At 41.1% G+C, this 72089-nt stretch overlaps 1 protein-coding gene and 1 long non-coding RNA gene across 2 annotated transcripts; one reads left to right on the top strand and one right to left on the bottom strand.

The window, feature by feature from the left end:
- Positions 1 to 11914: 11914 nt before the first annotated feature.
- Positions 11915 to 13596, bottom strand: LOC148848789 (uncharacterized). Its single transcript, XM_088952562.1, has 3 exons — positions 13416 to 13596; positions 13220 to 13349; positions 11915 to 12900 (listed from the first exon to the last, which is right to left on the bottom strand). The coding sequence occupies exons 1-3, from the start codon at positions 13546 to 13548 to the stop codon at positions 12213 to 12215; spliced, it is 951 nt and encodes a 316-aa protein (XP_088808688.1). The 5' UTR covers positions 13549 to 13596; the 3' UTR covers positions 11915 to 12212.
- A 5547-nt stretch (positions 13597 to 19143) lies between these two features.
- LOC148848790 (uncharacterized) lies at positions 19144 to 46468 on the top strand. The gene is made up of 4 exons (XR_016101419.1): positions 19144 to 19362; positions 19456 to 19566; positions 45664 to 45735; positions 45856 to 46468. It is a non-coding gene; the product is annotated as an uncharacterized LOC148848790 (long non-coding RNA).
- The last annotated feature ends 25621 nt before the right edge of the window (positions 46469 to 72089 follow it).

Raw genomic sequence — 72089 nt, forward strand, 5'->3', positions numbered from 1 at the left:
AGGGAATTTCATATGATGAATTCTCTAAAGGCCTTGCATCATTAGTATGAAGGTTGGATGTATTGGTGGATGGTGATGCACCATAAAATTGAGCTATCCATCTACTAATGCAGTTGGCTGGATTGCTTCATGAGATGATAGGGGCATCATAGATCAATGTGGGAGGGGTCTATCCTAAATTGGAAGACTCTCTCATGGTACCTTGGCGTTCATGAACATGATGGGTAAGCACTTATTGGACAGAAAGATTTAAATTAAAATGGCTATGAACCTTCTCTAACAGAGGCCAAAGGGAAAACTCATAAGATGAGTGGATGAAATCCTTCAAAGAAGGTGGTCGGGTTTTGCAACTAAAACAGTTGGCTCCAGGCACCCCATGTGGTTTCCCACATTTCTAGAGATACAACTGTCAATGTCACTGAGATTGGAGGGAATCTCAGAGATGCCCAAAATGGAAATGGAACATATATTAAAAGCTCTTTCTATGTAATGACATGAATCAATTAGGTTGTGGACTTATAAATCTACTTTGCCTTTACCAGAAATGACAAACGGAAACTTCACCTAGTTATTAGATGATAACAAACTCAAGGGCCCTAATTATGCTGACTAGTTCCGAAACCTTATGTTGGTCCTGACGTCTAAGAAATTGGACAAAATTTTTAAAAACCCTACTCCAGATCGTCTGGGTGACATGGCTTCTGAGGCTCGAAGAAGAGAGTATCAATAATGGGAAAATAAAAATTCTCTTGCCCAGTGTTATATTATAGCCTCTTTAGACAATCTGATACAATGGCAATTTGATAAGATCAAAGTGTCCAAGGATATATTGGATAGTCTGCAGACTATGTATGAAGACCAGAACTGTTCTACTCGACAAAAGGTCTTAAAATTGTTTATGACTGCACAGATGACCGAGAACCAACAGGTTCATGACCATTGTCTAAAGATGATGGGTTATATCAATGAATTGGAGGCTCTCGGGTCATGGCTAGATCATGACACCAAAATTGATATTGCCCTCAATTCCTTACCTCTGTCTTTCAATCAGTTTATAATGAATTACAACATGAATAAGTTAAACATTAACCTTTGGGAACTCAACAATATGTTGCAGAGGGCTAAAGAACTGATTAATAAGGATAAACGGATAGCCATGCTTGTTGAATGTGGCAAATCGGGCAAGAAAAAGTGAAAGGATAAAAGGTAGGCTCAAAAGAAGGGTAGCAAAACCCAAAAGTAGAAGAAAGACATGGCATCAGATGCTTGTCACTTCTGCAAGCAGACCGACCACTAGAAGAGGAATTGTCCTCAATACCTGGAGACTAAGAAACAAGGTATGTTCGATTCTTTCATCATAGAGACCAATTTGTTGGTCACTTCTACTTCCTGGTTTATTAACTTCAAAGCTTTGACTCATGCGTATAACTCACTGCAAGGGTTCAAAATAAGCAGAAGACTGAGTGATGGAGAAGTGACACTTTATTTGGGGACTTCTACATCTGTTGCAGCTACGGCCATAGGCAATGTGAAATTAGTTTTCAAAGAAGGGGCTATTGTACTGGAAGATTGTCTTTTCGTACCTAATTTAAGAAGAAATTTGATTTCTATCTCAAAATTGTGCATGGATGGTTATTCTATTTTGTTTAGTAATGTGATTACTATAAAATAGAATAACATAGATCGTATCACAAGGTTGGTAATTGATGGTTTCTATGTTCTCTATCCCTATCGAAACTACATTGGCCACATTAACATAGATCGTATCACAAGGCTGGTAAAGGATGGCCCTTTGGAGTTTTTAACCGTAGAAGATCTTCCAACCTATGAACCTTGCCTTCAGGGTAAGATGATGTAGCGGTCATTTAATGGTAAGCCCAAAAGATCTACAGGCACACTTGACCTGATACATACCAATGTATGTGGTCCCCTGAATTTTAGGACACGTAATCAACACATTTATTTCATAATCTTTATCGATGATTATTCTCGGTATGGTTACATGTACCTAATGAGACATAAGTATGAATCCTTTGACAAGTTCAAGAAGTTCGGAAAAGAAGTCGAGAAATAGTTAGGGAGAGAAATTAAAGCGCTTTGATCAGATCGAGGTGGTGTTTATCTCTCTAACAAATTTAGGGACTACTTAAAGGATGATGGGATAGTATCATAATTAGCTCCTCCCGCTACACCAAAGTTAAACGGTGTGTCGGAGAGGAAGAACTGGACCCTTTTGGATTAGGTCCGATCACTTCTCACCCACTCAAAGTTACCTACATCCTTTTGAGGATACACATTGGAGACTGCGGTTTACGTGCTGAACCAAGTTCCTACTAAATCTGTTTCGAAGACTCCATAAGAACTTTGGATCAGTAAGAAACCAAGTATGAGACACTTGAAAATTTGGGGTTGTCCGATACATGTTAAAAGAACTAGTGTTGACAAATTAGAATCTAAGACCAGTCGTTGCCTATTTGTAGATTATCCCAAAGGCTCTGTAGGTTACCTATTCTATGATCTGAAAGAACAAAAGGAGTTTTACAGTCGAAACGATTGTTTCTTAGATGAAGATTACATCCTAGAGAATCTTCACCAAGAAGTTGTCCTTGATGAGATCCCAAGAGTAGTTGGAGTGAAGGGATGAGAGATCCATCACATGGACGCCCAAATCTTGCGGAATAGGGTGGGCGATTTTTAAAAAATTTCTCTCCCTTCAATTGGGAATCGCATTCCCTATTTTAGAAAAACATATTTTTCAAGGATCAATCTTGAACCATAAACCGAACCAGAATTGAAACAAAATAGTAGGAGAGGGATATACCTGATACAGAGAAATAATATCTGTCAATTGAGGTGTTCACGCCCAAAGAAGATCACCAAAGACTGCTCCCACTAAAGATGACACAGTGGATGGAGGAGCAGAATCTGCAGGGTCCGTCCCACGAACCGAATTCTTTAGCAAGAATCCAATAGAGGCATTGAGCACAACTTCCTATCAGCCTTTCAGCAAAGACTAACGTCAAGATCCAATCTTGACCACTCCTACAAGGATAGAGAACAAACAGGCAATACGACGGCGGCAGGAAGAGATCACAGGGAGAAGGCGTAGTCACACTATCTATTCTTCTCTCTATAATTTGAGATCTGTTATCTCTGAAATTTCTGGGATGATTTGGATGGTTCGCCCCCTCCTACTTTTATAGGCTTAAATAGGTCAGCTCCTGATCCTATCAGGAGTTTCCTAATTCAGATCATTATCTGAATTTGGACTCTCTTTAAGTGATAAGGATAAAACCCTTATCTTATCTGTAGATTAGATCAGCTTCTCCTAATCTTATCAGGAGGTTTCCAATTCTGAATTCAGATCTGGTCTCTCTGAGTGGATAGGATAGGACTCTATCCTATCTGCTGATTTAATCCCAGATCCACCCCATCTATTTAACTAATCAAATTAGGCCAGTTCGAAATGGGCTTCAGGACCAATAACTATATGTGCTCAAAACTGCTTCCAAACTGTTGTCCAGTTGGGCTTCTTTGTATGGCGTGGGACCCAAGCATTGATCTACACATCAGCCATAAAGGTTCAGCCCAGCCTTTGTTACAAGGCCTGGCCGAATATACTATTGTGGATAGTGCACCCCCTGAAACCCATCACATGGGCCTCTATTGGGCCCAACACTTACATTAAGTGGTCCTTGGGCCAAGCCACCTTCTAAAAACCCAGGGACTATGGGCAGATGCAAGATTAGCCCATCAGGTATTACCCTCAGTGGCCTTACACTTAATCTCTCAGCCCATAATGATCAAACACTACCCAACAAGAGAGGGCCTCTCCCTCGGCTGCAAGGAACAGTGTTGCACTCTCTGCTTATATGGATCCCGGGAATTAAAACATTTTGCAAACATTTTAGAAATCGTAATATATATACTTTTATATCTCATATAAAATATATTTTGCAAAACAAATCTCAATGATTGAAATCGGCTGCCAGCAGTCTTGGTTTCCGTCAGAGAGAGTGCATCCCTGATCATTACCTTTGTTCGACAAAGGGGCTGATCCTATCACTATGATCACCCACTCAGATGAGTTCTCAGACTGTCCCAACATACCCAGGTTTTAGCGCCCGCTAAGGATCTCACTGATTGGCATATCAAAAACAGCCCAATCCGACACCTAGTTCAGTATCAAAATCGATTCCGGGACTCAGGTGTAACTTTCCAGTTTTTCCCATCAATCTCCAAGGTCTAGGGCAATACTAGAAATCTGGTATGGTTGAAAGATTTAATTAATCCTACACTACATGTGCCTTGGGTCTCACCCTGGCGGCTGAGACTGGCCATCCCAACAGTTGGCAGCACACTAGTGTCTGCCTTGGTAGGATAAATCTCCCCAGACTTATCCAATGACTGTGAACATTCTAAACTAACACAAGTATCATAAGTATCCAGTTTAAGGGTATTACACAGAAACACACCACAGGAACACGAATCAAATATATACTTTATTCATTTACAATAAATTCATAGTGTACATCATTCTGATTGGAGTTAAGGGAATATAACTGTCTAATAGCTCCCACTTGCACTTATGTCCAATCTGGTATAAGCCGGAGTCCCAGAATTTCCATGTGTTTCTCAAACACTTTCTGTGTCAGTAGCTTAGTCAATGGGTCTGCCACATTCTCCGTTGATGCTACCTCTTAACATCAACCTCCCGTAGGTCCAATGTTGTCACACAATAGTGGAATGGGTGATGTGCTGAATTCCAAATTCAGGAATGAACACTTTCATTCATAAGGCAGCCTCACTTACGGCAATGTGTTCAGCTTGGGTTGTGGACTGTTATTTTGCTACTTAGGACCCCTGTTTGCTGACATTCAAGAAACAACACATGATCCTATCGTGAAAACATACCCAGACGTAGACTTTCTACCATCTGGATCCGACTGGAAATTGGCATCAATATACCCCTAGATCTGTAGTGAGCTACCATCGAATACCAGACAAAACTCTTTTGTCCTTCAAAGGTACTTAAGTATGTTTTTCACAACAGTCTAGTGCTCCTACCCGAGGTTGGCTTGAAATTTGCTTACCACACTCACAACCTGAGCAATGTTAGGACGAATGCACAACATGGCATACATGATGCTCCCTACGACTGAAGGATAGGGAACACCCTTTATGCCCTCAATCTCCTCAGATGTCTTGGGAGACATCTTCTTGGAGAGAGTGACTTCATGCCTGAAAGGAACATTTCTTTTCTTGGAGTTCTCCATGCTGTATCTTTTGACTATTTTGTCAATGTAAGCATATTGAGATAATCCTATTATCTGCTTTGATCTATCTCTATAGAGTCAAAAACCTAGTATATAGAAGACTTCTCCAAGATCTTTCATGGAGAATTGCTGTGAAAGTCATACTTTCACCGTAGTTAACATTCCTACATCATTTCCAATGAGTAGAAGCTTGCTTAAGTGTATAAATGGATATGTTAAGTTTATTTACCATGTGGATTTCACAGTAGAGTCAAAACGGATGTTCCAACTTCTAGAAGCTTGCTTAAGTGCATAAATGGATCTGTTAAGTTTACTTACCATGTGTTCCTGATTAGCAGCAATGAAGCCTTGCGGCTACTGCATGTAGATATCTTCAGTAAGATCTTCATTCAGAAATGCAGTTTTGACATCCATTTGCCAAATCCCATAGTCATGGTATGCTGCTACAGCTAGCAGGATCCGAATGGATTGGATTTAAGCATGGCCACAGGTGAAAAAGTTTCCTCATAATCGATGCCCTCTTTCTAAGCGTACCCTTTCACCACTAGATGAGCTTTGTAGGTCTCAACTCTACCATCGAGGCCCTTCTTCCACTTGTAAATCCATTTACAACCAATTGTTTTTAACCCGAAGGATGGATCTACCTATGTCCAGACTCCATTGGTCTCCATTGAGTCCATCTTAGCTCTCATGGCCTCCACCCACTTCTGGGAATCTATGTCCAACATAGCTTCCGCATAAGTCATGGGATCTTCCTCACTAGTCAAGGTTTTCACCAGGTAACTATCCTAGTCATAACCATAACGAAATGGTGGCCTGGATACCCGAGTGGATCTTCTAGGTTGGTCTCTACCAGGAACTTATGAGACATCTCCCACTGCTCCTGAGCTCTCCTCATCAAGAACTACTTCCTGGCGATGGGTTTCAAGGATGTAATCATTTTCTAAGAATTGTGCATTCCGGCTGCAGAACACTTTCTGCTCACTTGGGTCATAGAATAGGTAACCCACAAAGCCTTTCGGGTAGCCTACAAATAGGCAACAACTAGTTTTGGATTCCAACTTGTCTGCATTCGTTCTTTAAATGTGTGCTAGACAACCCCAAAACTTCAAGTGTCTGACACTTGGTTTCTTTCCGGTCCAAAGTTTATATGATGTGTTTGGAACCGATTTGATTAGAACCCGGTTCAGCACGTAAATCGCATTCTCTAATGCATAACCCCAAAAGGATGTGGGTAACTCTGAGTGTATGAGAAGTGACCCGATCAATTGTGAGACTATCCCATTGTCCTTTAAGTAGTCATTGAATTCGTCAGAGAGATACTCACCACCTCGATCTGATCAAAGGGCTTTAATTTTTCTCCCTAAATGCTTCTCGACCTCTTGTCTGAACTCTTTGAACTTTTCAAAGGATTCAGACTTATGTCTCATTTGGTACATGTAAACATATCGTGAAAAATCATCGATAAAGGTGATGAAATACACGTATTGATTGCGTGTCCTAAAACTCAGGGGACCACATACATCACTATGTATAAGGTCAAGTGTCCCTGTACATCTTTCAGGCTTACGGTTAAATGGTCGTTTCGTCATCTTACCTTATAGGCAAGGCTCATAAGTGGGAAGATCCTCTACAGTTAGAAAATCTAAAGGACCATCATTTACCAGCCTTGTTATTTGGTCAACACCGATATGGCCAAGTCGGTAATGCCACAGGCACGTGGAATTAACTGTATCACAGACTTTTTTCTTGGGGATTTCAGCCGACATAGTTTTGGTTATGATAGTTTCTAGAGAAGGATGTAGAACATAGAGACCATTTTCTAGTTCCCCATATGCGATGAATCTGTTGTTTCTTTTAATAGTAATCATATTACTAAAGAAGATAGAATAACCATCCACACACAGTTTTGAGATAGAAATCAAATTTCTTCTTAAATTTTGTACATAAAGGCAATCTTTCAGTACAATTGTTCATTCTCTAAAAATTAACTCCATGGTTCCTATGGTCGTGGCTGCAACACTTGCAGAAGTCCCTAAGTAGAGTGTAACTTCTCCCTCACTCAGCCTTCTACTTACCTTGAACCCTTGCAGTGAGTTACACGTAGGAGTTGAAGCCCCAGAGTCAATACACCAGGACACAGTAGCTACTAATAAATTGGTTTCTATAACACAAGATTCGAAATTACCTTTCTTGGATTCCAGGTAGGCAGAACAGTTCCTTTTCCAGTGGCCGGTCTATTTGCAGAAGTGACGGGCATTTGATGCTTTGTCTTTCTTCTGCTTCTTACCCTTAGTGGCTTTTTTTCTGAGGCTTCATTGCCTTCCTCTTTCTCTTGTTTGTCTTGCTAGCTTAACAAGCATAGCTATAGGCTCATCCTTTTTAATCAATTCTTCCGCTTGTTGTAACATATTGTTGAGCTCTTGTACGCTAACATTCAGCTTATTCATGTTATAGTTCATGATGAACGGTTTAAAGGAAGGTGGCAAAGATTTAAAGATGGCATCTATCTGGGTCGCAAGATCCAGCCCAGATCCAAGAGCTTCATGCTCATTGATGTAGCCCATCATCCGAAGACAATGGTCATGAACTTGTTGCCCTTTGGAAATTTGAGCGATCATGAACTTCTTCTAGACCTTTTGGTGAGTATAACGATTTTGCTCCTCATACATTGTTCTTAAACTGTCCAATATGTCCTTGGCGAGCTCGATCTAATCGAACTGTCATTGTATCGGAATGTCTAATGAGTCAATGGCGTAACACCAAGCAAGGGAGTTTTTCTCCTCCCAGTCCTGATAGTCTCCCCTCTGGGCGTTAGAAGCCCTATCACCCAAACGCTCCGGGGCAGGATTTTTAGCCGCTTTGTCTAACTTTTCGGAAGTTAGGACGAGCATAAGGTTCTATACTAGTCGACATAGTTTGGGCCCTTCAACTTGTTGTTATCAAGAAGCTTTGCAAATTGTCCATTTGCCATTTTCTGATAAAAATGCAAGCATCAATCCACAACCTAATTTGATTCATGTTCATTACATAGATATGGCTTTTAATCTACGTTTCATTCCCATTTATTCATCTTTGAGATTTCCCTCCCATCTCAGTGACGGAGACTACGAGTCATCTCTGGAAATGTGGGAAATCACATAGGGTGCATGGAGCCAACTGTTTCAACTGCATAACCCCACCACCTTTCTGTGAAGGATCATATCCACTCATCGTATGAGCTTTCCCTTTGGCCTCTATCAAACAAGGTTCAGAGTCGTTTTCAGGTAAACCTTTCTGTCTACTGTGTATTTACCCATCATATTCATGAACGCCAAGGTACCATGAGAGAGTTCCCAATTTCGAGTGAAGCCCCTCCCACATCAGTTTATGACGCCCCTATCATCTTATGAAACACTCAAACAAGCCCAACGGCAAATAGACAACCCATTTTCTGGTGCGTTTCCTCATTACTGAAGGACTCATCCTCAGGCTAATGATGGGCCTTTATAGAGTTTATCATATGAATCTTCTTATCACATGCACTCATATTAGTTGGAGGGAATAGTAATTACGCCCTAGTTTGATCTAGGTCAAACCAAATTGGCTCCCACTGACTTTCATAAAGCTAGATTTCGATGGGCCCAAATCGGCTAGGGTTCCGTACGTATCATCTCCAGGAGGTGTGGGGCCCACCACTGAGGGAGGTCATCCAATGACCAAAAGGGACACCATGGCAATGATGTGCATTCAGCCATGATGTGTGCAAGAGCCACTGTTGAAACTGCATGGACCAAGTTCTTATGGTCCATACTCGAAGCCCATCACACATCCATACATCACATGCAAGGATAAATTGATTCAATCAATTAAATATCTGTAAAGCCCATTTGAAGCCCATTTTAATATTATCTAGGTATATGGGCTGAATTAGGGTTGGGGTGATCAGTTCGGCCCATATAGCTTTATCCGCGTAGTGGGCTTTTAGTAGTTTTAACAACTTAAAACTGGGCCTTTACAGGTTGGGCCGAATTAAACATTTAATTAATTATCAATCCTCAGGCCCATTAGTGGGAAAAATAGGGCTGACATTCAGTCAGATAGGGCTATTCGCACAATCCATCTTACAAAACAAAGGTTAGATCCCAATTTGCAGTTTCTCAAACTGCAAATCGCAGATAGCGATTTTTCCATCTACGAAATCTCCTTCCTGTGCCGCCAGCTTCAATCCAAAATAAAATAAATAGAAATCCTAATTTTTTGTTAATATTACATCAGACTGAATCCTATGTCTATAAAATAAAAAAAAAAATTATTTACAGACTAGAATGAATGAATAGAAACTGCAAATCGCAGGTTCACTGCGCCAATCAAGATTTCGATCTCCAGTTGTATGAATAGCCCATAAATCAAGAAAATAATAAAGAATAATTCTAAATAAATTCCAAATTTATAAAATTAATTTCAGGTCATTTGCCCATTAACTGGGAACAAAATTCCCAGAAAAACATTAAATTGCGCAAATCGGGTAGAACACCTTCTACGTATTTGCGTAGGTTTCAGATCTTGTTTGTTTGGTTCAAGACTTGAACCATGTATCTGTTACCACTGAAGGGATGAAAGATCCATCACATGGATGCCCAAATCTTGTGGAATAGGGTGGGCGATTTTTAAAAATTCTCTCCCTTCAACTGCGAATCGCATTCCCTATTTTAGAAAAACAAATTTTTCAAGAACCATAAACCAAACCAGATTCGAAACGAAACAGTAGGAGAGGGATATACCTGATATAGAGAAATAATAACTCTTAATGGAGGTGTTCACGCCGAAAGAGGATCACCGAAGACTACTCCCACTAAAAATGACATAGTGGATGGAGGAGCAAAATCAGCAGGGTCTGTCCCACGAACCAAAATTCTTCAGCAAGAATCCAATAGAGGCAATGAGAACAACTTCCTATCAGCCTTTCAGCAAAGACTGCTGTCAAGATCCAATCTTGACCACTCCTACAAGGTTGGAGAATGAACTAGCAATATGGCGGTGGCAGGAAGAGATCACAGGGAGAAGGCGCAGTCACACTGTCTATTCTTCTCTCTATAATTCGAGATCTGATATCTTTGAAATTTCTGGGATGATTTGGATGGTTCGCCCCCTCCTGCTTTTATAGGCTTAAAGAGACCATCTCCTGATCCTATCAAGAGTTTCCTAATTCAGATCATTATCTGAATTTGGACTCTCTTTAAGTGATAAGGATAAAACCCTTAACTTATTTGTAGATTAGATCAGCTTTCTCTTGATCTTATCAAGAGGTTTCTAGATCTGAATTCAGATCTGGTCTCTCTGAGTGGATAGGGTAGGACTCTATCCTATCTGTTAATTTGATCCCAAATCCGCCTCATCTATTTAATTAATCAAATTAGGCCAGTTCGAAATGGGTTTCAGGCCCAATAAGTCTATGTACTCAAAACCGCTTCCAAATTGCTGCCCAGTTGGGCTTCTTTGTATGGCATGGGACCCAAGCATTGATTTACACATCAGCTACATAGGTTCGGCCCAACATTTGTTACAAGGTCTGGCCGAATACACGGTTGTAGACAGTGCACCCCCTGAAATCCATCACATGGGCCTCTATTGGGCCCAACAATTACATTAAGTGGTCCATGGGCCAAGCCACCTTATAAAAACCCAGGGACTGTGGGCAGATGCAAGATTAGCCCATCAAATATTACCCTCAGTGGCCTTACCCTTAATCTCTCAGCCCATAATGATCAAACACTGCCTAACAAGAGATGACCTCTCCCTCGGCTGCAAGGAATAGTGTTGCACTCTCTGCTTATATGGATCCCGGGAATTAAAACCATTTGCAAACATTTTAGAAACCGTAATATATATACTTTTGATATCTCATATAAAATATATTTTGCAAAACAAATCTCAACGATTGAAATCGGCAGCCGGTAGTCTTGGTTTTCATCAGAGAGAGTACATCCCTGATCATTATCTTTATCCGACAAAGGGGCTAATCCTGTCACTATGATCACCCACTCAGATGAGTTCTCAGACTGTCCCAACATACCCAGGTTTTGACCCCTGCTAAGGATCTCACTGATTGGCATAAGAGTAGAGTACAACTAGAGAGATCATGTTAATCTCAAAATACAAGAGATGGCTATCTCTTAGTATCCTTATCCAAGTTAGATCTAGAACTGAATATGTGGTTATCTGCAATACTCTTTAATTTTGATAAGGAAGGTTATTGATTTCTCACACCTTGGCAGTGTGATAGCTTATGGACTTTGAGGTGCGAATTTCATCTCTCACTAAACCTTAAATTTCTAGATCATGGTGGTCTGTATCTCTTACATGGCTCTTAATATCCCTTATAAGATAAGAGGGAGAATTTAATCTAACGGTTATGATCAATGATTTAGTACCCAGCTACTTGGGCCTCCTTATACTATGTGAACAGAATTTCGATTAGCTGAAGGCCATGGCTGTTTTTTTGGTAAACAAAAGACGAAGTTTGTTGTGTGGAGTGTATGATAATATTCCACGCCAGTAATAAATTCATTGACCCCACTATCAAAGGTGCGGGTCCCATGTAACCCGTGTTCACCTAATCCTTCATCAAATAAAACACCGTTTTTACGCTTGTCATAGCATCAAGTACGAATGTCTCAACAAGGTATTTCATCAGCATCAAGCACCAATTATTTCTGGCTTCTTGTTTGTTGACTCACTTTTATTCCTTTCCTTTTGTCCCAAAACCCTGAAACATAAATGTGGGCATGCTTTGTCTACATTCTTCACTCATGTGTCTATCAAAATGCTAACCAAGAAAGAAAGGGAAAAAAAGAAATTTAGTGAGGGATACGAACTCTTTAAAATAATCACCACTCATTTGAAATCTCCCCCCTCCACAGAGAAAGAGAGATCACCACCACTAACATATACGCCTTATAATGATTGAAGGTAGGAAGATATCATAGCTCCCATACTAGATGAAGTTGGTTTAATTCCTTCACCAGAAATCTGTGCTTCAACGTGATCATCCCAAATCAGAAAGCCTGGGCACTGATGGTAGTCAATCCATCCGCTCAATTCCTGCTGTTGTTTCTCACTGAAATTCTGCCTCTGTATCCATTCGAAGTTGATCTCTCCATCAACATTCATACTACATTCTTGGACCTCCATGGGCACCATACTTTCTATACTCTCCGTCAATGGTGGCAAACAATTCGACTGCGTGCCACTTGTAAATGATGCAGCGGGTGGAGGAAGAAATGCTTCAACTCCATGAAGGTTCAGGTGCCAAGAATCAGAATTTAGGGCTATAGCTTCATGGAAAATATCAGCTCGGGCGTTGCCACTGCCGAGCCTATCGACTGTACCAGTGTCAAACATGAAAAAGGGGCAAGAAGAAGAAAACACTCTTTCTTCAATCGGTGCTTTTATTGTTGCCAAATCTTGATTGACTGTGTCTAGTTGATTCCATGTATAACCCGATTGGACAAACTTAACATTGGATGGAACCATTGCTGGGGTTGCTGAAGGCTTCCGTTTCTTCTTCTTAATCCACGAATTCCAGTAATTCTTTATTTCATTGTCCGTTCTCCCAGGCAAGTGGCTTGCTATGTGAGCCCACCTACAGAACCATCGTGCAGGTTACAAAAAGCAACATTTAATTACTGAAAAATGGTAGAATCAAGCCAAAGAAGTAATACAACTGCATTTTTTAGCATAGGTTGATCACTAATGCCATATTCGGTTTGAAAGAAAAAGTAGGCAAGCCTTTACAAACATTGTATAGGTTTCCCTACCTTTTTCCTTCAAACCAAACATAACTTAAGAATCTCATGCCCCAAACAAGTTGGTAGACAGCCATTAAAAAATGTGGACCAAAATTCTCTTGAAAAGTGGAAAAGAAAAGAGAGAAAACAGAAAGTGTATGGAGTTGCTTGAACCTGTTCCCCACAAGACCGTGAAGGCTGATGATCAGCTTCTCCTCCTCCGGTGTAAATCTTCCTCGTTTGATGTCGGGCCTCAGGTAATTGATCCATCTCAAGCGACAGCTTTTACCACATCTTTGAAGCCCTACGCAACACGAACCTGTTAGAGAGAGAGAGAGAGAGAGAGAGAGAGAGAAAGGAGGGAGGATACCTGCTTTCTCAGGAACTTCACTCCAGCATCCATAGCCATGGGCATTTATGTACTGAATGAGCTTTTCATCTTCTTCAGGAGACCAAAGCCCCCTCTTGACCTTCTGTTGGTTGCAGCATGAATGGTGACCCATAGCTTCTATTGCCCTGCTTTTCTCTTTCTCTGTTTGAATGGTACAGTATGCAGTGGCGGGGAAGAGCTGATTCTTCTCCTTTTAAAAGCAAAAGCAGTTCCAAGTTCGTAATAATGGGCCCAATCCATGAGGGACCAACGTCTAACCCTGAAACGACATGCCATCAACTTCTCTCCAGTCTCTACGTAGACTTGTATTACGTAACCAACTTCACGTACCCGAGCCATGTCGACGTCACTCTATAATGAGCCCCAATACCATCTCCGTCTTTCTCTCGACCTCTGTAGTCGGTAAGGGAGAGAGAAAGGCAGAGAGAGAGAGAGATTGATTGATTAATTAAAGATGGTGAAAATACGGTAGGTATTTAACAACGCCAACCATTGCATGGTGGAGAGAGAGCATCCACAGTCTGTCGGTAAACCTTTCTCGTCTTTCTTGCTCCGCAATCTGTTCATAAAACTTGGCCTAGTCAATAAAGATGCTCAACCTTAATTGGCGAGGCTAAAAGTAGGTCGAAGCGTGAGAATATCTGGTCTTGAAGGCCATCATTTTAGGCTTGTCCACATAAGATGCTAAGATGCAAAACGATGGTTCTCTAGTGCTAGTTTAGCATTTTCCTTCTCGATCTTATTGAAGGAAAACAATTAGAGGTTAGCAAAACGTTTGAGTCGGGTTAAGATCACAAGATTTGAAACCCAGATAGGATTCAATCTTATTCAGAATTTCAGACAACCGTTTATTGCTTAACTAGCAAACAAGGCAAGGCAAGAAAAACATAAGTTAATCAAATTGTCTATACATGTGATGGTTTGTCCTACCAACCTGGTAGCTTTTTGACACTCAAGATCTCCAAGGTGAGTTCCATTATAGATTGAATCCTGCCTCTTGTAGTGTAACATACGTGCCAAAAACAAAACTAATAAGTACCCTATAGTGGGTCCTCTACAGTTTAGTTGGGTCTATCAAAGCATGCGGCCATGGAGAAATTCAACCTGTGAAGTACACATATCAACTGCTACAATAATACAAAGCACCCAAAAGCGACTATTCTGGAAGAAACACACTTTCATTTTGCTTTAATTTGGATGAACGCCTTTTTTTTCTTTTGTTTTTACATATTATAAGATTAGATTCTTTTTTTCTTTTGAATTTTCTTTAGGAAATCTTCACTAAAATCCATCGCACAAAATTTTATTTATTGGTACAATTATGATAGATTATAACTTTCAAAACCCCACTGACTGAAATTATAGGTAGAAATTACATGCATTGATGCATTGATATCCAATGCTTTTGTTCACTCCTTTATGTTCATTAACTGATACAGTAATTAGGAAATAGGAGGTTGCACAAAGTTGGGTGTGGCATTGGTTAGCGTTGTCTAGAATGGAAAATTTTCACCGAAACCCACCTCTCAAATTTTTATTTGTTGATAAAATTACAATAAATTATAACTTTCAAAACTCCACTCATGACATTGTACCCTTCTATTGACATCAACTCAATAAAGATTTATTAGGTGGGGTAAATCAAGATCCTCCTTTTCTTCATTCATATATAGTTAGAAATTACATGCATTGATGCATTGGTATCCAGTGCTTTTTTCTTCACTCCATTCTGTTCATTATATGAAAAATAGAGTAATTAGGAAACAGAAATTAACTACAATAAATTTGGGTGTGGTACTAATTAGTGTTGTCTAGAATAGTTTTCCCAATGCTTTTAATACATACGCAGATATATAAATAGATTGATGTTGAAATTGCAAACGATCCCTTCTGTTGATTGGTGCAAATAATTCACCAGATTGATGTAAAGATGAAGAGTGACGTTTGCTTGGATGCATCGCAAGCTAACTTCAAAAATATTAATAAACTAACAAATCAATTATTATAAGTGGTTCTTGTTAAGACTGTTTGTAGAAGGAGAAATGATGATACTTACCTTTAGGGAGGAGCATTGAAGTGGAATTTGGACCTACAAGTGCTTGAGTTTTAATTATATTAACGATAAAAATGGAACATTTCCCTTTCCCTTTGAAGAATGGTTGGTTGAGTAATTTAGTCATAGATGGGTTATCTCTACCTTACACTCCTTCGTTGCCCTTGAATTATATTTGGCTATCCTCATCCTCTATATTCTGTTCTTTTTAGGTCCCGTTCGTTTTTTGGTAAGTTATTTATCCGGATAAATACAATTATCTAGATAAGTTTTTCATAGGAAATACTTATTCGGGTAAGTGTATTTATGCATGTTCTTTTATTTTCTAAGTAAATAAGGTAATTACTATTTTATCTATAAAAATCCATTATTAAAAGGGACATTTTTGTTCCATTCAAGTGTTAACAATTTTCCCCCTAGGTGGAAAATTATTTACCCACCTAAGAGATGGGTATCATTTACCCGGAAAATAAACTTTCCCTAGTCCCCACATAAATATGAAAAATGAACATGGGGTTCTTGGTCAATGGGAACCAAAATCCCATTGACCAATTTTCCCCCTCTCAAAATCCAAAGAAAGAACACCCCCTTATAGTATAGAAATGAGATAAACTTTGTTACTGCCAACTCTGCCCAAGTAATCCCCAATTCAAGTATGGCCGGTCAATGGACCCCCTTAGTAAGATTCAAATCTTTGTCACAAGACATGAATCCAAAGAGTCAAGACCATGGACATGTAGTGAGAAGGGATTTCCAATAAGCCAAAATTGTGCAAGTACACTAAGAGCATGGCATCCAGTGATACATTGAAAATATCTCTTCATGAATTGAAGTTATAAATACGGTAGTAGATATTCTGATGTACAGCTGGATGCTCATAAAGAATTTATACAATTTTTGCTTTCAGGAGCTCTAAGAATTATAGGTATGGCTGATATGCTCATACACCAAAACAATAAAATTAACTCAATTTCTGTATACAATGGCATTGATGAAGATATAAAGGAAGAAATTTAGTTCCTCTTCCACAAGCCTTCTGCACGGATTCACCTTTCCTCTCCTCATGGTAGTTATTTAGCCGATCCTGTTGGAAAAATGGAGTCACTGAAAATTTTGGAGGAGAAGCTCTGAGGCGCGTCTGAAAACACTGTCTTTAGAACGTTATTTTACCCCAATCAGTTTCACTGAGTTTGCTGTTGGGTTACAAGCGAATCTATTCCCAAGATATAACAGAACATTGTGCGAGAATCTGCAACTAGCAAAGTTGAAGAGTATCCAAAGAAACCTTCTGTGAGACTGTAGCAAACCGGACTGAGAGAGAGAGAGAAAGTGGATTTCGAAAAATGTGTGTTTGAGAAGTTTGTTTCATGCTCCTTAAATAGTTTATGAAGAGGTATGAAGAAAAAATAGGTGCTGGTTCAGAGAAGGCACCTTGAATAGTCACAATTTCAAACATTGTGACTGTTTAAAAGGTAGTTAATTAACTGTTAACTTTGAATTGTGCCTCTTGATCACACCCAATCGAATCATGACCATTGATCTCATCGTTGATGAGATCAACGGTCAGCATCGCACTAAAACCAAAAACCCCCGCATACGGGTGCACGCGAAGTGCAAGCAAAGTGTGCCTCTAAAGCATCTCATTGTGCCGCACACACGTGTGCGCGCGCATTGCGCGGTATCAAACCTCCATACTCTCCTCTACTATTTATAAGGAGTGTAAATCAGTTCCTATTAAAATACTAAAAACAAATTTTATAATCTTCCAATGTGGGACAAGTTCAAAACTGAATTTTGTAAGAAAAAAGCTAATTTTCCAAATAAGTGTGCAGGTGCAACTCCTCATGTAATTGACCAATCAAGCTCAAACCCATTGGATTTAATCTCTTATGAGATTAAAATCCAACAGATCCTTCTAATAAAAAACACAGATTAATGGCCTTAAGTCTCTTTTGTGGATCCTTTTAACATCCATCTCCATATTGAGTTTGAAATTTCTTAATGGGATGTTGGATTGTTTTGACATTCGAATGTCTTTACTCTACTTAGTACTTCCAATGGATGGTGAAAAATATTATAATCGGCGGTGGTATTGGTAAAGAAGAGAGTTAAGGCTAAACGGCCTTTCCATTGTAGTCTAGAGATTGTGGCTTGGTTCAAATAGAAGTTGACTTTAAATTCATCTGAAAAGGTAGTTGAATTTCATTGCAGGTTCAAGGTTAGGGCTGCAACTTGGGCCCGGCTGAACCAAGTTTGAAAAAGTCGGATTGGATTAGATTGGGTTAGAGTAAATCCTTAGTCAATCCAAATTCAATAACTGTGTCCTTTTACATATAATAATACCAAAATTGAATTTTCCCAGATAAGTCGAACCAACTAAACCAACCCAAAAATTTTCAATTGGGTTATCAAGCTTAAAGTTGGAGGTTGGGTTGGATTAAGATTGACCTTAACAAGACCTGATTTTCACCTTATTCAAGGACAATGGCCCACATGATTAAATGTGTGCTTGGGATGCTCCCTAATATATTGTATTTTTTATAAGATAAGATTGTTCCTAATTACTCTCCTTATTTATTACTTTAAATTTTAATCATGCATTTTTCTTAAGGCTGCATTTGCAAAGGATGCAAATATGTGTAAGTACAAATAGGTAGAGTGTAAAACAGTCCATATAAATTGTAAAATTGGGTTAGTTTTGCACTGACAAATTTATCTTTTTATCAAACAAACTTTTAACTGTAATGGTTATAAATATGAATTCTAATAAAGTATATACTTTTTTATCAAAAGTTCACTTAAATGTAAATTTATTTCTTTTTTATTGATATATTTTTATATCTTATTATCAATATAAATATGCATTAATCAGTCATTTGTCAATATATAAGGCAAAAGTAAATTAAAGTACAAATTTACCCTGAACCAGAATTTACAGTCAAAATTTACATCATTTTCAAACGCAGCCTTAGGAAAGATTGGTAATTTTAAGATCGTTTTGAGTTGTGAATTGTGATACACGGGTTTAAAATTTATGGGATTGACCATATAATATCTACTCTGCTCCACTTCCAGAATATTCAGACTACTCCAAATGACCAAGGCCAGATTGTTTAACCAGGTAGGGAGTAATAGGCTATTAGCTGTCTTGCAATCTGTTGGATTGTAATTGTACTCTGAAACCGTAAAAATTTAGATTGAATCAGATGGTCAGACCAGTTTTCTGTTACCTAGATGACGTCAGCAATCTTGGCTTCTGCTAATCAATTGTAATCTGCTAGCCTATTTTGAGTATAATTTGTGCTTTATTTTATTTCAACCATTTCCAGCTGTAGCTGTCACGTCTAGACTTTTTTGAAACTCTATTCTCTCAACTTTTGTTAAGTCAAGTAAGTCGGCAAAGTTAGGCTAATTAAATGACTGATGGAAAATGTAAAACATTATAAAAATATTTCATCATCTGCATCCATGATCCTCATACATCAAAAGGCAATAAATTTGCAATAATGGATCAGGCTGGTTCAACCTTTATTTAACTTTTTTTTTTAAATGAACACGCCACACTAAAAAAACATTTTTAGCGGCAGTTTTCAAATTGCCTATTTGAAGACTACACTAGAAATATTCATCTTTAAGGGCGGCTAAGTGATTTCTGCAAGAGACATGGGCTAAATATTTGTTTTCCTCTTTTATTGTCTCTCTTTCTCTCACGTGCTCTCTCTCTCTTAATTGCATATTGGTAAATCTCTCTCGCTTCCACTCGCTCTCTCTCTCTCTCACACAGTCGTGCATGGTATTTGATAGATAAATCTCTCTCGGCCGCTTGTGCACAATTTCTCTTTTAGTCGCACATGGGCCGCATTTGATTCACAGGTAAATCTCTTTCTCTCTCACTCTCTCTCTTTTTCTGAATTCAATCTCACTTATTAATTTTCTCTCTGTTCTCCATCGGACAACACCAACCAGCGACGCCTTTGAATCAGTAAGTATTCAATCGATATTCATCATTGGAGAACAGCCTTTCCGTTTTTGTTCAGCCACTCTTCAAGTCTTCAATCAATACTCTCTTTTGAATCAGTAAGTATTCAATTTCTTTTTAGAGCTTTTCCTTCTATTGATGCTCGGCTTGGTCGAGGACAAGACTATCAAGTCACCCCCAAGCCCGAACAGGACCAAGGTGATGGGGTCCGAGGTCCTAGGTCCGTAGTGTCTACTATCCGAGGCAAGTGGGGATCACAGGTTCGGTTATGCAAGAAGAACAATTGTCAGAGGTCTCGGGCGAAGACCCCTGACAAGGATTCTGATGATCAAGTTAGTTGAGAGGTACAAGGAGGATGATGTCTGAGATGCGAGCACCCAAACGAGGTTACAAGAGAGCAAGTGATCCCAAGATTAAGTAAGAGAGCTTAAGTATTCAATCTTTTACCTGGAGGAGGGTCACTTCATATTTATACTTGAATCCACCAGAAGGTAGGTGAGATCAGATGATAGGGATTTAGTCTGCACGCAGGGAGCGTGGCCATCGGAAGCCACAAAGTGACCCTGCGTTATTGGCTCTCCGGAACCCACCGAGCTAGGTAGATTCTTCCCCGATTGGTTCACTCTGACGCGCGCCACCAGGTGTGAGATCCGCGATTGGGCGGGGTCATCTACACCTACATCACCTTCTTTTTTCTGATAGGTTATGGTGTTTATATTAATCAAAATCAGTTCAACTTCACCGAAGTGTATTCTCAAGTTGGTTTCATAAAATATTTAGCCATAGAGTTTAGGTTTTTTTAATCGATTTTGTTCATTATATAATAAACATGTTCAAATTTACTAGTGTCTTGATGACATATTGACAGATGAATTAGTGATTAGATGTTCAAATAAGTTTCCAAGCTGAAACGTGGGGATAGGGTTTGGATGAATATGATATTTAAGCATTAAATCAACTTTTCATCTATTATTAAGGATTTCGAGTCATATATTAGATATCCTTCTTTTGCATTTATTAAATGCTTAATAATTTAATTACATTGGATACTAACTCATTAACCTCACAATCATTATTTATTTTGGTTAAAATATCAAAGTAGCTTCTTTTTTTTTTATTTTTTGGTAATTAAATATGAGGGTAGGTTAGTTGATTGGAATATACCCACATGTATATAGTTTTAGGCTTTTATATAGGGAAGTAATTAATAGAGAGGTGGTTATTGAAGGGATGAGAGATACATCATATGGATGGCTAAAACTTGCAGGTAAGTTGGGCGAAATTTCAAAAATTTCTCTCTCCCATGTGGGAATCACATTCCCTATTTTTAGAAAACTACATTTTCAATGATCAATATTAAACTTAAACCAGACCAGATTTGAAATCAAAAGGTAGGAGAGGGATATACCTGATACGGAGTAGTAGTAACCCCCAACGAATGTGTTCACGCCCAAGGAGAATACCAAAAGTTGTTCCTACAGAAGATGACATAGCGTAGGGTGAAGTAGAATCAGCAGCATGGTTCTTTAGCAAGAACCGAATTCTTCAGCAAGAACTCGATGGAGGGCAGGTGAGCACGACTTCTTATTTTCTTTTCTCCCAAAAGATAATATCAAGAACTCTTCTTGATCGCTCCTACAGGTGGAGATCGAACTAGCAGAGACGGCAAGAGCAGGAAAGGGTAGAAATCCAAAGTGGTTGAACTGTAAGATTTCTTTCTTGTGATCTGCGAACCAGAAGATCTCTCTTCTTTTCTACGTGTATCTGGTTTGCCCCTTGCTACTCTATTTATAGCCTTTAAAGAGAGGTTCGCCTAATCCCATTAGGAGTTTCCTAATCCAAATCTTGTATTTGGATCTGGACTCTCTTTAAGAGATAAGGATAATCCCTTATCTTATCTGCAGATCAGCCCTCCTAATCTAATTAGGAGTTTCCTTATCCAAATCTTTATTTGGATCTGGACTCTCCAAGTGCAAAGAGATAATCCCTTATCCTATCTGTTGATTTGAATCCCAAAATCGCCTTTTCTTAATTAATCACATTAAGCTAGTTCGATTTGGGATTTAGGCCCATTTGCTCACTTACCCTCCTATATGCTGCCTAGTTGGATATCCTTGTGTGGTGTGGGACCCAAATATTGATCTACACATCAGCCACATGGGTTCAGCCCACCCTCTGTTACAAAGCCTGGCCGAATTCACTATAAGAGACAGTGAACCCCTGAGTCCATCACCATGGGCTCTTAATGGGCCCAACGTTTACACTAAATGGTCCTTGGGTCAAACCACCTTACAAAAAACCCAAGAACTGTGGGCAGATGCAAGATTAACCCATTAGGTATTACCCTCAATGGTCTTACACTTAACCTCTTAGCCCATAATGATCAAACACTGTCCGACAAGAGAGGACCTCTCCCTCGGCTGCAAGGTATAGTGCTATGCCTTTTACTCACATGGATTCCGGGAATTAAAACATTTTGCAAACATTTTGAAACAATAATATATATATATATATAAATATATTTTGCAAAAAACAAATTTCAACGGTTCAAATCGACTACTGGCAGTTTTGGTTTCCATCAGAGAGAGTGCATCCCCGATCATTCACTTTGTCTGACAAAGGGGCTGATCCTGTCATTATGATTACCCACTCAGATGAATTCTCTTATTATCCCAACATACCTAGGTTTTTGAATGAATGGTAGGATCCATCTAATGGACGCCAAGAAAGGTGCGGAATGGGGGGACCGAATTTCAAAAAAAATTTCCTACCTTCTTTCAACTGGGAATCATATTCCCTAAATTTAGAATACATTATTCAAGGATCCTACTTGAACCATAAACAAACCAGATCTGAACCAAAAGGAAACAGGAAGGATTATACCTGATCCGGAGAAATAATATCTCCCAAAGTTGGTGTTCACGCCCAAAGAAGTAACCAAGATCCTCTCCTGCTGAAGATGACACAGCTGTGAATGGAACGGAACCAGCAGGGTGTGTCCTACACATTGGATTCTTCACAAGAACCCTCTGGAAACTGATACGTGCATTCATGCAGCAGCCGAAGACCCGGTCAAAGTGGATAGCAGCAGAAGACCCGGTCATGTTAGCTCTTAGTTGGGATAAGCCTTATCCATTCAGTTTTAATTCTGTTAGAATAGATAAGTCTTCAATTCTGCTCCTAGATAAGTGCATTCTGTTTCCTAGATAAGTGCATTCTGTTTTTTTGTTGATAAGCTCCTAAGATTAAGGGGCAGTAGTTCCTATTTCTACTCCCAGTTTGTAGCACCATAAGGCTATAAATATAGCCTTAATGAATGGAGTTGGCATTGGCTTTTCTACAAACAAACTCTCTCTCTCTCTCTTCTCCTTATTCTAGATCCTTCTCCCTCTTGTTAGATAACTTGAACGTATCATTGGTATCAGAGCCGGTTCGACCATGGACACCCATGGAAAGACGAACGCGGAGTTCCGCAATGAGGTCAATGAAACCTTAGCACGACATGAGTCGAGCTTCGACCAAATGAACACTGTCTTGCAAGCAGTGTTAACTGAACTCCAAGCCCTTCGAGCCTCACGAACCACTCCCAATACCACTCCCGAGACCAACCCCTTTGCCCATGAAGAATCCTCACAGCCCCATACTTCCCGTTCAAGCTCCACCCATGACCACCCTCATCAACACGTCAAGCTGTCATTCCCAAAATTTAATGGGGATGATCCGAGCGGTTGGATTTACAAGGCGGAGCAGTATTTTGAATTTCAAAATATTGTTCCGAACCAACAGGTGCAGCTAGCTTCCTTCCATTTGGAAGGCATCGCCTTACAGTGGCACAGGTGGTTGACCAAGCATCGCGGACCGCTCACATGGGAAGAACTCTCCAAAGCGGTGTTACAACGGTTCGGCCCCACCGACTACGAGGACCCATCAGAGGCATTAACCCGCCTAAAGCAAACCACCACTGTGACGGCTTATCAAGAAGCCTTCGAGAGGCTCTCTCACCAAGTTGACGACCTGCCCGAGAGCTTTCTCATTGGCTGTTTCATTGCAGGACTTCGTGATGACATTCGTTTAGATGTGAAGATCAAGCAGCCTCGAACTTTGATAGAGGCGATTGGAGTGGCCCGGTTAATTGAGGAACGAAATCACTTACAGCGGAGAGCTAGCCAACCGATTCGATCCCCATCAGCCATGACAACCCAGAAGGCGTCGCCCAACCCCATGGCTGGTGTACTTGGGCCTCCACCAAGCTCGCGTGCGAACCAGGTTTCCAGTGCTCCTTCCTCAACATTCCGGCGACTCACCAACCAGGAGGCGCGAGAACGTCGTGAGAAGGGGCTGTGTTACTACTGTGATGAGAAGTTCACTCCGACCACCGTTGTGCACGTCCACAACTGTTCATGATTGAGGATCCGGAACCGGCGGACGCGGAGACTGTCGAATCAGAGGAGGAAAACCAAGAAGCCATCCCTGAAATCTCCTTCCACGCTATTGCAGGAGCTGAGCACCCGCAAACCATACGTGTTCTTGGGAAACTGAAAAACAAGAACGTGACCGTATTAATTGATGGCGGCAGCACCCACAACTTCATTGACCAAGCCATCGTCTCCAAGCTCGGGTTGCCAGTGAACCGAGACAAGAAATTTCAAGTTATGGTGGCCAACCGTGAAAAGATCAAGTGTATGGGGCAGTGCCGATCTCTCACCCTCGCCATTCAAGGACACCCCGTTACCGCTGACTATTATGTTCTTCCCGTCGCAGCATGCCAGTTGGTGTTGGGAGTACAGTGGCTAGAGACGCTTGGACCCGTCGAGATGGATTACAAACAACTAACCTTGACGTTCAAAAAGGAGGGACTCTCTTGCACCTTCCAAGGATTGGGACGAGCCAGCATCGAAGCCTTAACCAACAAGGAATGCAATGGGTTACAATGTACGGGATTTTTTTTTCAAATAGTTCCTTCACATAGCAGCGGCCAACCAGGTTTTCTTCCACCCGAGATGGACCACCTTCTCACCGAATTTTCCCATGTGTTTGAGCCGCCCACAAGCCTGCCTCCTAAACGACCACATGACCACCGGATTGCACTGCTGCCCGACAAAGGACCGGTGAGTGTGAGGCCATATCGATACCCGTATTACCAGAAGACCGAAATAGAGAAGATGGTGAAGGAGCTTTTGCAGATAGGGCTGATAAGACCAAGCAATAGCCCATTCTCATCGCCGGTTTTGCTAGTGAAGAAGGCTGATGGAGCTTGGCGGTTTTGCGTGGATTACCGAGCACTGAACGAAATCACTATTAAAAACAAGTATCCCATTCCCGTGATTGATGAATTATTAGATGAGCTCTACGGCACCAAATTTTACTCCAAACTAGATCTACGGTCGGGATACCATCAGATTCGAGTGCAAGAAGAAGACGTTCCTAAAACGGCTTTCCAAACACATGAAGGGCATTACGAGTTCTTAGTGATGCCGTTCGGCTTGACGAATGCACCTACAACTTTTCAAAGCCTCATGAACGACCTCTTCCGCCCATACCTCCAAAAATTTATTTTGGTCTTCTTCAATGACATTTCTGGTTTATTCTAAATCATGGGAAGACCACCTATCTCATTTGAGAGTTGTTCTAACTGTATTATCCTCTAACAAATTATTTGCAAAAATGTCAAAATGTCAATTTGGGGTTTTGCAGGTCGAGTACTTGGGTCATGTGATTTCAGAACAAGGCGTGTCCGTTGATCCAACCAAAATACAAGCTGTTCTCGCATGGCCTACACCGACATCAGCAAAGGGGGTCCGTGGCTTCCTCGGGTTAGCAGGATATTACCGAAAGTTCATCCGCGACTTCGGAAGCATTGCAGCTCCCTTAACCCAACTGTTGACCAAAGGGGGATTTCAATGGAACGAGGCAGCAGAGCTGGCCTTTCAGCAATTGAAGAAGGCACTCACTTCACCGCCAATCCTACGTCTACCAGATTTCTCCCAACGGTTTGTGATTGAATGCGATGCGAGTGGAACCGGGATTGGCGCCATCCTCATCCAGCAAAACCGACCGGTGGCCTACTTCAGTGAAGCATTGAAAGGTTCAGCCTTGGCATTATCCACCTATGAGAAGGAGATGTTAGCTATTGTCAAAGCCGTTAAGAAATGGCGCCCATATCTACTTGCGAAACCATTCACAGTCCGCACCGACCAAAAAAGTCTTAAATATTTACTCGAGCAGAGGATAACCACACCGGCACAAACGCGGTGGCTGCCAAAGATACTGGGCTACGACTATGAGATCGAGTATAAAAAAGGGGCTGAGAACCAAGGTGCGGATTCCTTGTCACGTATGGCTGAATTTCAGTTTCTTTCCATCTCTATACCACACATAGACTGGTGGCCGACGCTACAAGAAGAGGTCAAACAAGACACCTTTTATGGGGAATTGATGAAAAAGCGACCCTCCCACAAGTTGCTTCAACGGGATGGGGTATGGTTCAAGGGGGACAAGATTTATTTGAGCCCCACCTCCACCTTGATTTCAAAGGTGGTGGCGGACTGCCACTCATCCCCTGTAGGGGAACACTTTGGGTTTCATAAGACCCTCTCTTGCATCAAGCACAGCTTCCTTTGGCCCCACATGCATCGGACGGTGAAGGAGTTCTTGCAACAATGTGACGTATGTCAGCGCTTCAAAACAGATTGCATGAGACCAACGGGATTGCTTCAGCCATTACCAATTCCTACTCAAATGTGGACAGACATCTCCATGGACTTCATCGAAGGATTGCCTTCCTCCAATGGGTACACGGTTATCATGGTAATTGTGGATCGGTTGACAAAATATGCCCACTTCATTCCCTTAAAACACCCATTCACTACCACCACAGTCGCGAAGGCATTTGTTGCCAACGTTGTCCGCCTACACGGAGTACCAACATCCATTGTTAGCGACCGTGACAAGGTATTCATCAGCTCATTCTGGCAGACACTTTTTCAGATGCATGGGACGAAATTGTGTATGAGCTCCAGTTACCACCCCCAAACCGATGGGCAAACCGAAGTTGTTAACCGGACGTTGGAGCAATATCTACGGTGCTTTGCAGGTGACCAGCCGCGAAAATGGGTAGAGTGGGTTCCTTGGGCAGAATACAGCTACAACACCTCCACTCACTCTTCCACCAAAATGACACCCTTCGAAAGAGTCTACGGAATCCCACCCCCTAGTCTCCTGACCTATGTACCGGGTACAGCTCGAGTAGGGGTAGTTGACGAATACTTGTGTGACCGGGACATCATCCTACGCGAGCTACAACATAACCTCCAGGTAGCCCGGAACCGGATGAAATGTCAAGCGGACCAGCACCAACGAGAAGTCTCGTTCATAGCAGGTGACTTCATGTATGTGAAGCTACAGCCTTACCGGCAGACCTCGGTGGCGTTTCGGCGTTCCATGAAGCTCGCCCCACGTTATTTTGGGCCGTACCCAATCATTGAGAAGATTGGTTCAGTAGCCTACCGCTTAGCCTTGCCCCCCGGCTCTCAAATCCACAATGTGTTTCATGTCAGTTTGCTGCGGAAGCACTTGGGACCCATCACCCCTACTTCCACTCAGCTTCCTCCAATCTCAGATACTTCGACCATCCTACCCCAACCGGAAGCAATCCTGGATCGCCGTATTATTCACAAGGGCAAATACCGCCCAAAATCCGAAGTCTTGGTCAAATGGATTGGGGCGCCAGCTGAGGATGCAACCTGGGAGAATGAATGGCGCTTCAGAAAAGCTTATCCCGACTTCCTTGCGGACAAGGGTCCTTCAGGGGGGGAGGAGAATGATACGTGCATGCATGCAGCAGCCGAAGACCCGGTCAAAGTGGATAGCAGCAGAAGACCCGGTCATGTTATCTCTTAGTTGGGATAAGCCTTATCCATTCAGTTTTAATTCTGTTAGAATAGATGTCTTCAATTCTTCTCCTAGATAAGTGCATTTTGTTTCCTAGATAAGTGCATTAGATAAGTCTTCAATTTCTGTTCCTAGATAAGTGCATTCTGTTTCCTAGATAAGTGCATTCTATTTTTTTGTTGATAAGCTCCTAAGATTAAGGGGCAGTAGTTCCTATTTCTACTCCCAGTTTGTAGCACCATAAGGCTATAAATATAGCCTGAATGAATGGAGTTGGCATTGGCTTTTCTACAAACAAACTCTCTCTCTCTCTCTTCTCCTTATTCTAGATCCTTCTCCCTCTTGTTAGATAACTTGAGCGTATCAGAAACCTTGAACAACGAATCCTTTTGTCTTTCTTGCAAGACTATTGTCAAGAACTGCTTTCTTGACTTCCTGTTGCTGCAAAGATCCAATCTTCCAACAGGGAGTGGCGGCGGCTGGAGGAGGAGAAGTCCAGGGATGAAGAGGGCAGAACTGTCTCTTCTCTCTAAGTCTGTTAGAGATCAAATCTCAGATTGCAAGATGTGTTTCTTACTTGCTCAAACCCCCTAGTTCGAAATCTGATATTTCTGCTGAGGTTTTTCTCCTCTTTCTTATTGATTAAGAAACCTCCCAATATTTTGGGAGTTATCCTAATCCAAATCAGTATTTGGATAGAGGTTAACCTTAATCCTATCTGCAGATTAAGTTAGTTAACTCCTGATCTTATCAGGAGGTTACCAGATTCAAATCTAATTTGAATTTGGTCTCTTAGAGTGGATAAGATCAAAGACCCAATCCTTTTACTAACACTAATCTCAGATTCGCCCTATGAATTGGTAATCATATCAGCCCAGTTCGAAATGGGCTTTTGGCCCATTAAGTGTTTAGTGTTTAACTAGTTTCCAACCTACTGCCCAGTTGGGCTTCTTTGTATGGCGTGGGACCCAAGCGTTGATCTACACACCAGCCACATGGGTTCGGCCCAGCCTTTATTACAAGGCCCAACCGAATTCACTGAAAGACTCAGTGACCCCCTTGGGCCCATCACATGGACCCTATGGGCCCAACACTTACATTAAGTGGTCCCTGGGCCAAGCCATCTTATAAAAACTCAAGGGCTGTGTGCAGGTGCAAGATTAGCCCATCAAGTATTATCCTAAATGGTCTTACACTTAACCTCTCAGCCCTTAATGATCAAGCACTGCCCGACAAGAGAAGACCTCTCTCTCGGCTACAAGGAACAGTGCCGCACTCTCTACTCACATGGATCCCGGGAATTAAAACCTTTTGCAAATCTTTTGAAACCGTACATATACATATATTATATATATATATATATATCTTATTTTGCAAAACAAAATTCCAACGATTGAAATCAACTGCTGGCTGTTTGGTTTCCATCAGAGTGCATTACCGATCATTACCATTGTCCGACAAAGAGGCTGATCCTGTCACTATGACCACTCACTCAGATGAATTCTTAGACTACCCCAACATGTTCAGGTTTTGACCCCCACTAAGGATCTCACTGATTGACACATCAAAGATAGCCCGATCCGACACCTAGTGATGTGTCATAATCGAGTCTAGGGGTCAGGTGTAATTTTCCAGTTTTGCCCATCTGTCTCCAAGGTCTAGGGCAATACTGGAAATCTGGTCCGGTTCAAGGGTTCAAGCAATCCCATATTGCATGTGCCTTGGGTCTTACCCTGATGGCCGAAACAAGCCATCCCAACACTTGGTGGCACACCCGTATCAGCCTTGGCAGGATAAATCTCCCCAGACTTATCCAATGGCTGTGAACACTTAAAACTAACACAAGTTTCTATAAGTGTCCAGTTTTAGGGTCTAACACAGAATTATACCAAACAACATGAATCAAACATGCACTTTAATTTATTTCCACTAAATAACAAAAGTACATCAAATCCGATTGAAGCTAAGGGCATAAAAGACTGTCTAACAGTTTTGACCCATTGTAAGGATATCACAGATTGGCATATCAAAGACAGCCCAATCCAACACCTAGTGTAGTATCATAATCGAGTCTATGGGTTAGGTGTAACATTCAGTTTTGCCCATCTATCTCCAAGGTCGAGAGCATTACTGGAATTCTAGTATGATTCAGGGTTTAAGAAAACCCACACTGCATGTATCTCAAGTCTTATCCTAGCAGCTGAGACAAGCCACTCCAACCAACTTGGCGGCACATCAATGTCAGCCTTAGAAGGATAAATCTCCCCATATCTATCCAATGGCTGTGAATATTCTAAACTAACACGAGTCTCATATTTGTCCAATTTAAGGGTATTACACAGAAACACACCATAATAACATGAATCAAATATGTACTTTATTCATTTACATTAAATGTCATAATGTACATCATTCTTATTGGAGCTAAGGGCATACACTGTCTAATAGCTCCCACTTGCACTTAGGTCCAATATGGTATAAGCCGGAGTCCCATGCTTTCCATGTGTTTCTCAAACACTTTTTGTGTCAGTGGCTTAGTTAATGGGTCTGCTACATTTTCCGCTGATGCTACCTTCTAAATTAGGATGTCCCCTCTTCCAACTATCTCCCGTAGTACGTGGTACTTCCTCTCGATGTGCTTCAACTTCGAGTGGGCTCATGACTCCTTAGCCTGAGCAATAGCTCTCGTGTTGTCACACAACAATGGAATGGGTGATGTGCTGGATGGAACTACTCCCAATTCGTGAATGAACTTCTTCATTCAAATAGTTTCTTTGGCAGCTTCACTTGCGGCAATGTATTCGGCTTCGGTTGTAGAATCCGTTGTGGACCCCTGTTTGCTGCTTTTCGAGCAAACAACACACGGTCCTATCATGGAAATGTATCCAGATGTAGACTTTCTATCATTTGGATCTGACTAGAGGTCAGCATCAGTATATCTTTGGATCTATAGTGAACTACCATCGAATACCAAACAAAACTCTTTTATCCTTCGAAGGTATTTTAGTATGTTTTTCACAACAATCCAATGCTCCTGCCCTGGGTTTGACTGGAATCTGTTTACCACACTCACTGCCTGAGAGATGTGAAGACGAGTGCACAGCATGGCATACATGATGCTCCCTACGGCTGAGGCATAGGGAACGTCCTTCATGCCCTCAATCTCCTCTGGCGTCTTGGGAGACATACCCTTTGAGAGAGTAACTCCATGCCTGAAATGAACATTTCCTTTCTTGGAGTTCTCCATGCTGTATTTCTTGACTATCTTGTCAATGTAAGTAGATTGGGATAATCCTATTATCCTCTTTGATCTATCTCTATAGAGCCGAAGACCCAGTATGTTGGAGGCTTCTCTAAGATCTTTCACGGAGAATTGTTGTGAAAGCCATACTTTCACCATAGCCAACATTCCTACATCATTCCCAATGAGTAGAATGTCATCTACATATAAAACCAGAAACATAACTTTATCCCCACTGGATTTCCTGTAAACACAGGGCTCATTCAGATTTTGCTCACAGTCAAACCTTTTGACAGTAGAGTCAAATCGGATGTTCCAACTCCTAGAAACTTTCTTAAGTCCATATATGGATCGATTTAGTTTATGTACCATGTGTTCTTGACCCATAGCTATAAAACCTTATGGTTGCTGCATATAGATATCTTCACTAAGGTCTCCATTCAGGAATGCAGTTTTGACATCCATTTGCCAAATGTCGTGACTATGGTACACTGCTACAGCTAGCAGGATCCTAATGGATTTAAGCATGGCCACCGGCAAAAAGGTTTCCTCATAATCGATTCCTTCTTTCTGAGTATACCCTTTTGCCACAAGACGAGCCTTGTAGGTCTCAACCTTACCATCGGGACCCTTCTTCCTCTTATAGATCCATTTGCAACCAATTGCTTTTACCCTAGGGAGTGGATCTACCAGAGTCCAGACTCCCTTGGTCTCCATTGAGTCCATCTTAGCTCTCATGGAATCTACCCACTTCAAGGAATCTATGTCCAACATAGCTTCCGTATAAGTCACGGGATTCTCCTCACTGGTTGTGGCTTCCACCAAGTAACTATCCTGGTCATAGCCGAAATGAACTAGAGGCCTAGAAACCCGGGTAGATCTTCTAGGTTGGTCACTAACTGGAGCTTGTGTGACATCTCCTACTATCCCTAAGCTCTCTTCATCAAGAACAACTTCTTGACGATGATTGTTCAGGATGTAATCATCTTCCAAGAAATGGGCATTTCGACTATAGAACACCTTCTGTTCTCCTAAGTCATAGAATTAGTAACCCATAGAGCCTTAGGGGAGGAAGCCTATGAATAGACAATGGCTGGTCTTGGATTCCAATTTGTCTGCACTCGTTCTTTTAACATGTGCCGGACAACCCTAAATCTTCAAGTGTCTCACACTTGGTTTTTTACCAGTCCAAAGCTCATAAGAAGTTTTCGGAACTGATTTGGTTGGAAACCGATTCAGCACGTATATCCCAGTCTCTAATGCGTAACCCCGAAAGGATGTGAGTAACTCTGAGTGTACGAGAAGTGATCGGACCATATCCAATAAATTTTGGTTCCTCCTCTCTAATACACCATTTAGCTGTGGTGTAGCAGGAGGGGCTAGATGTGATACTACCCCATTGTCCTTTAAGTAGTTCCTGAATTCGTTAGAGAGATACTCACCACCTCGATCCGATCAAAGGGTCATAATTTATCTCCCTAACTGCTTCTTGACCTCTTGTCTGAACTCACTGAACTTTTCAAAGGATTCAAACTTGTGTCTCATTAGGTACACGTAACCATACCATGAGTAATCATCGGTAAATGTTATAAAGTAAACATGCTAGTTACGTGTCCTAACACTCATGGGACCACATACATCAGTATGTATAAGGTCAAGTGTGCTTGTCGATCTTTTAGGCTTACCATTAAATGGCTGTTTCGTCATCTTACACTGAAGGCAAAGTTCATAGGTTGGAAGATCTTCTACAATTAGAAAATCTGAAGGACCATCCTTTACCAACCTTGTGATATGATTAATGTGGCCAAGTCAGTAATGCCACAGGCACGTAGGATTAACTGTATCACGAGTTATTTTCTTGGGGATATCATCCGACGTAGTTTCAGTTATGTTTGTTTCCAGAGAATGATGAACATAAAGACAATTCTCAAGTTCTCCGTATGCGAGGAATTTGTTAATTGTTTTAATAGTAGTTATATTATTAAAGAGGACAGAATATCCATCCACACATAGTTTTGAAACAGAAATCAATTTTTTTCTCAAAGTGAGTACATAAAGACAATATTTTAATGTAATTAATCCTTCTCTGAAATACAATTCTACAGTCCCTATGGCTGTAGCTACAACACTTGTAGAAGTCCCAAGTAAAGATTCATCTCCCCGTCATTCAATCTTCTGCTTGTCCTGAACTCCTGCAATGAGTTACATGCATGAGTTGAAGCCCCGGAGTCAATACATCAAGAAGTAGAAGTTACCAACAAATTGGTTTCTATGACAAATGATTCGAAATTACCTTGTTTCTTGGACTCCATGTACTGAGGACAATTCCTCTTCCAGTGGTCGGCCTGCCTGTAGAAGTGATAAGCATCTGATGCTCTGTCTTTCCTCTGCCTTTTGGACTTAGTATCTTTCTTCTGAGGCTTTTTCTATGCCTTCCTCTTCTTCTTGCCCGATTTACCAGCTTCAACAAGCATGGCAATGAGCTCATCCTTCTTAATTAGTTCCTCGACCCTCTGCAACATATTGCTGAGTTCCTAGATGCTAACATTTAGCTTATTCATGTTATAGTTCATGATGAACTGATTGAAGGAAGGAGGCAAAGAATTTAGGATGGCGTCCACCTTATTGACATGGTCAAGCCCGGATCCAAGATTCTCAAGTTTGTTGATGTATCCCATCATCTTAAGACAATGGTCATGAACTTACTGGTTCTTGGACATCTGCGCGGTCATGAACTGTTTCAAGACCTTCTGTCGAGTAGAACGATTCTGCTCTTCATACATCGTCCTCAGACTATCTAAGATATCCTTGCACAATTCGATCTGATCGAATTGTTGCTGTATCGGATTGTCTAAGGATGCTTTGATGTAGCAGCGGGCAAGGGAATTTTTATCTTCCCATTTGGTAGTCCCTCCTACGGGCCTTAGAAGCCCTATCTCCCGGACGTTCTGGTGCAGGGCTTTTAGCTACTTTGTCCAACTTTTCAGATGTCAAGACCAACATAAGGGTTCGGTACTAGTCAGTGTAGTTTGGGCCTTTAAGTTTGTTGTCATCCAATAATTTTGTGAATTGTCCGTTTGCCATTTCTAATAAAAAGCAAATATTAATTTGATTAATGTTATTTACATATATATGGTTTTTAATCTATGTTGCATTCCCATTTGTTCATCTCTGAGATTTCTCTCCTATCTCAGTGACGGAAATTGCGAATTATGTCTCTGGAAATGTGGGAAATCTCATAGGAGCATGGAGCCAACTGTTTCAGCTGCATAACCCCACCACCTTTCTGTGAAGGATCATATCCACTCATCTTGTGAGCTTTCCTTTTGGCCTCCGTCAGACAAGGTTCATTGCCATTTTAGGTTAAACATTTCTGTCTAGTGAATGCTCACCCATCATATTCATGAACGCCAAGGTACCGTGAGAGAGTCTTCCATTCTAGGATAGGCTCCTCCCACATCGGTCTATGACACCCCTAACATCTTATAAAATAATCTAATAGATCCAACAGCAAATGGATAGCCCAAATTTATGGTGTGTTTCCTCATTACTGAAGGAACCATCTTCATGCTTATGATGAAAGGCCTTTAGAGAGCTCATCATATGAATCTCCCCATCACATGCAATAATATTTCAGTGGAGGGAACAAAATATTATGCCCTATTTTAATTTAGGTCAAACCAGAGTGACTTCTACTGACTTTCATAAAGCCAGATTTGGGTGGGCCACAAACGGATAGGATTCCGCACGGTTCCTCTTGGAGAGGTGTGGGGCCCTCCACGAAGGGAGATCATCCAATGATCATTTAAGCACACCATGGCAATGATGTGCATTCAGCCATGGTGTGCGCAAGAGCCACTATCGTATCAGCATGGGCCAAATACTTATGGCCCATGAACGTTGCACATCACACATCCATATATCACATGCATGAAAAGTAGAATAAATCCAATCAATTAATATCTGTAAATCCATAATTAAAGCCCATGATTATCCATAATATTATCTTGGTATATGGGCTGAATTGCAAAGAGCAGTTCGGCCCATATAGCTTTTATGCAGTTAATGGGCTAAAGCAGTTTTAACACATTAAAACTAGGTTTTACAGGTGTGGGCCGAATTACATCTTACAATTGACCATCAACTCCTGGACCCAAGAATGAAAAATTAGGGTTGAGAACAACCCCCATCGAACCACAGATTTGATCCGACCAGTTTGATCCAATTTGATTTGAATGGGTATAGGTTTTGATTTTTAATTCAAGATTTAATTCAAGATTTTGATATGAAATTAAATTACTGATGCAAGACATTCAAGAATCAGTAGAAGGGCTATTCGTAGATCTGCTACCCTACAAAACAGAGGTTAGTTCACAATTTACAGTTTCTCAAACTGTAAATCATAGATAGCCAAACCCTAATCTGTGAAACTCCTTCCTTTTGCGTGATCTGCATCGAATTTGAATGAAATAAAAAATAAAACCCAAATTTTCTATTAATATTACATCAAAAAGAATTCCTATACATTCTATCTAAAAATTAAAGAAAATTAATTACAGACAAGAATGAATAGAACAAGAGTTGCGCAATTTTATTGCGCCAATCGAGACTTCTGATGTGTGGCTCATTGTGACACTAGCAAGTGCACTAGCCGTTCAAGTAATAAAGTAGTGAGTGAAGTATCGTTCCCATGAGGATTTAGGAAACAATTACCAATACTAAATTGAGCACTTCTTATCTGATCAACAAATAAATCAAAACTTTAAGGAAAGCTAAAAAATCCTAATTTAAAATCTATCTAAATCATTGGCCCAATTGCCTTCAAATCAGGTTAGAAGAGTAAGCAGTAAATGTCAATCTCAGAATTCAGCAATCTATCAAGTTGGATCATTCGAATAAATCATGATTGAGCCTTGGGTTGGTGAAACCCCAAGGTCATGAACAGCCTCTCTCAAGCGCATGTTCATCCTATGCATGAGTGATGGTTCTTCTATCTCTAGCAAGAATCTAATCCCCATGCATGCATTTCTTCAAACACTTCTAAGGCATCAATTCAAATCTGAATTGATCACCAACTGAATTGTGCAAGTTATCTCTAACCTTGCACTCAATTCAGTTCTTGAATAGTAGATCTGAATTCCTAGAGTCTCTCTCAAGCACTCTAGGAATTCCAAGCTGTAGATTAATTCGGCCAATCTGAAAATTGCAGATCTGAATTCTCTTTCAAGCAATTCAGATCTTGCAATCTCAGATCTGAGAATTCAGATCTGAGTTTTGAAGGTTAGTTGGCCGAATTAATCTACAATAACACCCTTATTCAAGAAACTTCAAGTACAATTCATGACCATTTGAATGAATAAAAAATAATTAGATCGTTGAACTGAAATTTTACAAGCTGAAATACATCAAGGAAGAATGGAAAAAAGGAGAAAGAAGAAAGAAAATATAACAAAGAAACTGAATTCGAATCAAAAGAGAATGAAACTACAATTGATTTATTACAAAAGATCTTTGAATCACAAACCCTCAATTCAAACTCACCTTCTCTTCTAGCTTGCTTGTCTTTAACTTCCTTCAGCCCTTCTTCTTCTTCTTCCTTGCGCCTAGCCTTTTATTCTTCTCTTCTCTCAAGGTGGCCGAACCTCTAAGAGTGGGAGAGCCTTCCTCTCAAGCAATTGAACACCTCTCCCCCCTCCTAGAGGCCTCCTTATATAGTTTTTCAAGGGGGCTCTTGCCCCTTCTTGAAGCCTCAAGAATGGGGTGTATTACACCCCTTTCTTGAACTTTCTAGAGCTCTCTTGAAAGCCTCCTAAGGGCTGCTATTTGGGCTGCACTTAGGCTCTCTCTTAGCACATGATAGCTATACATTGAGCTGCTCTTTTGGGCTGAGAATGGGCCTTCCTTGCTGGGCCGAATTCTACTCATAGCTAGGCTTTCTTTTCTTGGGTTTTCTCAAGAAATTCACTTGCTCTTCTTGGGCCGAAGTGCTCTCTCTTGCTTCCACGACCGGGCTGGACTGAAATTGGTCTTTTTGAACCTTCTTTTCTTGCCTTTTTCCTTCCTTTTCTTGGATTAATTATCCCTGAACTTATTCTTAGCATTAAGCTAAATTAAGGCAAAAATTAATAAAACCGGCATAAAAATCCATGCTAAAGTCCTCAAAAATTATAGATAAATTGTAAGTTCATCAACTTTGATCTCCACAGTACAAGCAACCCAAAAAATCAAGATAAATATAAAGAACAATTCTAAATATAAAACAGATTTAAAAAGATTTAATTTCAGATCAATTGCCCTTAATCTAGGAACCAATTTCCCAAAAAATCAACAATCTGTGCAAATCAGGTAGAACGCCTTCTGCCTATTTGCGCAGTTTCAGATCTGGCCAATTTCGGTTCAAGATTTGAAACTGGCTCTGATACCACTGAAGGGATGAGAGATCCATCATATGGATGGCCGAACCCTGTAGGTAGGTTGGGCGAAATTTCAAAAATTTCTCTGTCTCCCATGTGGGAATCACATTCCCTATTTTTAGAAAACTGCATTTTCAAGGATCAATCTTGAATCTAAACCAAACCAGATCTGAAATCAAAAGTTAGGAGAGGGATATACCTGATACGGAGTAGTAGTAACCCCCAAAGAAGGGGTTCATGCCCAAGGACCAAAAACTACTCCCACTGAAGATGAGCGCGTAGGATGGAGCAGAATCAATAGGATTGTTCTTCAACAAGAATTCGATGGAGGGTAGGTGAGCATGAATTTTGATTATCTTTTCTCCCAAAAGATAATATCAAGAACTCTTCTTGATTGCTCCTATAGGTGGAGATCGAACTAGTAAAGGCGGCAAGAGTAGGAAAAGGTAGAAATCTAAAGTAGTCGAACTGCAAGATTTCTTTCTTGTGATCTGCGAACCAAAAGATTTCTCTTCTTTTCTGTGTATATTTGGTTTGCCCCTTGTTGTTCTATTTATAGCCTTTAAAGAGATGTTCTCCTAATCCCATTAGGGGTTTCCTAATCCAAATCATGCATTTGGATCTAGACTCTCTTTAAGAGATAAGGATAATCCCTTATCTTATATGCTAATAAAGATCAACCATCCTAATCTAATTAGGAGTTTCCTGATCCAAATCTTTATTTGGATCTAGACTCTCTGAGTGGATAGGGATAATCCCTTATCCTATCTGCTGATCTGAATCCCAAAATTGCCATCTTTTACTTAGTCACATTAAGCTAGCTCGATTTGGGGTCTCTTGCCCAATTGGATGTCCTTGTGTGAAATGGGACCCAAACATTGATCTACACATCAGCCACAAGGGTTCAGCCTAGCCTCTGTTACAAGGCCTGGCCAAATTCACTGTATGAGACAATGAACCCCTGAGTCCATCACCATGGGCTCTTAATGGGCCTAACATTTACACTAAATGGTCCTTGGGTCAAGCCACCTTATAAAAACCCAAGGACTATAGGCAAATGCAAGATTAGTCCATTAGGTATTACCCTCAATGGTCTTACACTTAACCTCTTAGCCCATAATGATCAAACACTGTCCAACAAGAGAGGACCTCTCCCTCGGCTGCAAGGTATAGTGTTGCACTCTCTACTCACATTGATCCTAGGAATTAAAACCTTTCACAAACATTTTGAAACCATAATATATATATATATATATATATATATATATGTATGTCTCTATATAAATTTATTTTTCAAAAAACAAATTTCAACGGTTGAAATCGACTGCCGACAGTTTTGGTTTCCATCAAAGAGAGTGCATCCCCGATCAATCACTTTCTCCGACAAAGGGGCTGATTTTGTCACTATGATCACCGACTCAGATGAATTCTCAAACTATCCCAACATACCAGGTTTTGACCCCCCTCTAAGGATATCACTGATTGGCATATCAAAGACAACCAATCCAACACCTAGTGTAGTATCATAATCGAATCTATGGGTCCGGTGTAACATTCCAGTTTTGCCCATCTATCTCCAAGGTCCATGGCAATACTGGAATTCTGGTCCGGTTCAGGGTTTCAAGAAAACCCACACTGCTTGTACCTCAGGTCTTACCCTGGCAGCTGAGACAAACCACCCCAACCAACTTGGCGGCACATCAGTGTCAGCATTGGCAGGATAAATCTTCCTAGATCTATCCAATGGCTGTGAAGATTCTAAACTAACATAAATCTCATATTTGTCCAATTTAAGGGTATTACACAGAAACACAGCATAATAACATGAATCCAATATGTACTTTAGTCATTTACAGGTTTCACTTATGTCTTCACGTAAATAGGTAGGTCCAGGATTAGGCTTTGTCTCATGCCAACCCAAATAAAACTTGGTTAGGGAGATCTAGGTCTCAGGCTAATTAGGCTTGAGGCCCAAAGCTCACCTCCACCTTTGGAATTAGAGTACTGTTAGTTTTTTTATTTATTTCAGTAGGAATTGGTCTTGGTGTGGTTGTCTTTAGAAATTCATGTAGTAAGAGTGAAAATTTGTTTATTTACAGTTGATTTAGTTAGATTGAAGTCTTTTCATCTATAAGACCACCATGTTTGGATCACAATGGCACTAGAAGATGAGTGGGGGTTGCATTTCTTCAAGTTTTTGAATTGGGTTGAATCATGTAATAGAGTGGTATTCTGAAAGCAATAGATTCTAAACCTTTATTCCATGTTTTGTAGTTGATAAAATAATTTTGGAAGAGTTAGAGGGTTCCTTTTTCTTGAAGGAATGAGAGGTCCATCATTTGGATGGCCGAACCTTACAGGAAGGTTGGGAAAATTTTCAAAAATTTGCTCTCCCCTTCTCTGGGAATCACATTCCTTATTTTAGAAAATCTGCATTTTCAAGGATCAATCTTGAACCCTAAATCGAACCAGATCTGAAACCAGAAGCATGAGAGAGATATACCTGATACGAAGATACAATATCTCCCAACGAAGGTGTTAACGCCCAAAGAAAGACTCCAAAGACTTATCCCACTGAAGATGACATGGTGAATGTTGGAGCAGAATCAACAGTGTTCGTCCAACAAACTGAACCCTTCACAAGAATTTGCTGGAGGCTGTGAGCACAACTTCAGATCAGCCTTTCTCCAAAGGCTGATATCACGATCTAATCTTGATTGTTCCTGCTTGAAAGAGGAGATCGAACTGGCAGTGTGGCGGCGGTGGCAGGAAGGAGGCGGTAGAGAGAAAATAGCGCAGTGATGCTATGTTCTCTCTTCTGGAACTCTTGCTTTGAGAGTGAGGACATCATCTTCTAAGAGGCTGCCGCCCCCTCCTCCTTTTATAACCTTAAAAAGATCAGCTCCTAATCCCATTAGGAGTTGCTGATCCAAATCATATTTGGATCTGAATTCCCTTTAAATAATAAGGATAGACCCTTATCTTATCTGCAGATTAGATCAGCCCTCTCCTAATCTTATTAGGAGGTTTCTAGATCTAAATCTGTATTCAGATCTGGACTCTCTGAGTTGATAGGGTAAGACCCTATCCTATCTGTTGATTTAATCCTAGATCCACCCTTTTATTTAATTGATCAAATCAACCCAGTTCGAAATGGGCTTTAGGCCCATGAAGTCTTAGTGATCAGTATGCTTCCAAACTGCTACCCAGTTGGGCTTCTTTGTATGGCGTGGGACCCAAACACTGACCTACACACCTGCCACATGGGTTCAGCCCAGCCTCTAATACAAGGCCTAGCCAAATACACTATTATGGATAGTGCATTCCCTGAGCCCATTACATGGGCTCCTAATGGGCCCAATACTTACACTAAGTGGTCCTTGGACCAAGCCACCTTATAAAAGCCCAGGGACAGTGGGCAGATGCAAGATTAGCCCATCAGGTATTACCCTCAATGGTCTTACACTTAACCTCTCAGCCCATAATGATCATGCACTACTCGACAAGAGAGGACCTCTCCCTCGGCTGCAAGGAACAGTGTTGCACTCTCTAATCACATGGATCCCATGAATTAAAACCTTTTGCAAATATTTTGAAACCATAATATATATATTTATATCCGTATATAAAATATATTTTGCAAAACAAATTTCAATGATTGAAATTGGCTACTGGCAGTCTTGGTTTCCATCAGAGAGAGCGCATCTCGGATCATTACCTTTGTCTGACAAAGGGGCTGATTCTGTCACTATGATCACCCACTCAGATGAATTCTCGGATTGTCCCAACATACCCAGGTTTTGACCCCCACTAAGGATCTCACTGATTGGCATATCAAAGATAGCCCAATCCAACACCTAGAGCAATATCATAATCGAGTCTAGGGGTCAATTGTAACTTTCCAGTTTTGCCTACTAATCACCAAGGTCCAGAGCAATACTGGAAATCTGGTCCGGTTCAGGGTTTCAAGTAAACCTACGCTGCATGTACCTCAAGTCTCACCCTGGCAGCTGAGACAGACCACCCCAACACTTGGCGGCACATCAGTGTTAGTCTTAGCAGGATAAATACCCCCAGACTTATCTAACAGCTGTGAACATTCTAAACTAATACGAGTCTCATAAGTGTCCAGTTTAAGGGTATTACATAGAAACACACCACAATAACATGAATCAAATATGTACTTTATTCATTTACAATAAATGTCATAATGTACATCAACCTTATTGGAGCTAAGGGCATACACTGTCTAACATTTCTTTCCATTACTATGATCCAAAAGCAGCTTTACCATGATGGAAAGTATAGGTGTTGTGTTAGGCTTAGAGAAGATTCTTCTGTCAAAGTACTACTTATCTCAAGCTTCATAGGTTTGGTTGGTGCTGATTTCTAGTAAATCCTGTATGTGCCAGTGTATGGAGGATTCTAAATATTTGATTAGGTTGTCTTAACATTGTTTTCTTATCTTCTCACATAGTAAAAGTCCAAAATTAAAGAAAAATGCCACTGAAAAAGAAATTGCTAGTACTTTTGACTAGGCTTCAAAATTGAAGCTGAACTTCTCCTTATCTTCAAAAATGCAGCTCTTAATTACCCCCAAAAAACACTAGGAATATTAAAATAAGACTATATATATCACAGCATCTGTTCAGTTCAGTTCATTCAAGCTGAACTTCCCCTTGTATTCTTTGGAATTAGGGAAAATCATTCAAGAGGGAGGTTTCACTTTTATGGAGTATTATTTTCTCTATACTTTCCACCTTTCAGAATATATATTACTCAAGAGGTATGTTAACCCTTGTTAAAATAATAGGTTTTTAATATTTCTCCATGTTGACAAGCATGATAACATGAACTCCTGCTACTTCAAAAGAATAATACAGATTTGAACTTGAACCACTTTCCTGGAAGGGCATCTTCCATGTGGCATTATAGGATGTGAACCCCTCTTGAGCCATTCCATCCAGATGAAGTACTATCATAGTGTGGATAAGGCTTGCATGATGCTGATGATGATTTGTGAAGATATATATGATAAAGAAAAAAAATGATCAGTTTTATGTGAAAAAATGTCAGTCATATATAAGTACACCAAGCATCCTAAATTATTAGGCTAGCTTTGCTACCTAATCCATATTGCTGTCCCTTCTTAGTCTATGTCATCATCCAATTTCCCAAGGAATGATTCCCCAATACATCTATGTTCTATTGACTCCATGTTTAGCCAAGTCATCTTGTCATACTATTGCTGTATCTCAGGGTTCAGGTAAATGCAGCTTCCAAGACTATAGCTAGATGTCTTGTTTTTCTCATAATATTCCTGTACTGCCATGGCCCCTTGCTGTTGCTTTTGAGCCATCCCACCACTCAAGGACCGAAATTTATCTGTTCAATTTCTTTTTAGGCTGATGTAAATTATTGGTTAGTTTTATATTGACTATACACTGCATCTAAGTTCTATTGCTTTAATTCTTCTTCTGGTAATGTGTTGACGAATTCAGTGAAAACAAATTAATCGATTAATCTTAGTAGTTTACATTTGGGTATCAACATAATTTATTGACAACTCTTCCTAGAAAGACTTATATCTCTGCATACTCTGTTCATGGTGATTGGATGTCGATTGCTGCTTTTATTTCTAGAGGATCTAACTTTGTTTTGAAGTTTATTAGATGCCTTCTAGCTCTTGGATACTGAAGAAAATTCTTAATAAGATGGACCCAACTCAATAAGAACCATGACAATCTCCGGATGCGGGAGAACTGAAAAGAAAATTATTGAATCTAAACAGCCAAGTCTCTTTAGAATTCTTGTTTCAGAATAAAATAAAACAACATGATAGATGAGAATAAACAACATGCGTAGTATATATTCAGTAAAGCCCATAAATAAAACTAACTTCATAGGTGTGATCAATTGGGTCCATCCACGGTTGGATTTCATCCTGTGGGTGAGAATTCCCTGATCACAATCGTATCATATAATTCGTATTTTATGACAAGAGTAAAGAGGAAGAAAAGAAAATAGAAACATAAGAAAACGAATAAATTCATGGCTTCATGTCATACCATTTTCTGATAAGATCACAGTAGGTTTCCCATATAGTTCTGAAACATATAGTGTGTACCATTTATACTGTTAGTATACAGTATACAAAGGTTTTGCATTGTACACATTTGTATGTGTACTCTTCCCATACTCAACCTAAACTATACATGGAAAGCAAATTAAGCTCTTTGTAGGTGTGGTGGTAAGGCTAAGTATGGTGGTCTCCTTGAAAAATGAAGGCTAGGAGCAAGAGTAGGCTATGAGCTTTTATTGGAGTTCTATTTTTGTTATGATCTGCACCCTCTTTTAAAATCCCGAGGTCTTGAAAGGAAGGAGCTAAATGGTATTTGACTCCTGTTTGGAAAGGGGATCTTCGATTCGGTGTCGACTAACAGGGGGTGTGAGTGGTGTGGTAAGGCTAGGAGTGGTGGTCTCCTTGAAGGATGAAGGAAGGTTGAGAACAAAGGTAGGCTAAGGGCTTCTATTGATAGAGTTGTGTGTTCGTTGTGATTCACATCTCCTTTTATAGGGAGAGATCCCGAGGTCCTAAAAGGAAAGAGCCAAAAGAGTTTGATTCTCATTTGGAAAGAGAATCTTTAATTCGATGTCAATTGTTAGAGGGACACTGATAGAGGTTCGCCATGTGTCTTATAAGATCCCTCCAGAACGAAGTTTCCTTTCATTTGAGGATTCTCATAATACATGTGTGCTACTTCCCTTTATGGGTCTCCTATGTCAACATCATGTGGATGATGTCAATAATGGTCTGACATGTCTAACTTAATCCTGTTGGGTGTCCTATCACAAGTGATATGGGCTAGTCGTTGATCTTTCATTCATTATCAACTTGCAATGGCTTTAACCTCATCGTAGGCCTGTTATGACCTCGAATTCATGATTTGGTATTGTGGCTTCATTAGCTTGGAGATCTTCGCATGTCTATGCTAGCTTTGAGAGTTCATCGCAAGTTCTGAGTTGTAAACTCATTGCGGGTGTCTTTGTAGTGTTGGTCTGATACCTTCATTGCCATTATAGTCGTGGTTAACAACATGTACCTACAAGGGGACACTGCCAGGGGTTTGCCATGTGTCTCATGAGATCTTTCTAAGATGAAGTTTCCTTTCGTCTAAGGATTCTCATACTACACATGTATTACTTCCCTTCGTGTGTCTCCTGTATTGACGTGGCACGGGTGGTGTTAGAACTAATCTAATGTGTTCCTTTTTTATCCTACTGGATGTCCTGTTATGGAAGAATTCAGTTGATGCTGTTTTCATCCATTGCAGGTCTGTGACAAGTTATAGACTCATCGTGGATCCATGTTGGCTTGTGTGTCACCATAGATGTTTCTGTGGTTCCAATTTGGTACCTTCATTGCAATCTCAGTGAGGATAGACAACATGTACTTACATTTAGCCCCCTTATGAAGACCTTGGGTCCAGCCATCATATGAAGGCCTAAGGACTATGGGTAGATGTGAGATTAGCCCATCAGGTAAAAATCCTAAATGGTCTTACACTTAATCTCTCAGCCCATAATGATCAAACACTACCCGATAAGAGATGACCTCTCCCTCGGCTACAAAGTACATGTTGCACTCTCTACTCACATGGATCTCAAGAATTAAAACCTTTTTGCAAACATTTTGTAAAACCATAATATTACGTATATCTCTATATAAATATATTTTGCAAATAAATCTCAACAAGTTTGAAATCAACTGCTAGTAGTTTAGGTTTTCATCAGAGAGAGTGCATTCCCCGATCATTCACTTTGTCCGACAAAGGGGCTGATCCTGTAACTGTGATCACCCACTTAGGTGAATTCTCGGACTGCCCCAAAATATCTAGTTTTGACCCCTCTAAGGATCTCACTAATTGGCATAGACAACCCAATCCAACAACTAGTGCAGTACCATAATCGAGTCTAGGGGTCGGGTGTAACTTTCTAGTTTTTCCAATCTATCTCCAGGGTCTATGACATAACTAGAAAATGGTCCGGTTCAAGGTTTCAAGTAAACCCACACTACATGTGCTTCATGTCTCACCCTGATAGCTAAGACAAGCCACCCCAACCGACTTGGCAGCACATTAGTGTGAACCTTGGCAGGATAAACCTCTCCAAGTCTATCAAATGGTTGTGAAGACTCTAAACTAATACGAGTCTCATAAGTGTCCAGTTTAAGGGTATTAAGCAGAAACACACCATCAATGACAAGAATCAACTATGTACCTTCACTCATTTACAATAAATAGATATGTACATCAATCTGATTAGAGCTAAGTACATACATTGTCTAACAGCTACCACCAGTCCGAGAGGAAGTCAAGCAAAACCCTCTTGCCCTTGAGTTGGAGGTGAATAATGCACTAGACACAGAGTCTGCACAATCAGTAGTGCATGTTCCTACTGAGAGGGTTACTTACATTTGCATCTCGGGAAAATGTTTAAAGAAAATGACTCCCTATCTTCAGAGAAAGGAGCCCGAAAAGGTTATGTTTGTAAGAACTCGTACACCTGTGTAATTATAAACTATGCTGTTTGCGATAAATTTGTTTTTTCTATTGTTGTTGCTAATTTGTTTATAGTGTTTTGTCCTAAAGCGTGTTGAAGCAGAAATTCAGCCTGATGTAGAGGCGCCAAGATTCCTTTGCGAGGACACTCTGGGTGAAAAGGTATATGTAGCGTTATTGTTTGTGTTAGCCTTGTATTGCAATTAAGTTGTGTACTGGTCCTTTGTATTTTTATATTTTTATTGCAAATACCTTTTGATGTGGATCCTTCTACCATGCCAGTCTTGCCTATCATCAGGAGATTAGTACAAGAATTGTAGTCATCTCATCCCCCCAAGCAAGGTTAAGACATTGCCGAAAGCGCTGGCATCGATGTCATCGCTCCAACCACCATCGTATAGGAAGAAGTTCCTACGGAGGCACCTGAGCCACCCATCTCTGGATTGCATCAGAATGACATTGAGGTACAAGAAACCACTACGACCGAGGTATGGGTTGAGGCACCAAATGAAACGCTAGTGCCAGGAGTTCATCACGAGGAAGGGGCCACACCTATTAACACTGTTGAGGTTGAAGTTCTCATTGAGACGAAGGTCCAGCCTGAGGATGAATCCGTAGGATTCGGAGCGGTGTCACTGGTTGAAGCATTGTCGTATGAGGAGAATGGGAGGAGAAAAATTATCTTGCCCGGTGTTATATTATAACCTCTTTGGATAATCCGATACAGCGATAATCCAATAAGATCAAAATGTCTAAGGACATATTGGGTAGTCTAAAGACTATGTGTGAGGAGCATAACTGTTCTACTCATCAGAAGGTCTTAAAGTTGTTTATGACTGCACAGATAACCGAGAACCAACAGGTTCATGACCATTGTTTGAAGATGATGGGTTATATTAATGAACTGGAGGCTCTTGGGTCAGGGCTAGACCATGACACTAAAATTAATGCTATCCTCAATTCCCTACCTCCCTCCTTCAATCAGTTTACCATGAACTATAACATGAATAAGATAAACGTTAGCCTTCAGGAACTTAGCAATATGTTGTAGAGGGCTGAAGAACTTATTAAGAAGGATAAGCCGATAGCCATGCTTGTTGAAAGTGGCAAATCAGGCAATAGAAAGTGGAAGGCTAAAGGGAAGGCTCAATAGAGAAATAGCAAAGTTAAGAAGCAGAATAAGGATAAGGCATCAAATGCCTGTCACTTCGGCAAACAAATCGGCCACTAGAAGAGGAACTGTCCTCAATTTCTGGAGACTAAGAAGAAAGGTAATTTCGAATCTTTTATCATAGAGACCAATTTGTTGGTCACTTCTGCTTCTTGGTGTATTGACTCTGGGGCATTAACTCATGCGTGTAACTCACTACAGGGGTTCAAGATAAGTAGAAGACTGAGTGATGGAGAAGTAACGCTCTACTTAGGGACTTCTGCAACAGTTGTAGATAACAGCCATAGGAACTGTAGAATTAGTTTTCAGAGAAGGAATTATTGTACTGAAAGATTGCTTTTTCGTACCAAATTTAAGAAAAAATTTGATTTCTGTCTCAAAATTATGCATGAATGGTTATTCTATCTTATTCAGTAATGTGATTACTATTAAACGGAATAACAAATTCCTATCATACAGAGAACTTGAGAATGGTCTCTATGTTCTCCATCCTTCTTTGGAAATGAACCTTACCGAAACTACATCAGAAATAATCTCCAAGAAGAGGACCCGTGATACAGTGAATCCCATGTGCCTGTGGCATTACCGACTTGGCCACATTAATATAGATCATAACACAAGGTTGGTAAAGGATGATCCTTTGAACTTTCTAACTGTAGAAGATTTTCCAACTTGTGAACATTGCTTTCAAGGTAAGATGATGAAACGACCATTTAACGGTAAGCCTAAAAGATGTACAGGCACACTTGACCTTATACATACTAATGTATGTGTCATCTGAATGTTAGGACATGTAACCAACATATTTATTTCATAACCTTTACCGATGATTACTCACGGTATGGTTATGTGTACCTAATGAGACATAAGTCTGAATCTTTTGAAAAGTTCAAAAAATTCAGGCAAGAGGTCGAGAAACAGTTAGGAAGAGAAATTAAGACCCTTCGATTAGATCGAGGTAGCGAGTATCTCTCTAACGAATTCAGCGACTACTTAAAGGACAATGGGATAGTATCACAACTAGCTCCTCCTACTATATACCACAGTTAAACGATGTGTTAGAAAGGAGGAACCAGACTTTATTAGATATGGTCCGATCACTTCTTGTACACTCAGGGCTACCTACATCCTTTTTGAGTTACACATTAGAGACTACGATATACGTGTTGAACCGAGTTCCAACCAAATCCATTCCGAAGACTCCCTATGAGCTTTGGACTGGTAAGAAACCAAGTGTAAGACACTTGAAGATTTGGGGTTGTCCGGCACATGTTAAAAGAACAGGTGATGACAAGGGCTCAGTGGGTTACTTATTCTATGATCTAAAAGAGCAAAAGGTGTTTTACAGTTGAAATGCCCACTTCTTAGAAGAATATTACATCCTGGATAATCATCATCAGGAAGTTGTTCTTGATGAGGAGAGCCCAGGAGTAGTGGGAGATGTCCCACCAGCTCCAAAAAATAACCAACCTAAGAGATCTACCCGGGTTTCTAGGCCTCTAGTTCATTTTGGCTATGACCAAGAAAGCTACACGGTGGAAGCCACGACCAGTGAGGAAGATCTCGTGACTTATACACAGGCTATGTTGGACATAAATTCCTTGAAGTGGGTAGATGCCATGAGAGCTGAGATGGACTCAATGGAGACCAATGGAGTCTGGACTCTAGTAGATCCGCCCCCTGGGGTAAAAGCAATTGGTTACAAATGGATCTATAAGAGGAAGAAGTGCCCCGATGGTAAGGTTGAGACCTATAAGGCTTGTCTTGTGGCAAAAGGGTACACTCAGAAAGAAGGAATCGGTTATGAGGAAACCTTTTCATCGGTGGCCATGTTTAAATCCATTAGGATCCTACTAGCTGTAGCAGCATACCATGATTACGAGATTTGGCGAATGGATGTCAAAATTGTGTTCCTAAATGAAGATCTTTCTGAAGACATCTATATGCAGTAAACACAAGGTTTCGTAACTGCAGGTTAAACTAAATCAATCCATATATGGACTTAAGCAAGTTGTAGAAGTTGGAACATCTGGTTTGACTCTACCGTCAAACAGTTTAAATTTGAGCAAAATCCGGATAAGCCCTGTGTCTACAGGAAAACTAGTGGTGATACGGTTACATTCTTTGTTCTGTATGTAGATGACATTCTACTCATTGGGAATGATGTAGAAATGTTGACTATGGTGAAAGTGTGGCTTTCACAACAATTCTCTATGAAAGATCTTGGAGAATCCTCTTACATACTGGGTCTTCAAATCTACAGATATAGATTGAAGAGGATAATATGATTATCCCAGTCTGCTTACATTGAGAAAATAGTCAAGAGATACAGCATGGAGAACTCCAAGAAAAAAAATGTTTCTTTCAGACATAGAGTCACTCTCTCTAGGGGTATGTCTCCCAAGACTCCCGAAGAGATTGAGGGCATGAAAGAGGTTCCCTATGCTTCAACCGTAGGGAGCATCATGTATACCATGCTGTGCACTCGTCCTGACATCTCTTAGGCAGTGAGTTTGGTAAGCAGATACCAATCTAACCCAGGGCAGGAGAATTGCACCGCTGTGAAAAACATACTAAAATACCTTTGAAGGACAAAAGAGTTTTGTCTAGTATTCGATGGTAGTTCACTACAGATCGTAGGGTATACCGATGTCAACTTCCAGTCAGACCCAGATGATAGAAAGTCTACAACTGGTTACATCTTTATGATGGGGTCTTATGCAGTTAGATGGAAAAGCAGCAAATAGGGGTCCATTACAGATTCCACAACCGAGGCCGTGTACATTGCCACAAGTGAAACTGCCAAAGAAGATGTATGGATGAAGAAGTTCATTCAGGAATTAGGAGTAGTTCCATCTAGCACATCACCCATTCCATTGTTATGTGACAACACTGAAGCCATTGCTCAGGCTAAGGAGCCACAAGCCCACACGAAGTCAAAGCACATCAAGAGGAAGTACCATGTACTACGAGTGATAGTTGGAAGAGGGGATGTCCTAATTCAGAAGGTAACATTAGCGAAAATTGTACCAGACTCATTGACTAAAGCCACTGACATAGAAAGTGTTTGAGAAACACACGAAAAGTATGAGACTCCGGCTTATACCAGATTGGACCTAAGTGCAAGTGGGAGCTATAAGACAATGTATGCCCTTAGCTCCAATCAAAATGATGTACATTATGACATTTAATGTAAATTAATAAAATACATATTTGATTTGTGTTATTATGGTGTGTTTCTCTATAATACCCTTAAACTAGACACTTATGAGACTTGTGTTAGTTTAAAATCTTCACAGCCATTGGATAGATCTGGGGATATTTATCCTACCAAGGCTGACACTGATGTGCCGCCAAGTTGGTTGGGGTGGTTTGTCTCAGCTGCCAGAGTGAGACCTAAGGTAGATGTAGTGTGGGTTTTCTTGAAACCCTGAACTAGACCAGAATTCTAGTATTGCCCTAGACCTTGGATATAAAACTAAAATGTTACACCTGACCCTAGACTCGATTATGATACTACACTAGGTGTTGGATTGGGCTGTCTTTGATATGCCAATCAGTGAGATCCTTAGAGGGGGTCAAAACCTAGGTATGTTGAGACAGTCCGAGAATTCATCTGAGTGGGTGATCATAGTGACAGGATCAGCCCCTTTATCGGACAAAGTGAATGATCGGGGATGCATTCTCTCTAATGGAAACCTTAACTACCGGTAGCTGATTTTAATCGTTGAAATTTGTTTTACAATATATATATATATATATATATATATATATATATATATATATATATATAGCCAACTGGGTAGTAGTTTGGAGGTTAAGTGAGCACATAGACTTAATGAGCCTAAAGCCCAATTCAAACTAGCTTAATAAGATTAATTAAAAGATGGTGGTTCTGGGATTTAGATCACCAGATAGGATAAGGGATTATCCCTATCCATTTAGAGAGTCCAGATCTAAATAATGATTTGGATGAGGAAACTCTTAATTTGATTAGAAAAGCTAATCTTTATCTGTAGATAAGATAAGGGATTATCCTTATCTCTTAAAGAGAATCCAGATCCAAATACAAGATTTGGATTAGGAAACTCCTAATGGATTTAGGAGATGCTCTCTTTAAAGGCTATAAATAGAGGAGTAAGAAGGACATCCAAGATACCACAATACTCAATTCACAAATTACAAAGAGAGAATAATCCATAGTTTGGCTGCTCCTGTCTTCTGCTCTTTCTTGCTCTTGCCGCCCCTGTCAATTTGATCTCCACCTGTGGGAGTGATCAAGAAAGGTTCTTGATATTACCTTTTGGTAGAAAAGGTAATCTGAAGTTGCACTCACCAGCCCTCCATCACATTCTTGCTGAAGAATTTGGTTCTTGCTGAAGGGTCACCCTACTGATTCTGCTCCATCTCATACTGTGACATCTTCAGTGGGAGCAGTTTTTGGTTTTCACCTTGGGCATGAACACCTTCGTTGGAAGTTATTGTTTCTCCGTGTCAGGTATATCCCTCTCCTACCTTTTGGTTTCAGATTTGGTCCGATTTGGATTCAAGATTGATCCTTGAAAATGCAGTTTTCTAAAATAGGGAATGCGATTCCTACATGGGAGAGAGAAATTTTTTAAATTTCACCCAACCTTCATGCAGGGTTCAGCCATCCATATGATGGATCTCTCATTCCTTCATTTACTGGCATAGTATATTGGACATTCGACTCATTCATTATCCTCTTGTGCTAGAAAACATCCTATTGCTTCTAAGTTTGATTTGATGTACACCTTCAATTCTCGGCCATTCCTGGGTGGTGACATGGTTAGGGCCTTAGCCAAGGTACTCTTCAACTATTCAAAAGTCCTATGGTGCTCTTCTATCAATTTGAACTCTACAGATTTATTAACTAGCTTCATCAATGGCATCGTTGCGTGTGCAAGGTTTGGGATAAACCTCCTAAGGTACGAAACATTACCTAAAAAGGTCTTCAACTAGGACTCATTACTTGGAGGTGGGAGATCTAAGACTGCTTTCACTTGGTTTTCATCCGGGTGGATTCCGGTTTGGTCCACTTTGTATCCTAGAAATTTCTCAGACTGTACTCTGAATCCGCACTTTAAGGGGTTAATCTTCAAGTTGAAAGCTCTACACCGACTGAACACTCTTCTCAACACATCGGGGAGATTTCCTGCTTCCTCGCCTTAACCACTATGTCGTTCACATAACTCTCAATCTCCTTGTACACCATGTCACGGAAGACAATTGCCATTGCCCTCTAATATGTGGTCCCAACATTCTTCATGCCGAAGGTTATTATCTTATAGTAGAAGTTCCTGATAGGTGTCCTAAAGGCTATGTGAATCGCATTTGCAGAGTGCATAAAAATCTGATTGTACCCGTTGTAGGCATCTAAGAAGGAGAAAAGCTAATTCCCTACTATCGAATCTATTAGATCCTCCATATTTGACTAGAGAAATTCATCTTTGGGGTAGGCTCTATTCAGGTCCTTAAAATCAATGCAGCATCTGCGTTAAGGTTAGAAGGAGTTAGTTTTCAGAGATGTGCTAAGAGCTTGGCCAGACAGCTAAACTTGAGGTACTAACTTGAGTTATTCATTCTTCTTCTTTACTAGTACTATGTTGGCTAGCCATTGAGGGTGTGCTATAGGTTTGATGAACACTAATTTTAGGAGTCGCTCGACTTCTTCTTTAATCTTTAGGGCTATTTCTGGCTTAAAGACCCTTTGGGGCTGCTTCACGGGCTTGAACTTAGGATCTATACATAAAGGTGTCTGACGAGGGCCAAGTCTAAGCCTGGCATCTGGTCGTACGACGAAGCAAAGACATCTTAGAATTCTATGAAAATGCACATAGATAGTCCATTTTTCAAACAGATCCTAATATCTTGCAATAAAGAAAGGTTTTTACCTTTAAGTAATGCGATCAACTTTTCCTTCTCTTTGGGTCCTAGTTTGGCTAATATGTACAATGACCTTTTCTCCATTCCTTCCATGGCCAAATTGATCTCATCTAAGGGTTTTTCCACTGCATCTATGGAACCTGTCATATACTTGGGAGGTGCTTGGATTTCATCACAATATTCTAAGGTCCCTTCCCTTTGTTCCTGTTATAGCGAGGCTTAGCATTTTCTAGTTCGATTATTAATTATGAATTTAATATATTTCCGTGTCGTACCTCTAGTGTTTGCAATACTTGTTCAAGATGCATTGCATCTTTCTGTGATGAAACTAAAACAATGTCTTTTTGTAGGAATGATCCAATGAAGTAGTTCTGGTTGAAATATTACTTAAGGTTTTATCAGCAGAGATTTACAACTATTTTTATCATGTGATCTGAAGATGGCTTGGGGTATACTCATATGTCCAAAGAAAAACATATATATTTTGAAAATAGCTTGGTGATACATATCTTGCGATAAGGTCACACATATCATGCTCAGAATATCATAGGATGAATTATAACTTGTAATTACCATAGACTTATACCTCGGGAATTACTTTCTTGGCCGCCGATGGTCCACCACCTTCGTAATCTACAATTATAGTGTAGTAGCTCTTCCCATCATCGCCAGTCATCCATACACATCTGGTCCTCTTCTTCTTTTCTGATGCTGCTGAAGGCTCATCTAGCACAAGGTCTGGTAGTTGTAGTCCCTCTACTTTAGCTATCCTTGTTTCTCCTTCATCTGCCAACTCTGTGTAGTAGATCGCATCTTGTAGGTGAGTCTCTAACCTATTGAAATGGACCTTGGTTGCCTGGATTCTTATCACGCATCCCTTGTGCTTTGCTTTAATGCATTGATGGTACATCGATAGGACCAAGGTCAAGCTGTGTATCAGAGGCCATCCCAGTAGTATATGGTAGGAGGTCTTCCGCAAGATGACCTATAACTCCTGCATGACGGAGAACAACCTGATTGCTACTTGCAGTTCGATAGACCCTTCTATGATGGACGCATTCCCATTAAAGTCGACCACCACTATAGGTAACCTTTGACCATCCCCTGTTGTATGTTCATCAGTTTCAATGTATGGACGGAGATTAGGTTGACAGAGCTCCCGAGGTCCACAATGGACCTTCTCATCTCAAAACTCTCCACCCTTGCTGTAACGTATAAGGGTTGATTGTGATGGGGGTCCATAGCCAGCATGTCATCTAGCATGAATTCTACACTAGATCCATCAGGCCAGTAAGGTTCTTGAAGGGAAGGGAGATCCATCATATGGATGGCTGAACCATATAAGGTGGCTGGGCAAAATTTCAAAAATTTCTTTCTCCCTTCCTAGAATCCTATTCCCTAATTTAGAAAGACTATATTTTTCAAGGTTCGTTCTTGAAACAAACTGGACCAAATCTGAAACCACGATTAAGGGAGAAATATACCTGATACAAAATCCACACAAGAAGCTCCTCCCAATGTAGGTGTTCATGCTCAAAGAGATTGCCTAATCCTTCGTCCACTGAAGATGAGACAGCTTAGGGTGAGGTAGGATCAACAAGGAGATTCTTCAACAAGAACCCCAATTCTTCAACAAGAACCAAGCAGGGATGTGAGCACAACTTCAAGATTGACTCTTCCAACAAGGATCAATATCAAGATCTCATCTTGATCAGTCCAAAACAGGAGATTGAACAGGGTAGGGCAGAAAGATCAGAGGGAGAGAACTGAATGCAAAAAACTATGAAATTGTGTATCCTTTTTCTAGTTCGCCCTCTTCATTTTATATAATCCTTAAAGAGTTAACCTCCTAATCTAATTAGGAGTTTCTTGATCAAAATCTTTATTTGGATCTAGACTCTTTAAGTGATAAGGTTTATCCCTTATCTTATTTGCAAATCGTGATCAACTTCTCCAAGTACAATTAGAAGTTTCTTAATCCAAATCTTTATTTGGATCTCGAATTTTTAAGTGGAAAAGAGTTATCCTCTTATCTTTATCCGCTGATCCATATCCATATTTGCCCCCATTTATTTAATCAAATTAAACACAGTTCGAATTGGGCTTTAGGCCTATTAAGCTTTCAGGCTCATTTTCCTTTATGTTCTGGTTAGCTTGGCTCTCTTTGTATGGCGTGGGACCCTATCATTGATATCCACATAAGCCACATGGGTTCAGCCTAGCCTCTGTTACAAGGCATGGCCGAATTCATTGCTGAATATAATGAACACCTGAGCCCATCAGTATGGGCTCTTAATGGGCCCAACATTTACACTAAATGGTCCTTAGGTCCAACCATCTTATGAAGGCCCAAGGACTATGGTCAGATGTGAGATTAGCCCATCAAGTTTGTTATCCCTAAGTTGTCTTACATTTAACCTCTCAGCCCATAATGATCAAACACTGCCTGACAAGAGAGGACCTCTCCCTCGGCTGCAAGGTACAGTGTTGCACTCTCTATTCACATGGATCCTAGGAATTAAAATCTTTTGCAAATAATTTGTGAAACCATAATATATACGTATCTCTCTATATAAATATATTTTTCAAAACAAATCTCAACAAATTTGAAATCATCTACCGCAGTTTAGGCTTCCATTAGAGAGAGTGCATTTCCCGATCATTCACTTTATCCAACAAAAGGGCTGATCCTGTCACTATGATCACCCACTCAAGTGAATTTTTAGATTGTCCCAACATACCCAGGTTTTGACCCCCGCTAAGGATCTCACTGATTGGCATATCAAAGACAGCCCAATCCGACACCTAGTGTGGTACCATAATCAAGTCCAAGGTCATGTGTAAAATTCTAGTTTTGCCCATCTATCTCCAAGGTCTAGGGCACAACTGGAAAATGGTCCGGTTTAGAGTTTTAAACAAACCCACACTACATGTGCTTCAGGTTTCACCCTGGCAGTTGAGACAAGCCATCCCAGCTGACTTGGCAACACATTAGTGTCAGCCTTGGCAAGATAAACCTCCCTAGGACAATCGAACGGCTGTGAAGATTCTAAATTAACACGAGTCTCTTAAGTGTTCGGTTTAAGGGTATTACAAAGAAACAAACCATAATAACATGAATCAACTATTTACTTTATTCATTTACAATAAATGTCAATAATGTACATCAATCTAAATATAGCTAATGGCATATGCTGCCTAGTAGCTCCCACTTGCACTTAGGTCCAATCGGGTACAAGCCGGAGTCCCATACATAGCACGTGTTTCTGAAACAGTTTTTATGTGAGTGGCTTGGTCAATAGGTCTACCACATTCTCCATTGATGCTACCTTCTGAATCTGGACGTCTCCTTTACCAACAATCTTCTGTAGTACATCATACTTCCTCTCGATGCGGTTTGACTTCGAGTGGGCTCGCGGCTCTTTAGCCTGAGTAATGGCTCCAGTGTTGTCACACAACAGTGGAATGGGTGATGTGCTGGATGGAACAACTCCTAATTCTTGAATGAACTTTTTCATCCAAATGGCTTCCTTGGCTGCTTTACTTGTGGCAATGTACAGGACCTCGGTTGTGGACTCTGTAGTGGACCCCTATTTACTGCTTTTCCAGCCAATTGCACAGGACCCCACCATAAAGATTTAACCAGATGTAGACTTTCTATCATCTGGGTTTGATTGGTAGTCAACATCGGTGTACCCTAGGATCTATAGTGAACTACCATTGAATACCAGACAAAATGCTTTTGTTCTTTGAAGGTATTTGTTAGACAGTTTTGTATGCCCTTAGCTTCAATCAAGATGATGTACTTTATGAATTTATTGTAAATAAATAAAAGTGCATATGTGATTCATGTTCCCTTGGTATGTTTCTGTGTAATACCCTTAAACTAGACACTTAATGAGACTCGTGTTAGTTTAGAATGTTCACAGCCAGTGGGTCGGTCTAGGGAGACCTATCCTGACAAGGCTAACACTATGGTGCCACCAAGTCGGTAGGGGTGGCTTGTCTCAGCTACCGGGGTGAGACCCTAGGCACACATAGTGTAGGATTAATTGAATTTTTGAACTGGACCAGATTTCTAGTATTGCCCTGGACCTTGGAGATTGATGGGCAAAACTAGAAAGTTACACCCGACCCCCAGACTCGATTATGATACTGCACTGGTTGTCGGATTAGGCTGTCTTTGATGTACCAATCAGTGAGATCCTTAGCGGGGGTCAAAACCTGGGTATGTTGGGACAGTCTGAAAATTCATTTGAGTGGGTGATCATAGTGACAGGATCAGCCCCTTTGTCGGACAAAGGTAATGATCGGGGATGCACTCTCATTAATGGAAACCGAGACTGCTGGCAGTCCATTTCAATCATTGAGATTTGTTTTTGCAAAAATATATTTTATATGAGATATAAAAGTATATATATATATATATATATATATATTATGGTTTCGAAATGATTTGTAAAAGGTTTTAATTCCCAGGATCCATACAAGAGAGAATGCAGCACTGTTCCTTGCAGCCGAGGGAGAGGTCCTCTCTTGTCGGGTAGTGTATGATCATTATGGGCTGAGAGGTTAAGTGTAAGACCATTGAGGATAATACCTGATGGGCTAATCTTACATCTGCCCACAGTCCCTGGGTGTTACAAGGTGGCTTGGCCCAGGGACCACTTAGGGTAAGTGTTGGGCCCATAGAGCCCATCTGATGGGTTTTAGGGGGCGCACTGTCCATAATAGTGTATTCAGACAGGCCTTGTAAAAAAGGCTGGGCTGAATCCATGTGGCTGATATGTGTAGATCAATGTTTGGGTCCCACGCCATACAAGGAAACCCAACTGGGCAGCAGTTTGGAAGGCTAAATGAATACATAACCTTAAATGGGCCTTAAGCCCATTTCGAACTGGGCTATTTTGATTAGTCACTTATAGGGCGAATTCTAAGATGGATCAGCTAATAGGATTGGGCCCAGACCCTATCCACTTAGAGAGTCCAAGATCTAAATGAGATTTAGATCTAGAAACCTCCTAATTAGATTAGGAAATGGCTGATCTAATCTGCAGATAAGATAAGGGTTATCCCTTTTCACTTAAAGGGACTTCTAATCCTAATATGATTTGGGTTAGCAACTCCTAATGGGATTAGGAGCTGATCCCTTTAAGTCTATAAAAGGAAGAGGGGGCGGCAGCCTTTAGACATGCAATGCAATCCAAAGATCCTTGTCTTCAGAGCTGAGATCACAAGAAGAGAGAATTCTGCACCCTACAAATACTCTCTTGCCGCCTCCTTCCTGTAGCCGCCGTCTACAGCAGTTCTATCTCCAGTTCTTGGGTGAAACCAAGATTTGATCTTGATGCCAATCTTTTAGAGAAAAGATTGGTGGGAGTTGTATTCACAAGCTGTCCAGTTGATTCTTGCGAAGGGTCAAGTTCTTTTGGAAGAACACTGCTAATTCTGCTCCACCCTGCACTGTGCCATCTTCAGTGGGAGCAGATTTTGGATCCTTCCTTGGGCATGAACACCTCCATTGGGAGATACTGCTTCCCTGTATCTGGCTCCCTACTCCTTTTGGTTCAAATCTGGTTCAGTTTATGGTTCAAAAATGATCCTTGAAAATATGATTTTCTAAATAGGGAATTTGATTCCCAGTTGAAGGGAGAGAAAAATTTTTGAAATTCGCCCCCTTATTCCGCAATCTTTGGGCGTCCATGTGATGGATTTCCTATCCCTTCAGTGGTATCAGAGCCATGGTTCAAATCTTGAACCATTCTATTTCAGATTTGAAGCTACGCAAATAGGGAGAAGGCGTTCTACCCAATTTGTGCAGATATGGGTTTTGGGAAATTTGTTCCTAAAATTGATGGGAAAATAATCTGAAATTAATTTTATATAAATCTGATTATTGTTTAGAATAGTTCTTTATGATTTTCTTGATTTATGGGCTGCTCGTACAAGAGGTGATCGAATTCTTAATTTGCGTAGGGAGAACTGCAAGATTTGCAGTTTCTTGATTTATTTATTACATTTGGTCTGTAAATATTTTTTTTTAATTTTTGGACTCAATGTATAGGCATTCAATCTTATGTAATTATTAATAGAAATAGGATTTCTATTTAATTTTATTTTGGATCGAAGATGGCGGTGCAGAAAGGGAGATTTCGCAGAGAAGGAGATTTCGCAGATGGGACATTCGCTATCTGCGATTTGCAGTTTGTGAAACATTCGCAGATGGGACATTCACTATCTGCGATTTCGTAGATGGCAGTGCGAACAGCCCAGTTTAACTGATTCTTGATTTTCTTTTATCAGTTATTTAATTTCAAATTATTTTCTTGAATTAAAGATTTAATTAAAGATCAAACCCTAGACCCATTCGAATCAAGATTGGTTCATACTGTTTGGACCAAATCTAGGGATTAATCAAGGCTGAAAGTCAGCCCTAATTTTCCCACTAATGGGTCTGAGGATTGATATTTAATTAAATGGTTAATTCGGCCCAACCAGTAAAGGCTCAATTTTAAATAGTTAAAACTACTAAAAGCCCACTTCAAAGGATAAAGCTATATGGGCCGAACTGGGTAACCCTAATTCAGCCCATATACCTAGATAATATTAATGGTTAATATTATGGACTTTTAACAGGCTTCCAATGGGCCTTACAGATAATTAATTGATTGGATCAATTTATCCCTCCATGAGATGTTTGGATGTGTGATGTGTTGCGTGCATGGGCCATAAGTGCTTGGCCCATGCTCATTCGACAGTGGCTCTTAGGCACACCATGACTGAATGCACATCGTTGCCATGGTGTCCCTTTTGGTCATTGGATGACCTCCCTCAGTGGTGGGCCCCACACCTCATCAAGAGGTTACATGCGGAACCCTAGCCGATTTAAGGCCCACCGAAATCTAACTTTATGAAAGTCAGTGGAAGCCACTTTGGTTTGACCTAAATCAAACTAGGGCGTAATTAATTATTCCCTTCAGCTAATATGAGTGCATGTGATAGGGAGATTCATATGATGAACTCTATAAAGGCCTTCCATCATTAGCATGAGGATGAGTCCATCAGTAATGAGGAAACGCACCAGAAAATGGGTTATCCATTTGCTGTTGGGCTTGTCTAAGTGTTTCATAAGATGATAGGGGCGTCATAAACTGATGTGGGAGGGGCTTCACCAGAAAAATGGGAACTCTCTCACGGTACCTTGGCGTTCACGAACATGATGGGTAGGCACTCACTGGACAGAAAGGTTTACCTGAAAACAGCTCTGAACCTTGTCTGACAGAGGCCAAAGGGAAAACTCATATGATGAGTGGATATGATCCTTTATAGAAAGGTGGTGGGGTTATGCAGCTGAAACAGTTTGCTCCATGCACCCTATGTGATTTTCCACATTTCCAGAGACAACCCGTAGTCTCCGTCACTAAGAAAGGAGGGAAATCTCAAAGATGAATAAATGGAAATGGATCATAGATTAAAATCCATATCTATGAAATGAACATGATCAAATTAGGTTGTGGACTAATGTTTGCTCTTTAATCAGAAAATGGCAAACGGATCATTTTCAAAGCTTCTTGATGACAACAAGCTTAAGGGCCCAAACTATGCCGACTGGTACAGGAACCTTATGCTGGTCCTAGCTTCTGAAAAACTGGACAAAGTGGCAAAGAATCTTGCCCTAGAGCGTCCGGGTGACAAAGCTTCTAAGGCCCGAAGTAGAGACTATCAGGAATGGGAGGAGAAAAACTTCCTTGCCCGGTGTTACATCATTGCCTCCTTGGACAACTCAATATAGAGGCAGTTCAATCAGATCAAACTCACCATGGACATATTGGACAGTCTCAGGATGATGTATGAAGAGCAAAATCGTTCTACTCGACAAAAGGTCTTGAAATAGTTCATGACCGCACAAATGTCCAAGGGCCAACAATGTCATGACCATTGTCTTCGGATGATGAGATACATCAACGAATTGGAGGCTCTTGGATCCGGGCTGGACCTTGCAACCCAAATAGATGCTATCCTTAATTCTTTGCCTCCTTCCTTTAATCCGTTCATCATGAACTATAACATGAACAAGTTGAATATCAGCTTGCAAGAGCTTAGCAATATGTTGTAAAGAGATGAAGAACTGATTAGAAAGGATGGGCCTGTAGCTATGCTTGTTGAAGCTAACAAGACGGGCAAGAGAAAGAGGAAGGCAATGAAGCCTTAGAAGAAAGCCACAAACGGTAAGACGCAGAAGAAAGACAAAGCATCGGATGCCTGTCACTTCTGCAAGAAGACCGGCCACTGGAAAAGGAACTGTCCTGCCTACCTGGAATCCAAGATAGGTAATTTGGAATCTTGTGTTATAGAAACCAATTTATTGGTAGCTTCTGCATCCTGGTGTATTGACTCCGGGGCTTCAACTCATGCGTGTAACTCACTGCAGGGGTTCAAGGTAAGCAGAAGACTTAGTGAAGGAGAAGTTACACTCTACTTGGGGACTATTGCAACTATTGCAGCCACGGCAATAGGAACCGTGGAGTTAATTTTTAGGGAATGAATAATTGTACTAAAAGATTGTCTTTATGTACAAAATTTAAGGAGAAATTTGATTTTTGTTTCAAAACTGTGTGCAAATGGTCATTCTGTCTTCTTTAGTAATATGATTACTATTAAAAGAAATAACAGATTCATCGCATACGGAAAACTGGAGAACAGTCTCTTTGTTCTACATCCTTCTCTAGAAACTAACATAACCGAAACTACATCGGCCGAAATCCCCAAGAAGAGAGCCCGTGATACAGTTAATCCCACGTGTCTGTGGCATTACCGACTTGGCTACATCAGTGTTGACCGAACCACAAAGTTGGTAAAGGATGGTCCTTTGGATTTTCTAACTGTAGAAGATCTTTCCACTTGTGAGCCTTGCCTACAAGTCAAGATGACGAAACAGCCATTTAACGGTAAGCCTGAAAGATGTACATGCACACTTGACCTAATACATACTGATGTATGTGGTCCCCTGAGTGTTAGGACATGAAATCAACACATGTATTTCATCACCTTCACAGATGATTTCTCACGATATGGTTACGTGTTCCTAATGAGACACAAGTCTGAATCCTTTGAAAAGTTCAAAAGTTTAGACAAGAGGTCGAGAAACAGGTAGGGAGAGAAATTAAGGCCCTTCGATCAGATCGAGGTGGCGAGTGTCTCTCTAATGAATTTAGAGACTACTTAAAGGACAATGGGATAGTATCACAATTAGCTCCTCCTGCAACACCACAACTTAATGGTGTTCCAGAGAGGAGGAATAGGACCTTATTGGATATGGTCCGGTCACTTCTCATACACTCAGAGTTACACATATCCTTTTGGGGTTACGCATTAGAGATTGCGATTTACGTGCTGAATCGGGTTCCAACCAAATCGGTTCCGAACACTCTATATGAACTTTGGACTGGAAAGAAACCAAGTGTCAAACACTTGAAGATTTGGGGTTGTCTAGCACACGTTAAAAGAACGAGTGCAAACAAATTGGAATCCAAGACCAGTCGTTTCCTATTTGTAGGCTACCCAAAAGGCTCTGTAGGTTACCTTTTCTATGACCCAAGTGAGCAGAAAGTGTTTTGCAGTCGAAATGCCCAATTCTTGGAGACCGATTACATCTTGGACACCCATCATCAGGAAATTGTTCTTGATGAGGAGAGGTCGGGAGCAGTGGGAGATGTCCCACAAGTTCCAGGTAGTGACCAACCTAGAAGATCCACTCAGGTATCCAAGCCACCAGTCCGTTATTGTTATGACCTGGATAGTTACTTGGTGGAAACCTTGACTAGTGAGGAGGATCCCGTGACTTACGCAGAAGCTATGTTGGACATAGATTCCTAGAAGTGGGTGGAGGCCATGAGAGCAGAGACGGACTCAATGGAGACCAATGGAGTCTGGACTCTAGTAGATCCACCTTTCGGGGTAAAAGCAATCGATTGCAAATGGATTTACAAGAGGAAGAAGGGCCCCGATGGTAGGGTTGAGACCTTCAAAGCTCGAATGGTGGCGAAAGGTACACTCAGAAAGAGGGCATCGATTATGAGGAAACCTTTTTGCCTGTGGCCATGTTTAAATCCATTAGGATCCTGCTAGCTGTAGCAACATACCATGATTATGAGATTTGGCAGATGGATGTCAAAATTGCATTCCTGAACGGAGATCTTACTGAAAATATCTATATGCAGCAGCTGCAAGGCTTCATAGCTGCAGGTCAGGAAAACATGGTATGTAAACTCAATAGATCCATTTATGGACTTAAGCAATCTTCTAGAAGTTGGAATATCTGTTTTGACTCTACTGTCAAATCATTTGACTTCGAGCAGAATCCGAATGAACCCTGTGTTTACAGGAAGTTCAGTGGAGATAAGGTTACCTTCTTGGTTCTGTATGTAGATGACATTCAAATCATTGGGAATGATGTAGGAATGTTGACTACGGTGAAAGTATGGCTTTCACAGCAATTCTCCATGAAAGGTCTTAGAGAAGCCTCCTATATACTAGGTCTTCGACTCTATAGAGATAGATCGAAGCGGATAATAGGATTATCCCAATTTGGTTACATTGACAAAATTGTCAAAAGTTATAGCATGAAAAACTCCAAGAAAGGAAATGTTCCTTTCAGACACGGAGTCACTCTCTCCAAGAAGATGTCTCCCAAGACTTCTGAGGAGATTGATGGCATGAAAGACATTCCCTATGCCTCTGCCGTAGGGAGCATCATGTATGCCATGCTGTGCACTCGTCCTGACATTGCTCAGGCAGTGAGTGTATTAAGCAGATTTTAGGCCAGCCCAGTGTCACGGGGTTAATCAGCGAGGCCCCGTGTAGCGCTCGATGGGGTCGAGAAAGCCTACGAAAGCAAGCAACAACACACACCAGGCAACAAAAATGCACACAGATTAGACAAAAGGTAACTTGTATTGCATTAATCAATGGTAAGCATAAGCACACAGTATAGTGTCGAGGGGATCTCGTGCTTAACCTTTACATGCTCATGAACTCACTTGACTACCTACCTCCCCTCAAAGAGTACATTAAGCTTTTGGAGGAGTGACAGTAAGAAACATCAAAAGAATGAAAATTCATACTATGTATTTACAATAACGCCATTGGCGGTCCCCCCTTAAAAAATACATGCGTAGCCCACCCATGACACACATGCTGACACCTTGAAGGCACGCGGTTGGCACTCTGATGGCTCATGGTAGGTGCTTGATGGTGCAGCAAAGGAGTCACTCATGACATTCTCCCCCACTCAATTTGATCTACATCCTCGGAGATCGGCTTCGGCTGGTCCCTTAGAGTCACTATTGTGGAAGGAAGGTTCTTCTGCTGCTGCTGAACCTGCTGTCGTCCAAGGCCGAGGTGTATAGTCTTGTAGCATGGTTGGGTTGGCCTACTCTATTGGAGTTTCCTAGGGCTAAGTCCTTTCCTGGCAGCCTCAAGGTATGTTAATGGCTGATTCGACTTGGTTATTGGGTAGGTTTGGGCTAGGTAAGGGTCAAAATGATGGTTTGGATTGTTGGGGTGTTGATTCCCATGAATATTTCCCCAAGGGTGACTCACAAGGCTCCTACATGATTCAGTCTGAGGGATGGTGCGAAAGTGGTCCCTAGGTAGCTTGGGTGGCACTCGCTTTCCCCTGTGGTTGTGGTGATAGGCGATGTTGAACTTGGACATGGCCTTGGGTCTTCTACTTTGCTTGATGGTTGTCGACGCACATGAACTCTGTTGCTGGAGAGGTGTAGATGGCTGGATGGCCTACTGTTTCCAACTGCTACTGTAGTTGTTGGCTCGAGGTGCGGCTTCTTCAGGTTGTAGAGTGGGGAACTTCTCTGCTTCCTTCATGTTGGCGTTGAACAAGACTTCTCCATGAAAAAGTTGTAGTGCAGAAACTTGCTTCCCATGAACTCGGGTAGAAGTCACAACTGGTACCATGCAAGGGGAGCGCTCGTCCAAGATGCATAGAGAGTTGATGTGAGGCAGGAGCGCGGCTTCTGCTTGTCTCATGAAGTCCATTCCCAAGACAACTCGGAAGTCATCCAGGGGTACAACTGAAAGATTAATCTTGTCTGTCCACGGCCCAACTTGGAGGTTAACCCCACTCAAATTAGGGGAACGCGGGCTTTCTGGCTTAGAAGCTTCTTCATCTAACAAGCTGGTCTCATTGAGTTGCTCCACCACTACCATTGCTGTGGCAAGGTCCTGTACGTTGCGGCGTTGGAGTTCTAGCTTGGCCCATGGCTTCAGTCCGTCCATGAAGTTGAACAGTAGATCCTTGTCGGACATGTCCGTGATCTCCAAGGTAAGGGCTGAAAACTCTTTAACGTAATCGTGGAGTGAGTCCCCATGTTGGAGTGCTTTCAACTTCTTCTGCGCCAAGTACTCCACGTTCTCTGGGTAGAATTGCCGCTTTAGTTCTCATTTGAAATCAGCCCATGTCTCAATGGTGCACGTACCCCGTTCAATGTCTTGGCATCGCCTGCGCCACCATAGCATAGCAATGTCAGTCAAATACATGATCACTGTACGAATTTGCGTTAGGTCATCATCAATGCCAGTGGCATGGAAATATTGTTCCATCTGCCACAAGAAGTTGTCAAGTTCCCTAGCATCTCAGGAGCCGGCATAAGGTGTGGGCTCCCGAATCTTCACACGAGCAGGGGCCAGCGTTGTGGAGGGGCTTGGAGTGCTGGCTACCAGTCTCTTGAGGAGCGACATGTCTCTTCTTAGTTCATCCACTTGAGTTTGGATGTTGGAAGGAGAGGCCATGGCTACTTTCATGGCCATCCATTCAGCTTTCATCTCATCCACCTGGTCTTGGATGTCGGATCGAGATGAGCTCCCTTCTTGTCGAGATTTTGTTCCAAGGACTTCCTTGAGGGTTCTATTTAGGACGTCTTGGACTTCATTCATAATGCCATTTAAACGGGCTTCTAGCTCCACCATGGAGCTCTCAATTGTTTCCACATTCAAGTGGATTTCTTCTACATAGTCACGCATCTCCCCAACAGTCACTTCACAGCGAAGGATGCGTGTGTCGAAGGCAGCAAGCGTATCAGCTGACTTGTCAGGCTTGCTTGTCTTGGATGTGTGACCCTTTGGGGCCTTCTCTGCAACGGCTTCATCTCCTAGAGACTCATCAGTCTCCCTTGCATGGGCAAAGCCATGCCTAATCTCGTCGGTGAGTTCCTTGTTGTGCTTCATTGCACCACCACTAGTGTTGCTATGCAAGGGTCACGAGCATTGAGGAGCAACCTGCTCTGATACCAACTGTCACGGGGTTAATCAGCGATGCCCCGTGCGGCGCTCGATGGGGTCGAGAAAGCCTCCGAAAGCAAGCAACAACACACACCAGGCAACAAAAATGCACACAGATTAGACAAAAGATAACTTGTATTGCATTAATCAATGGTAAGCACAAGCACACAGTACAGTGTCGAGGGGATCTCGTGCTTAACCTTTACATGCTCATGAACTCACTCGACTACCTACTTCCCCACAAAGAGTACGTTAAGCTTTTGGGGGAGTGACAGTAAGAAAGTGTTTGAGAAACACGTGGAAAACATGGGACTCCGGCTAGTACCTGATTGGACCTAAATGTAAGTGGGAGCTGTTAGACAGTTTTGTATTACCTTAGCTTCAATCAAGATGATGTACCTTATGAATTTATTGTAAATGAATAAAAGTGCATATTTGATTCATGTTCCCTTGGTATGTTTCTATGTAATACCCTTAAACTAGACACTTAATGAGACTCGTGTTAGTTTAGAATGTTCACAGCCAGTGGGTCAGTCTGGGGAGACCTATCATGACAAGGCTGACACTGTGGTGCCACCAAGTCGGTTGGGGTGGCTTGTCTCAGCTGCCGGGGTGAGACCCTAGGCACACAGTGTAGGATTAATTAAATTTTTGAACTGAACCAGACTTCCAGTATTGCCCTGGACCTTTGGACAAAACTAGAACGTTACACCCGACCCCTAGACTCGATTATGATACTGCACTGGGTGTCGGATTAGGCTGTCTTTGATGTACCAATCAGTGAGATCCTTAGCGGGGGACAAAACCTGGGTATGTTGGGATAGTCTGAAAATTCATCTGAGTGGGTGATCATAGTGACAGGATCAGCCCCGTTCTCAGACAAAGGTAATGATCGGGGATGCACTCTCGCTAATGGAAACCAACACTGCCGGCTGAAGGGATAGGAAATCCATCATATGGACAGCCAAAGATTGCGGAATAAGGGGGCAAATTTTAAAAATTTTTCTCTCCCTTCAACTAGGAATCGAATTCCCTATTTAGAAAATCATATTTTCAATGATCATTCTTGAACCATAAACTGAACCAGATCTGAACCAAAAGGAGGAGAGAGATAATACCTAATACAGAGAAACAATATCTCTCAATGGAGGTGTTCACGCCCAAGGTAGAAACCAAAATCTTTTCCCACTGAAGATGGCACAGTGCAAGGTGGAGCAGAATCAGTAGTGTCCTTCTTAAGAACTTGATTCTTCCCAAGAATCACCTGGATGGCTTGTGAATACAATCTTTTGGAGAAAAGATTGGAATCAAGATCCAATCTTGATTTCTCCCAAGCAATGGAGATTGAACTGCAAAAGGCGGCAGCTGCAGGAAGGTGTTAGACAGTTTTGTATGCCCTTAGCTTCAATCTGATTTGATGTACTTTTGTTATTTAGTGGAAATAAATAAAGTGCATGTTTGATTCATGTTGTTTGGTTTAATTCTGTGTAAAACCCTAAAACTGGACATTTATAGAGACTCATGTTAGTTTTAAATGTTCACAGCTATTGGATAAGTCTGGGGAGATTTATCCTGCCAAGGCTGATACTAGTGTGCCACCAAGTGTTGGGATGGCCTGTCTCAGCCATCAGGGTAAGACCCGAGGCACATGCAGTATGGGATTACTTGAATCCTTGAACCGGACCAGATTTCCAGTATTGCCCTGGACCTTGGAGATAGATGGGCAAAACTGGAAAGTTACACCTGACCCCTAGACTCGATTATGACATTTCACTAGGTGTTGGATCAGGCTGCCTTTGATATGCCATTCAGTGAGATCCTTAACGGGGATCAAAACCTGGGTATGTTGGGGTAGTTTGAGAATTCATCTGAGTGGGTGATCATAGTGACAGAATCAGCCACTTTGTCGGACAAAGGGTAATGATCGGGAATGCACTCTCTCTAATGGAAACCAAACTGCCGGCAGTTGATTTCAATCGTTGGAATTTTGTTTTGCAAAATTAATATATTTATATATATATGTACGGTTTCGAATTGTTTGCAAATGGTTTTAATTCCCGGGATCCATGTGAGAGGAGAGTGCGGCACTGTTCCTTGCAGCCGAGGGAGAGGTCCTCTCTTGTCGGGCAGTGCTTGATCATTAAGGGCTGAGAGGTTAAGTGTAAGACCATTGAGGATAATACCTGATGGGCTAATCTTGCACCTGCCCACAGTCCCTGGGTTTTTATAAGATGGCTTGGCCAGGGACCACTTAATGTAAATGTTGGGCCCATAGGGTCCATATGATGGACTCAAGGGGTTCATTGAGTTTTTCAGTGAATTCGGCTGGGTCTTGTATTAAAGGCTGGGCCGAACCCATGTGGCTGGTGTGTAGATCAATGCTTGGGTCCCACGCCATACAAAGAAGCCCAACTGGGCAGCAGATTGGAAAGTAATTAGACACTGAACACTTAATGGGCCAAAAGCCCATTTCGAGGTGGGCTGATATGATCACCCATCCATGGGGCGAATTTGAGATTAAAGTTAATTAAAGGATTGGGCCTTTTAGCCTTATCCACTCTTAGAGACCAAATTCAAATTAGATTTGAATCTGGTAACCTCCTGATAAGATCAGGAGTAAGCTAACTCTATCTGCAGAAAAGGATTAAGATTATCCCCTATCCAAATACTGATTTGGATTGGGATAACTCCTAAAAAGGAGGTTTCTTAATCAAGAAGAAAGGAGGAGATTTTGAACCACCTTGAAGAGGTATTGGATACCTCCTGCGAATTCAGATCTGATCTGATTCATACTCTCCAGAAAAACAGAAAAAGCAGTTCAGCCTTTTTCGATTTGGAGATCTCCTCCTGTCGCCGCCATCTGCCATTGCAAGATTAGATCTTTGCAGAAAAGAAAGTCAAGAAATCTGTTCTTGACATCAGTCTTGCAAGAAAGACTGAAAAGGATTCAGTGTTTAGTACTTCCAGAGGATTCTTGTGAAGGATCCAGTGTGTAGGACGCACCCTGCTGATTCTGTTCCATTCACAGCTGTGTCATCTTCAGCAGGAACGGATCTTGGAGCATTCTTTGGGCGTGAACACCAACTTTGGGAGATACTGCTTCTCCGGATCAGGTATATTCTTCCCATTTATCTTTTGGTACAGATCTGGTTTGATTATGGTTCAAGTAGGATCCTTGAATACTGTATTCTAAATTTAGGGAATATGATTCCCAATTGAGAGAAGGTAGGAAATTTTTGAAATTCGCCCACCCATTCCGCAACCTTTTTGGCATCCATTAGATGGATCCTACCATTCTTTCAGTGGTATCAGAGCCACAGGTTCGAATCTTGAACCAAAAGAAAATCAGATCTGACCCTGCGCAGATGGATAGAAGGTGTTCTTTCAGGATTTGCGCAGATTGTTTTCTTTTTCAAGAAATTGTTTCTTGTTAAGGGCGATTGATCTGAAATTAATTTTATTAAATCCAAAATTTATTTAGAATTGTTCTTTATTTATTTTGATTTAATGGACTGTTCGAACCTGGAGATCACAGTGCAGATTTGGTGCAGATAGTCTGCGCACCCTTTTACTTTCCTTTTATTTATATTCGGTTTGTAAATAATTTTTTTTTTTTAGACTGAATGTATAGGATTTGATCAAGAATGTAATTAATAGAAATAGGATTTCTGTTATTTTTCTTGATTAAAGAAGAAGGAAGAAGAAGGCGGCACTGGTGATTTGCAGTTGAAGAAATCGTTTTCTGCGATTTGCAGTTTGTGAAACTGCAACCCTTGTGATTAACCTCTGTTTTGCAGGTGGTGCGAACAGTCCATAGTTTGTTTTGTGATTGTTTGAAATCAAAATTATTAATTTCAGATCTTTCATGAATTAATTCTTGAATTGAAAATCAGTTTTGGATCCTCTCGGACTAGATTGGACCAAAACTGTTTGGACCGAATCTGGGGTTCGATAGGGACTGTTTTTCAGTCTTTATTTCTCACACTTGCTGTTCCAAATCTGATGTTCAATTACAAGGATTAATTTGGCCCACCTGTAAAGCCCAGTTTTAAAGGGTTAAAACTGCAAAAGGCCCATTACTGTGAGATAAGCTGTATGGGCCAAACTGCTATCTGCGATTCAGCCCATACACCTAGTAGTCATTAATTGTTAATGACTTAGTTTTTAAATGGGCTATTCAATGGGCTTTACAACAGTTAATTGATTGGATCAATTCCTCCTTTACATGTGATGTTTGGATGTTTGATGTGCTGCGACCATGGGCCATAAGTACTTGGCCCATGAAGACTCGTTAGTGGCTCTTGCGCACACCATGGCTGAATGCACATCATTGCCATGGTGTCCTTCAAGGTCATTGGATGACCCCTCTTTGTTTGGTGGGCCCCCACAACCCTGAAAAGGGATGCGTACGGAACCCCTAGCCGATTAAGGCCCACCAGAAATCTGACTTTATGAAAGTCAGTGGGAGCCACTCTGGTTTGACCTAAATTAAAACTAGGGCGTTTTTGTTCCCTCCAGCAAATATGAATGCATGTGATAGGGAAACCCATATGATGGACTCTCTAAAGGCCTTCCGTCATTAGTACAATGATGGGTCCTTCAATAATGAGGAAACGCACCATAAAATTGGGCTATCCATTTGCTGTTGGATCTATTAGAGTGTTTCATAAGATGATAGGGGCGTCATAGACCGATGTGGGAGGGGCTTCACCAGAAAATGGGAACTCTCTCACGGTACCTTGGCATAACCTGAATATGATGGGTAAGCACTCACTGGACAGAAAGGTTTACCTGAAAACGGCTCTGAACCTTGTCTGACAGAGGCCAAAGGGAAACTCATTTGATGAGTGGATATGATCCGTCACAGAAAGGTGGTGAGGTTATGCAGCTGAAACAGTTGGCTTCACGCACCCCATGTGATTTCCCACATTTCCAGAGACATTTCGCCGTCTCCATCACTGAGAAAGGAGGAAAATCTCAGAGATGAACAAATGGGAATGGAACATAGATTAAAAGCCATATCTATGTAGGTAACATGAATCAAACTAAGGTTGTGGACTAATGATTTTGCTATTTTATCAGAAAATGGCAAACGGTCAATTTGCAAAGCTTCTAGATGATAACAAGCTAAAGGGCCCAAACTATGCCGATTGGTATAGAAATCTTATGCTGGTCCTAACTTCCGAAAAGTTAGACAAGGTGGTGAAAAATCCTGCACCGGAACGTCCGGGTGATAGGGCTTCTGAGGCCCGTAGGAGGGACTACCAAGAGTGGGAGGATAAGAACTCCCTAGCCCGCTGCTTTGTCGTTGCCTCATTAGACAACTCAATACAGAGGCAGTTCGATCAGATCGAACTAGCCAAGGACATATTGGACAGTCTAAGAACAATGTATGAAGAGCAAAACCGTTCTACTCGACAGAAGGTCCTGAAATTGTTCATGACCGCGCAGATGACCAAAGGGCAGAAAGTTCATGACCATTGTCTTCGGATGATGGGTTACATTAACGAACTTGAAGCTCTTGGATCCGGGCTAGATCTTGCCACGCAAGTGGATGCCATCCTCAATTCTTTGCCCTCTTCCTTCAATGCGTTCACAATGAACTACAATATGAATAAGCTGAGTGTCAGCGTCCAGGAACTCAGCAATATGTTGCAGAGAGCCAAGGATCTACTCAAGAAGGATGAGCCTGTGGTTATGCTTGCTGAAGCTAACAAATCGGGCAAGAAAAAGAGAAAGGCAAAGAAGCCTCAGAAGAAGGCTACCAATCCTACGAAGCAGAAGAAGAACAAGGCATCTGATGTCTGTCACTTCTGCAAGCAGACCGACCACTGGAAGAGGAATTGTCCTGCCTACCTGGAATCTAAGAAAGGTAAAATCGAAACTTGTGTCATAGAAACTAACTTGTTAGTTACTTCTGTGTTCTGGTGTGTTGACTCTGGGGCTTCAACTCATGCGTGTAACTCACTGCAGGGGTTCAAAGTTAGCAGAAGGTTGAGTGAAGGTGAAGTGACATTATTCTTGGGAACAACTGCAAGTGTTGTAGCAGCGGCAATAGGAACCATAGAATTAGGTTTTAAAGAAGGAATACTTGTACTTAAAGATTGTCTTTATGTACAGAACTTGAGAAGAAATTTGATTT

This window comes from Nelumbo lutea, chromosome 6, assembly GCF_056320005.1.
Source record: "Nelumbo lutea isolate HS-2025 chromosome 6, American lotus-T2T, whole genome shotgun sequence".
Classification (NCBI taxonomy): domain Eukaryota; kingdom Viridiplantae; phylum Streptophyta; class Magnoliopsida; order Proteales; family Nelumbonaceae; genus Nelumbo; species Nelumbo lutea.

Coding starts and splice junctions, on each gene's coding strand:
- LOC148848789 (XM_088952562.1), bottom strand. CDS start 13,548: ATGGGTCACCATTCATGCTGCAACCAACAGAAGGTCAAGAGGGGGCTT. Junction 13,350..13,415: donor TGAAGTTCCTGAGAAAGCAG/GTATCCTCCCTC, acceptor CGTGTTGCGTAG/GGCTTCAAAGATGTGGTAAA. Junction 12,901..13,219: donor CACGGTCTTGTGGGGAACAG/GTTCAAGCAACT, acceptor ATGGTTCTGTAG/GTGGGCTCACATAGCAAGCC.